This window comes from Lagopus leucura, unplaced genomic scaffold, assembly GCF_019238085.1.
Source record: "Lagopus leucura isolate 7727_CA_CO unplaced genomic scaffold, USGS_WTPT01 Super-Scaffold_100008, whole genome shotgun sequence".
NCBI classification, from domain to species: domain Eukaryota; kingdom Metazoa; phylum Chordata; class Aves; order Galliformes; family Phasianidae; genus Lagopus; species Lagopus leucura.
Genome location: NW_024962265.1, coordinates 30,272,642 through 30,330,293, shown reverse-complemented (window position 1 = coordinate 30,330,293; position 57,652 = coordinate 30,272,642). Strand labels below are relative to the sequence as shown.

Below are 57,652 nucleotides of genomic sequence, written 5' to 3'. Positions count from 1 at the left end.
GGCAGAGATCAAAGCAGATAAACTTTTTTTTTTTTTTTTTTTTTTTTCCATTTTGTATATGCAGCAATTTAAAGTATGTACTTGATTTTTTTTTTTTTTTTTTGGGGGGGGGGGTGGTTGAGAGGCAGGAAGAATGAGGACATAAGCAGTTTCCTCTCAAAATTATTTTGCAAACACAGATTTTTGTTTTCTGTACAGAAAAGTCTGATTGACTTTTAACACCCATTTTGGCTGAGGCTAAGAAAATCTTTTCTGCTTATGTAAGTGAACTGAGGTCTATTGGATCTGCCTACAGATATCTAGAGTCTCTCCAGGACTCTATGTCTCTTCACTCTGTGGAAGCTGCTGGCTCTGGATAACACAATTTTTTAGTGATGGAAAGCAGAAGGAGATGGAGCCCATCTGCTAGCCACAGGAACTTCCCTTGCTAACCCCATGTATTTCCAGTTGGAAGTCCAAGACAGAGTCAATGCCTGCTTCAAAGCCTGAAGCAGGAACAGCTTCCCTCCCACCCTGCCTGGGTGCTGGGAGAGCTGCTCAGGGCAGCCAACCTGGGTGGCCAGGAGACAGGGACTGCACTGGGCACAGGGAATTGTCTTCTGAAAACTGGACCAGTTTTTCTTGTGCCTGTGAATCCAAAAAATATCTATCTACATCATAAAGAGAAACAAAGCACAACCTTCTGTTGTCACTGAAATTTGATAAAAATTCCAGAAATTAATTTGTACCTCCACGAGCTATGTGATACCCAGAAAGCACCATCATTCAAGGCACTGAAAAACCTGATTTATTATATACAGGTGTGAGCTAATTATATTTATTACTTATTATTTTATTATGTATTTAAAAAAAAAAATAGAAAAGTCCTACTGTTTCAGTTGTTGGGTTTCAACTCAGAAGAAGCAAAGGAAGCTAATTGTCTTGCATTGTTTATTAAGAAAGTGAAGAATATGTTTGATGGAGGAATTACATCTATTTTGTTTGGCTTCGAGAAGTTCACAGTCTCACATGAGACTTAGTCCCGCCACAAGCCGATGAGGGGAAGCCTCATGGCACAACTCCTCACAGAGAGCATAAGGGCAGCACTGCACTCTGCTCTCTGATGACAGTGTCAGGGCGCGAGGGAATGGCATGGAGCTGAATCAGGGATGGGTAAGGGTGGGGCTTAGGGAGAGGTTCTTCACCAGAGGGTGATGGGCATGGAACTGGCTCCTCAAGAAGCATTTGGAAAATGGTCTCAGGCACACGTCTGATTTTGGGATGGTCCTATGCAGAGTCAGGAGTTGGATTTGATAATCTTTGTGGGTCCCTTCCGGATTTTATATGACTCCATGATTCTGTAAGTTCCAGCTTTCACTTGGTCTGAGCATCCACAATACCTGAGTGAAGCAAATAGGCATCTGACTAGACACTATTCATCCTCCAGATTCAGCAGTTTATGTCTGTTTTCCATTTTTTTCCCATGCATCATCCTGTCAGATCAATATTTCATCATGAAACAAGGAAATAAACTATTTTTAGTTTGAACCAAAGTATTGAAAATTCCTTACTGCCAGTATGCATTGTTGCATTTGAGCATTTTATGTATACATGCATGTGTTGCTTGTTTGTCTGTGTAACAATAATAAATTATATTACCAAATGTGTATTCTTTTCTTAATATTTAAATGCAAACCCAGGACCCCTTAACCAAGGTTCTCTCTTTTTAATGGTAGAAAGTAAAAAGCAGAACATTCAGTTAGTGCCTTTACTGCAATTTCGCACCACTGCAACCAGAGAGGGGATTGCTTTCTGTAAGAACAATCTTTTATCTTCATAACCCTTGCTTGAGGTTCCCTTTCAACCCATTAAGGTCAAGATCTTGCAGTCGTCAAGTACAATGAATTTTATCATGCTTCCCTCCCTTCAGCAGGTAAATGTAGTTAGGTTTTTATTCCTTTAGGAGAAAAAAATTGTGTTTTTTAAAAAATTATTATCTTTACTTTTTTTATAAATTCTAACAATCATTTTATAGATGGCCATTCTGTGGTCAGAACTTTTCTGGGTGTGATTTCCTCATTCTAACTTCTTTCAGTACTTTATAGTTCGAATTATTCTATTTGAACAGTTTATAATTATACAAAAAATAGAAATAATTTCTTAAAAGAAGTGTTAAAATACTATTTTTTAATACAGTAAACATCTTGAGACTTGCCTCTTCCCTGCTTAGTTAAAACACATCTTTAGGGCCTCTTTCAGCTGATGCCCAAGAATTGCAAACATTTTGTTAGACTAAACGCTTTTTGATGTGTTGTGCTCAGAGGAAAAATCTGACTTGAAGATGTCAACAATGGTCTGAAAAAGAATCCTTCCTACAAGGATTAATACTCTTTAATATGCTGATTAATCAGCTTTTAAATAATGAATATCCTTAAGTAATTCTTTCCAAGTAAATGGGATTCTGGTATACGATAATAGTATTTGAAAAATCAATAGTGATTAACACCTGAAGTGTATTAAGTGCACAGCATAATTATTTTCGGAGAAGAAAAAGTGCTTAGTAACACATTCGTTGTCTATCAGCACTGCTTGGCTGTACGCCTTAATTAGGGCTTTCTCTTTTTCCCACGGGTAGGCAACAAGCCCCCCACTGACTCGAAGCAAAGCCTGGCGGAGAGCGGATGGTCCCACACTCCATCAAGAGATATTCCACACTCTGTGGGGGCCACTTTGTGTTTGCGCTCGGATCCTCTTAACTCCACTTGCTCAACAATGCACCTAAACAACAAGTTACTAAGGGCATTCAGTATCTCAAATTGCTTGGCACTTTGCAAAAGTAAGTGATAATTGGCCCGCTCTTTCCACCTCTAATTAGTGCTATGCATTGTAGATGGCTTCTGAAAGCTCTTTATGATCTCCCAAGCAAAGGCAACCTCAAAAAGCAAGTAAATAGCAGTCTTTCTTTTTTTAAATCCCAGTTATAGTTACTATTCAATGTTAGGTAGGAAAATTCTACCTCTTCTTTATAAGGGAATACAATCATTTGCAAAGGTTCTAAATTTTTAAGTGGCATGCCACTCCCACAACTTTATAAGCATTTCATAAATGAAAACGTCAGATGTCCTGTTGGGTGAACTAGGACTGAGCCTTTTCTCTGTGCTTCCTGGTAAGCTCAGAAGTAGACTTACTCTATCTTTCACTTTTACACCTACTCCTATGTTACTTTTCCTGCCTTCTGAGTATTCTTCTTTCATGCAAATTGTATTCAGGATACAATTTTCCCTGTAAATTGATTTAGCTTTTTAGATCAATAACTTCTTTCAGAAAACAAACCCACAGCTCTTATGTCTTTGTGTGACTTTAGATATGGGAGGTGTCTTTTGGAATTAAAGCAACTCTCACTCTCACACTTCTGAAATTTTGCAAACTGTGCATAACTCTTTGCAGAAGAAAGACTAAAATTACTACTGGTCTTTGCTTCTCCAGGCTGCATGTATTATTTTCTGTCCTCTCATTTTTTGCCTATCCTTTGAGATCACCAATGTGAACAACAAATACAAGCACTGACCTGACATCCTAAAGGACTTTTTTTCCGGTGTCTTCGATCCATTTGTTGTTCTGTTTGTTCATTTGTTTTTCAGAAGTTTTCAACAGCTATAACAGATCAACTTAAAACAAAAAACTAGATCTCAGATTGGAGGACTCAGTGCTCTACCTTGTTCCCAGAAGTGAACAAAACCAGAATAATTCACCAAATCTAAATCAGCTGTACAACTTTTTTCAAGCTGTTAGATACTACATGATAGCACTGTGCTCTTAACTATGAGACAAAACATCATCCTTCTGACTATCTCTCTTACTTAGACCTACGGACTTTATTTAAACATTCCTTTAAAATAACATTTGTAAAGGCTGACAATTTCACAATCCTGAGGAGAAATGCCAACCTTTTTAAAGCCATGCGATAAAACTCCCATTAGCTTCAATTATTACCCCCATTATTTGATGCTCATTTGCTGTGTGTGTGGCAATAATACACATTCCAAGTTTAACATCAAAAAGACCAAAAATTGCAGTTGGTGTAACAATGTAGTGAGTTAGAAAGGGTGAATGGAAGGTTCCTCATTTGGGAACTTCTGACACCCCAGAAGAGATAGTCACAGAAACCTGCAGGGTGCAGCAGGATTTGCAGGTTTTCCTGCCAGGTTGTTAAGCCTGAGGCTGCTACAGAAAATAACACCTAAGACTACACTGACTGTTCTGGAAGCAGCCTGCGCTCCTTCTTCCACAGGAAAAAAAAAAAAAAAAAAAAAAGTAGTATGAGAAGTTAAATACATGTTATCTTATGTGCAGAAAGTACATATAAAATATAAAATATGTGTGTACATGCATACATATGTGCTTGTGTGTATATGAATTTACAGGTATAATATAAATGGAAGTCTGAGCATTAAGTGCACGTAATTCAAATCAAGCAAACAGGATAAAAGATATGCATTAGAGAACCATAGCACACATGCAAACTTTGTGGCTTAGACAAGCTTCTACAACACCAGAAATGGAAGAACTTAAAGTATAAGCACTGACATACGTTGTCTGGTTTGTTTTCAACTATTTTGTAATTTTTGAGCCCCTAAGCATCTTTTGCTGTGAATTTGAACATCTATTAAACTTACAAAAATTAGCTTGTTTTTCTTGATCTGTTGATTCTGTGATCATTAACACCAGACTGGTGTATTACTGAAGTAAATGGAAGTGAACACAGAAGTGAGATCAAGTGTGACTATGTTATTGCACTCTGCAAAAGTGGACAATACCCTGTTTAATGCTATCTTCAAGATTTTATGCTAGACTTGTGCAAGCTGTGAACAGATCAAATGCGATCAAGCACAGAGTTAACCCTGTGGAGGGTGACAATATCTGAGCCAGCACCTTTTCAAGGGCATTTATACCCACGGAAAAAAAATTGAATGTGTTTAAAGAAGCAGAGCAAGGTTTTTATAGCTTCAAATGACTGTGCTGTTCCTAATCTCAGATACAATGCCCCAAACTTCTGTTTTTTACCATAATAAGTCAGATTCTTTAAGCCACAATTGACTGTTATATTGTTTTCAGCAGTAACAACACAGCTTATGGTACAACCAGGACCCTTTGCCACTGGTTCCATATCACAGTGCATGGTGCTGTTTTTGAGGCCACATGACAAACTTCGTGAATTAAAGGTTAAAAATAACCCCAGGGAAAAAAAAAAAGAAAAAAAAAAAGCACCTCATGATCTGCCTTCCTGCAAGGCACCACAAACACCTGTGCTCACATCATGGAGCGAGCAGGTCTGAGCAGGCAGCAGAACTGAGTAGGAAAATCTTCAGCCACAACTGCTTGGGAAAATGGTTCTGCTGAACTGCTCTTAGGGATGCTCTGATGCGTAGCATTCCCTATCTTCCTCACCTGAAAAGTTGTCCACAGATAAGGAAAGGTCCTCAGGCCAGAGGTTGAAAGCTGTGAGTCTTCAGGCATATCTGATTTGTGATTTGCTGAAGAAATAGTATTAGAGGCAGTTTTGGACTCCCCATGTTTCTTCAACAGTTGCAGTTATGATTATTTTCCTGTCAGCTAAAATCAGTTCTACCTCACCAGAAGTCTGCACATCTAGATGCCAGCACATGAGGGAGTTCTGGTCAGGAAGGAAGGATGCCCACCACCCATCCAACAAGCTTTGTTATGAGTCCTGAATACATGTTATGTATTCCTGAATACATGCCAAAATGCTTTACTCAATCAGGGCTTTCTGCAATAGTCTGGAGCTCAGACAGCTCTGAATATCAGTATATGCCATTAAACAACAGCAACAAAGGGATTTGGCATTTGCAGAATAGTCATAGAATCATAGAATCATAGAATGGCCTGGGTTGAAAAGAATCACAATCTTCTAGTTTCAACCCCCCTCTATGTCCAGGCCAGCCTGCACAGAGCCACATCCAGTCCAGCCTTGAATGCCTCCAGGGATGGGGCATCCACAACCTTATTGGGCTACCTTTTTCAGTGTGTCACCACCCTTGTGTGAAAAACTTCCTCCTAATATCTAACCTAAACCTTCCCCAGTCTCAGTTTAAAACCATTCCCCCTTGTCCTATCACTATCCAGCCTCATAAACAGCCATTCCCCTCCTGTTTATCCGTTCCCTTCTAGTACTGGAAGGCTGCAATGAGATCTCCCCAGAGCCTTCTCTTCTCCAAGCTAAACAAGCCCAGTTCTCCCAACCTTTTCCCGTAGGAGAGGTGCTCCAGCCCTCTGATCATATATATATATATATGATCATTGAATGATCATCATATATGATCATCATGATCATCATGATATTGAAAAGCATTACAGTAAGTTTAAGAGACAATGCATAAAAAAGTCAGACAGCTATACTTAAAGATACTTAAAGATTAAAATAATAATAATAAAAAAATCCTGCCACTTAATCTTAAGCTGTTACCATTTTTTAAACAACAAAAGTCGTGCAAGAGATTATGGTTTTAGTTTTAACTCTGAATGCCCTTTTTGTTGATTTTATTTTAACATACTTTATTATTTATTTTTTTATGACACATAGACATATACATGTGTAAAAAGCACATTTATTTATAATTTAAGTGATTAATTTTTATACAAACTGAAATATACAGAAGACTAAGCTTCTTAGCTAGATCTTTTGATACTATTTTAAGTTATATTATTATACTAATAATGTGCAAGTCCAAGGATTTAACACTGTCCCAGGAGAATTAGCCTCTGAGGAACACATTGCTCACAGCTGCAGTGGAATATCCATCACTGAACATTTCGGCACTTCCAATTCCATCTTAGTGACATCAGTGGGATAGCTGGAATATTACTCACATGTGGTACTTAGGGAGCGTACGTATGAATTTATCAAAGTTATAGAAAAGTAATTTAGTGTTCATCATTAGCAGTATTTTTCTAAATATAACAACAAAAATTAAAAAAAAAAAAAGAATGAAAAAAAAATAGTGGATCTTAAATAGTGGATTTTTTTTCATTATGATTAAAATAAAATGTAATTTTCCTAAGTTTAAAGTGATCAACAAACCTCTTCCTGTTTAATTCAGTTTCACAAAAATGAGAAATTCATAGTGTAGAATTAACTTAGCCAAGCGTATGGAGACTTTTTTATTGCTTATAAATTATTTATAGATCACTGAAAAGATAAAGTCAGTTATCAAATACCTGCAATTCAATGAAAGCCCTGGTTTCTTTGCCACTGCTGCCAGATTTGGGCCCATCCTGACCAGGTGGTAACTGCCTTAATTTTGACATTGCACATGTGGACCAAGGCATCTAAAAACCAGTAGCGTAGCATTGGATGTAGTAGGATGCTGACTTCTCTCTAGAAAGTTGCTATCTGCAGGGCTCAAGTCAATTACATTCCAAGAAAACCAGTCCAGGGAGACACTGAACTATTTGTCTTGCAGTACTGCTAAATCGTTGCAAACTTTTAACCTATTTATTTTTCTACTTACTTTCCAGAAACAGCAATAGAGAACAAAACTGCAAGGATGGTCCCTGAACCAGAAGTTTCTCATTTGACAATATCAGCACAACCAGAAAAGGATTTTGAGATTCAACATGTGCAAGTCTCTACATTGCTATTTCCTTTTGATAGATCAGAGAGTACAGAGAGGCCTGCAAAAGAAAACAGCAAGTGAGAGGAGTTGTCTAAGCTGCAGGCCTGGGAAGGAAAACAACAAAGGAAAAAATCTCACTGTGAACAATATACATGTACAATTTCTCTCAATGATCTCTAACAAGATCAGTACAAGGAAAGTGTCGGTGATGAGCATTCACCAATTAAGCCTATTGGAGCAGAGTGCTGGTGCTTTCTGCAGCTCCAGCTGGTGCCTGGCCCATCCAGATCAGTACATGGCAGCCTGCTCCTTGGTGCTCCAGCTCAGGAAGTTGGCCAGTGTTGGTAAACATGGCTATGGCAAGTAACTGCTTGAGCGTCTGTGGAAGTGGTGCAGCGTGAATTTCGCCTTTTTCTTACCAAGACAGAGCATGCTTAGTTAGCTTTATATAATAATGAGGAAAGCAATAGGCAGCAAACAGCAAAAAAAGGGAAGCAAAGATGGATGATGTACAGTCTGCTGGTTCACCAGCTTCCCAGTGATATTCACATGATAATTTTGTGCAAAATCTCAGTGCTGCTTGCTGTGCTGCAACACTGCGCATTCATTTTCTGGGAGCTGTGAATTATGTCCTCCTGAGTCTTTACTTCTCCATTCTACTACTAACCTATCCTCCTCTTATATCTGACATCAAACAGGACTTTATAATTCATCTCAGCCCTCAGCAGCACAGCAGACTCATCATTTCTTTTCTTCACATAGAAAACTTCAACTAATATATCCTAAATGCCTTCTGTAATGTTTCATTTTTGGAACTTTTTTAGTTTGCAGGGAATGTACTTTTTTTACAGGGTCCTCATTTTGTATTTTTATATGATATTTCTTTTTAAGCACAGCACTTCCCCTCAATTTTACTAAGCCTCATAAAATTTAATCTGTTAATATTTCCATAATATAATTTGTTACATCAGCATACAAGAAGAAAACTATTAAATGATTACATGTTCCAATAACTACACCAATTCAGAAGCAAGAAGTGTCTCTTGTTATTATTGCAGTGACTTTTAACATAGCTACAATTTATAATGTTTTGTAAATATATGTATATATTTTATATATATAGTATATTTAGCTATTTAATCATATGCATAAAGGTGTACAATGGGAAACATCTAAAAATATAAGGTTTAATCTCAATTAGTCAAAGGGATTTTTCCACTTATTGGAGAGGAAAAGAAACCTCCAATGGCTGATTCACTCCAAATGCCTTGATTGCTCATTTCAGAAAGGTAGTAATCACTCTCTAGAGGTGTCTGCCTCTCTCTACTGACTACAGAAGGAGCCAAGACAACTGCTTTAAAATAGATACCCAACTTCCAAATTGCTAAAATTACACAAGATGAGTCCCAGCTGCAGCTTGTTCCCTCTGGAACAGTCAATTAGACTTAAATTCTTCAAAGATTGAGGCTCTAAGTCTCACTGATTTCACACTGTGAAGCTCTTTTAGTCACTGACTTCAGGAGTTGCCTAAACACAGTGCATGTTTAATTTTGGAAGCCTCGGAACGCTGACAAAAATGTTACCAAATCTCCCTCGATGATTTAAGTAAGTGATGTCTTCAAATATCCATGCTTTTCTTCTGGTAGAAATTTCCATCTCCAGAGCAGAAGGGATCGTGTCTATGCTTCAGTTGGAGGAACCCACTCCACCACAAAGAGAGGAGGACAAGAGGCAGTGGTGTCTTGGAATGCCACAGCTAGATTTAACAGAGCATGTCTTTTACATTCTCTTTTTTTTTTTTTTTTTTTTTTTTGCCACTTCTTGATCTTTCTTGCCTCTAAACTTGCATTTATTTAAAAAGTTACTAAAAAAAAAGAAGAACAAAAAAGCACAACCCAACATACTAAAACAACTAGTAGAACAGAGCTGGCAGGTGTTTTACTACAGTAGCACCATCCTGAAATTACTTCCACTTATTTTTATTCAAATCGATGACATTTCAATTTGAGTGCTCCCTAATGACATAAAATTAACTCTTCTTTTTTCCTCTTTGAAGTTACATCATTGTAGATGTTGATTGTTTAATTGTCCTTCCAATCATGCACTTAACTTCCCACTTAGCCCCATGCAGGATATGACTTGAAGACATTAACAGTCGTCACTAATGTGGATTGCCTTAGGACATTTGAGTTTATTTGTAATAGAGGCAAACACTCAGTGTTTGGATGAGTTTTATAAATGCTGAACATTTTCTACCTTAGGCAAAGTATTTGGAAAGAGTTCATATGGTTTTTCTGGTTGTAATCAGTGCACTAAAATTATGCATAATTTGGTTTTCATGGTTTCAGAGCTGGATCACATAAAGTCAAGTTTAATTATTACCAAAAATAAATTCCTGTATGAACCTTGGTATATTCACCATGGGCTTATGACACACTAGTAGGAGATTCACAATTGCTAGGAAATCATTTAAGAACGTTTTATGGGTTTGCCTCAAATGCAAGTGAAATTGCAATGGTTGATCACAGAATTTGAAATAAATGATCATGAAGTCTTTGTGCTAATATTGACTAAAAGTAAAAGCAATTGCTATACCCACTAGGCAGAAGGAAGGTGGGAAACTTCTGCATTTAGAAATATTTCCTTGATAAATATCCCATTATATGAGATGAGATTCTTGTTTAAACACATAAAGGGAAGAAGTGAAAAAGGCCTTCTGCTCAACAAGGGAGCTTTCCTGTGACTCTCTAGCAACTTCCAGACAGGTGCCTGAGGCAAAACCTCCTGTAGCATATTGCAAGCTGTTTCATGTATGCAAGCAGTCTCCACAAAATACATGTTATGCTCCACTTTTGTGGGTTTTTTAAGCAGTATGGGTGTCACCGGTCAATCTCTCCCTTCAGCTGTGGCTTTAGAAAAAATTTTGTAAGCCCTAGTTGTTGTTGTTGTTGTTTTAATAATTATTTTTTAAACGGGGGTAAGTAGGGGAAACTGCAATAGGGAGTGGTGACCTTTAGAGGATGAATTCTTACTTCCTTCTCCCAAAGTCACAAGCATCTTCTTCAACTAGAAATGGAGCTAGGAAAATTTAGGAATAAATAGGACATTAATTCTGCCAGTTACTCCTACAGGGCATTTACTGATAGAAAGGTGGATAGATGGGTTATTGATTTCTATCTCACTATCTGAACTGAGATGCATCAAAGTGTAAGCAATGTTATTCTTCTCCACTTCTGCTTCTTGCTGCTGAACACTTCAATTCACATCATTTATCCATGTAAAGTAGAAATACTGAAGCAAATACTAGACACAATTTTGGATTACCTGGTAATCAAGGAGTACATAGGGAGACTCTGGGATACCCTTAATGGACATACTTATTTAGTAGATGAAACTGGTCACTCCTTTTGACCTTTTAACATAAGTCCTGCAGATTTAACTACACATAACATATACAACTTAACTATACGTAATTCAAATGGCTTGACTCCTATGAAAACTAACTAAATTTATTTTAGATTAATGAAACCATCGAAGTTACTAATACGATGAAAGACACAGAAAAGAAAATGTATAGCATCTTAATTTGGTTTTGCTTAACTTAGTAACAGATACAACGCTTTCAGTAACCTGTTAAAAACAGCCTGATTTGAGGTAGACACCTTCTAGAACCAGGTTACTTGAAAGCAGTGTTTGTTTAAACGAGTTAATGATATGCTTAAAAAAAAAAAAATCATACTTAGCTTCTGGGTGTGTCTTTTGCCTGAAGCTAATGCATCTTTTAAACAACGTATGTTTGGACTTGTATCTGTAAACGTGCATTTATCTAATTTAATAATCAGAGAATTCAAAAGACACCAGTGGATTCATCCCATAACATCCCAATGAAGAATCTACGGTCCAATTCACAGCTTCCTTTCCTCCACTCTCAATTCACTCAGGCTACCATGCTGGTAGTCTTGTGGAGGAAAAAAAATCTCATCAACCAACCAGAGTGCCTGAGGATCTAGTTTTACAAGAATTTTTGTCTGCCACCATTCTTTCCCCTTTTCAGCATCATCCCCTCAGGCTGACCTATATTCCAGCTGCCACGGAAAAGGCCTGTCTTTGCCTAAGCAACCATCACCACAGCTCCTGTGTGCAGTTACATGGAAAACTGGATGAGGAAACTATTCCAGAGCAGAACTAATGGTGGAGGGGTGGTGGAAAATTGTTTTTGGTTTTGATGGGTTTGTAGTAAGACCATTATCTTAATCCTTTTGACTTTGCAGTTACACTAACTGTGATGCCAAACAAGGGCCGCTAGGAATATCTTGCTGCATGTAGAGATATCAGGGTAGGGAAAAGTGAGCCCTTCCTTTTCATTGGAAGCTCACTTAGAGCAGCTACAGTCCAGCCAAACCCATGAAGAAGACATACAAGAAGTCTCCCATTGGTATTTTCTTATATATAATTATTGTGTAGTCTTGAACTAAAATTAACAGTAAAGAGACCCTGGGTGTAGAGGCTGACAGACCTTGTAACATTCTTATAAGTTGCCGAATTGGTGCCTGGGATTTCCAAAGAGAAGAAATCTCCCCAAAGGGAAGAAATTCTTCCTGTCATGGGCTCTGAAGTACAGCATATAGGCATTTTACATTTTGTAATATAATGTTTTAAAATGCTTTATTGAGTATTCAGAGAAAAGAAGCTGCAAAGACAAATGGATTAATTTTCTGAATTGATTTACCTTGCTTAATTTAAAACAGCTTCATATATTACTAGCACTAAATATGCATTAGGTTTTCTAAGGGCACAGTATTCCATGACTACATGAATGGTTTTCAAACTAAAAAGAACAGAAGTTCTTGCCCTTTTTGATATTTTCATCTTTTTTTTTTTTTTTTTTTTTTTTTTTGCTTTCTTTCCTCATATGCTCTCTTGTTCCATACTATACATATACATCAGATACATTATTCATATGCTTTGCTTCTATATTTTCTTACATTTGTGTGTTAAAATGGACAGCTTAATTACTCTGTTGTGACTCACCAGCGAATCACTGCCCTTGCCATCACTCAAGATATGCTCACTTTTCCTAAATAAGTGGTACTTTGTAGGAACTGTAGTACAGAGCTTGGCTACTTTGAATCAGTTTTAACTTTAGTAATGTGTGCAATAATTCTGTAGCGTGATACAAAGATCATCATTTTGAATTTTTGTTTACTTTGCAGAATTATCAACTATAGCATATTTTACCTAAAAAACAAACAAAACATGTTTAGGTGTATCTGACTGTTGATATAACAGTGTGAAACAATCTCATAGCTAGAAGAAATGCTAACACTTTCAAAAGAAATGAAAGCCTTCCTACTTACTTCATTAGGAAAAGGTACAGGCTAGTGGTGGATGGTTTTGAAAATCTGAGCCTGGCACTGTCTACTTTTTTCCTACTGGCTGTATAGAACAGCTCCCTGTTCCTTTGGCTTTGTTAATCTAATGCCAACCTAGTGGTTTTAAATGGCAGCAGAAGGGGTGAATATCTATGACTAGACAATGTTGCCAAGACAGTTTTCATTTACAACAAATAAGTAAGAGTAGCTTGTAAATATATACTAATTTTTATCCTGTGTTCCATTTGTTGGCTTGCTTGCTTTTATGTGTAGAACACTGCATTTCTACAGCATTTGTTTGTTTTCCTGTAGTGATTTCCGTAAGGACCACCATACACTGTCCACCTGAAATAGCCGTGTTGACAGCAGCACAAGAACGTTTCCACTTCTGATTTGCCTGCTAGATTTGCAAAGCTGTGATTCCAGGCTAAAAATGTAGTCTTGCACAATTCAACTGGCTTCCTGAAATGCATATGGAAGCAATAAGACAGTTTGAGTCCTACATGTTTTGGTGTTGGAGCTATCAACCTCGTGTTGTCTCCAGATCTGTAGGTGAGATGTGTTACGTACATAAAGGTGTGAAAGAATGTGCAGACATCCACCTCTGGTTGGACTCTCTTCTGCTGCTGAATGGGGCTGTGTAATGCCTCCAGTAACCGAATCCAGGCAGGGTCTGGGCTTACATATGGTACTCGAACAATAGGTATTTACTTAAATTACATAGATTACCTCAGAGATGTGGAATCTGCACGCCCTGCCTACTTCCCTGAACTTCGAGAGCTGGATCCTGTGGGGAACATAATGGGCTTAATTACTGCGTCTGGACTAGCCGCGCAGGACCCGGAAGGCAGGAGTTAACCTCACCTCACCTTTTACATGCCAGTGACCCCAGCCTTGGCTGGGAACCTGCCGGGGCCTCCGGAGCCGCTCCGGGACCGCTCCGACTCGCGCCATCAGCGCACCGCCTTGGGGAACCCCGCGACTCAGCAGCGGGGCCCGCGTCCGCTCCCGCCGCGCTCTGAGGCGCTCGCTCAGCGGCCTCCGGGTGGGAAGCGGGCACTGGGGCCAGTTGGCAGAGAAGCTATGCCGGCCGTCCCCCCCCGAGCAGGGCGAGGCCGGGGTGGCCCGGGCCGGGGGTTGTAGTCGTCACACGGCAGGGGGAGGGGGCTGCGGGCGGGGCGGGCCGCGCGGCGCTCGGGGCTCCCCGGGCCGGGCGGGGGCGGGCTGAGGCGCTGCAAAGTTTGCGGAGTGGTTGGCGGTGCCGCGTGCCCCCTATCCCCGCTCTTTCCCTTCACTTTTTTTCCTCCTCCTGCTCCCCTCACCGCCTTCCCTCCTCGGCGGTAGCTCCGGGGCATGAGCGGGAGCCACCACCCGCGCTGAAGGAGAGAGGCGGGAGGTCTGTCTGTCCACGAGGCAGCGCGAGGGACGCGGGTAGCAGCACCGAACCCGCCATGCCCCGCGCCGCGTCCGCCGCCCTCCCGGCACTACTCCTGCTGCTGCTGCTGCTGCTGCTGCTGGGGGGCCCCGCCGCCGCCCGCTGCCCCGCGTCCTGCCGCTGCGCCGGGCATCTCGTCGCCTGCAGCCGCCTGGAGCCGAGCCGGCTGCCCGAGCGGCTGCCGCGGGGGGCGGTGCAGCTGTGAGTATGGGGTCTCGGCAGCGCGGGGTGTGGGGGTGCCCGGCCGCCATCTTCCGCCCGCTGGGGGCTGCCCGCCTGCGGCCGGGGAGGGCAGGGCTCAGGGGAGGGAAACGGCGGCGTGATGCTGCGGAGGTGCGCGTCGGGGCTGTCGGCAGGAGGGAGAAGGGAGGGGGCTGTCAGCGGGTTGCGGGGCTCCGCGATGGGCTGAGGCGTTGCGTCGCGCTGGGCCCCGGGGGGCGGCGGCTGCTGCTGCTGCTGCTGCTGCTCTGGGAAGGGGGGAAAAAAGTTTTCTCCCAACGAGAACGTGCGGAATCTCTGAGCTGGCGTTCGTTTCTGCGCTGAAAAAAAAAAAAAAAAAAAAAAAACAACCCTAAAAAAACCCCCAAACCCACGAAACTTATATCTTATTGGTCTCGGTGTTATTTTTGCAGCTCTCGCTTTTCATTCCCGATAGTTTCAATAACTTTCCTAACGGCGGGAGTTGCCACGTGTGGTTCGGTGACACGTATTTATGGAATTCTCGGTAACGCGTTAGTGAAATGCCATGTGTAGGGAATTTACCTCCTGTGACAAACTTTTATGGACAAAGCATGAATTATGGGAGCTTTCTGCAGACCTGAAAAGAGCCGGGGCACTTGGCACATTTGTTTTTAATCTCTTGTCATTCAAATATCTTCTGTATTAGTCGCCGTAATTTTCTATTACATTTCCAAAGCAGATCGAGATAAGGACTTTAAAGTAAACAGGAAGACTTTCAATTAGTTGTGGCTAATTCTGCTCAATTGCCTCGTCTGGAGGTCATGCTGCTTTGCTCATGAAATGTGGATGGCTGTATTGACACCATATGGCACTGAGCACACGAAAGGCTGCAGGAGGTGAATATTTCCATGAGCAGATCAGGAAAGTGTGAGGGGAAAGAAACTTTTTTTCTTCTTTTGGTTTATGCGATCGAAGGATATGAATCAAGTGCCAGATCTGCTTTACATTCAACAGCTTGGCTAGGCTTCCTATTAAATTTCATCTATCCTGTTCTTTTGAACTGTTTTAGTATGCAAACATAAGGTTTCTGACAAAATGGAAGGTATTTTTGATACTCGGTTGGACTTTGCAGCTTGCTTTCTTAGTTTAATGCTGGTAAGATAAAACTCAGATGTGACAGCACGCTGAGTAAAAATTAAAAAAGGGGGGGAAAAAAACACAGAACTTCTGTTCTTGGAACTGCTTTCAAGTTATTTTATGTTAGCAGTGATCCAAATATGTCTATTGCTCTTACTTTACCGAGGAATAAAACACATTGCAGGGCTTTTTTGCTAGCACAAGGGTGTTTTTTTTTTTTTTTTTTTTTTTTTTTTTCTAATTAGAATTCCCTTGGTAGTGTAAATTACTCTCATGTAAGTTCACATTCCTTCAAAAGTGTGAGAAAATAAGTTCCACTTGTATAAATAAGCTTTGGTCTGTTGTAAGAAACCCTGCTGTGATTACTCATTGGACAGCTGTGTCACTTGGTCTTAAACTCACAGGAGTATGTCTTTGTAGGTGTCTTCAACCATGTGGTCTGGCTGCTTTTGTGTAAATATTTCTTTTGTTTGTGTCAAATGACTTGGAAGTATCCAACTCTTTCTTCCTTCCCCTCTTAAGAATGTGGCAGAGGAAGAGCTAACATTGTCTTTCACCTCCAGTTGCTTAAGTACTTGGAGCTTTGATTGCACAACGTGTAAGATAACGCTGTTCAATTTTACATATACAAAAAAGGTTTGAATAAGCTGAGTTATTGTTGCAACAAACTGTGCATTTACAAACTGTGAAAGACTGTTTATGAATTTTATTACTATATGTTTACTGTATTTTCCGTGGAAGTCCATAGCATATATAGCCAAAGGCTAGCTGTTTAATTGCAGGGATTCCAACACTCCTTGGAAAACAACTGTGACACAATGTTCTCAGCATAGGCAGGCAAGCTTTCCCAAGCAGAACAGTGCAAGCTTTTCTGTATGAGAATGTCTGGGCCTGCGCCGAACCTCACACCTTCCCCTGTCCATCTACACTCCCAGACAAACAGCGCATCCAGTGAAGTCAGCTTCTGAGTTTGTTCAGCCTTTCCTTCATTTTGTATCCCCGTTGAGATAAAGCTGGAGTTTGTGAAGTGCTGTCTGACCATAGAGTGTGCAAGGGAAAAAATCAGAAGGTGGACCTGTATACTGAGTTCTCCTATTTTTTTAATCGCAAATGTGAGGTTACTGCTATGTGTGGAAATGGCTTTGTGAAATAGGGTGTAAACAGGGTATGCTTGCCAGCTTTGCTGTGATTTTAGCCAGAAATATCATCCTCTGTAATGCTGCAGAAGACAACAATTCACTGGAAGCTGATAAATATTTGTAATGACTGTGTACAAATGGTTTTAAAGTTAGATTTCAATTTACTTCTAGTGTGTGTGTGTCTTGAGATGGAGAGAATGTTGCTGCTTTAGAGCTGATGTTTCGTAGCCAGAAGTGGAGGGAGGAAGAGAGTTTGAATGGCGGCCAGCGTCCTCAGTGTTTGTGAATTCTCAGAGGCTTTGTTGAGTTCTCCGTGCCAGGTTCACCTAGGAATGCTAAAACTGTCAGCAGGACAGAAGGGAAAATCTGAAAGATGGCTTTCACTTGTGTTTGTATTACATCTTTAGTATTTACATTTTATAAATCCTCTAGTTCTTTACCAGAATTGCCAGAAAAAAGGGCCGTATGGTTTTCACAGCTGTTTTTCAATATTTTCCAGACTAAAAGTTGAACATAGCAAACTGATTTATGAGTCACTTTGGATCAGTGTCTTAAAACAGCTACAGCCTGGCTTTTTGTTTTTCAGCTCTCTTGATTTCTGCTGAATTAGCAGCTCTATAGGCCCCAGTGGGACTGATTAAGGAGCTGTTGCTGGATTTGCATTTTAAAATTTGACTTGGGGCTCAGGTTTCTGAGTTCTCTAAGGAAGAAGATGATAATTGTAACTAAGTGTTGTAAATTAAGTAGAGTCTAAAAGTTATATTTATAAATGTGTGAAGAAATGCTTGCTCTCTCCCTTTATTCATTAGGCCTCAGTTTCTTTTTATCATATCAAGATCAGTGTTCAGAGTTGCATTTTCATTTTTGAAGGCAGAGGTTGAGTTATGAGAGGTGTTCATACAAAAGGGAGTATAAAGTATTTAATAAAACAGGTTTTTAAAGGGCCTCAAAAACTATGCCAAGCTTTTGAAAGAGAGGGCAATCTGATAAAAGCTTAATCACTTTCATTAGAACCTGAGATGAACAGGTATATACATTTTATTGTTATGAAGATTTCTTAATAAAAATGGAGTTTCAGAGAGTTTTCACTATTGCATCTGTAATGGATTTTGAAATTCTTGTAGTAAAAGTAATCACAGTGGAGATTTTCTCCTCCCTTGTAATGTGGTTTCAACAGAGAGGGAAAATTCAGAAATGGAAAAATGCATAGTAATAATTTCTGTATTTTCAGTATTGTCAGTGCTCTTTTCCAAATGAAAATGAATCACTACTGTTCCTTCGAGTCTTTTCTTTGTATCTGTTTTGAGACATGTTGAGAAATGTATTGAATTGATGTGCATTAGTAGCTTTGGAACAGGGATGCTAAAATGTTACATTTAAGGTGTACCTCATATCCAGGGCTTATAAATCTCAGAAATTTCTACGGGTTTAAGATTCACTTAAAACACTTGTAAAGGATATATATTGTAACACGTAGTTCACTTTCAGCTACTATGATTTAACTTACAAATGTAACATGCAAGACTCCTTTTCTGAAGTTTCCTATGTCAGCAGTACTGAAATAATGTCTACTAAAACGTCCCCAATTCATAGTTTGCCCAACAACGTATGAAGCTGTGTGAAAGTGGCTATTCAATATAGTCTGGAGTTTCTGTTTTTCTTATTGTTTTGCTTTGAGTTTGACAACCTGTTGTGAGTAAACCAGGAGTGAGGAATTTATCTGTGTGTGTTTTTTAAGGTACGTGCTATGTGGAAAATCTCAGAGTATCCTTGATGTTTAAAGACAAACACGACATAATAGTTTGAAACCTAGTGCAAGTTGTTACGCTCACGGTTGCCTTGATAGACTCCAGATGGATGTGAACTTGAGCTATGAGTGAAAGTGTCTGGCTCCAGTGTGGTGATCATGCACAGCAGTGGTTGTAATTGCAGGATTTTTATAGTTTAAGGACTCTGCCAGGTTTTTTTTTTTTTTTTTTTTTTTTTTAACATGTTATAACTCCAGCAGAACAAATCTACTCATGTCTGTTACTGTCTGGTAGGTCCTTTAGGCAAAGACATTTTAAATAAAGCTTTTGCAGGGTTTTTAGGTGAAGAAATGCAGGGTTTTAGAAGTAACACTGAAATCTCTTTGAAATAATTGCTGATTCCTAAATCTTTTCTAAAGCATGAAGAACAGTAACAAATTAGGCACTAGCTGCCATAACTTCGCTAAATTTTGGCTGTTTATTTGCATAGTTCTTATAATCCCTACAGACTAAGGCCAAATACTGGGTTATGTTTAAGAGTAAAAATTGTCTCTACTCTGTCTGCTTTAAGGCAACAAGTTAGATTCCCATCACTAATAAAACCTAGGTCTTTGTTACAGCATATTTTTTCATTTAAGAAGTCAGTATGAGAATCCCTAATCTGTACAGCTGGTGTCTTCAAATGTTAACAACTGGATTTTTCTGAAGTCTATGGCCAGACAAATGTTTGCACTAGACTTTTAAGCAGCGAAAGATGCAATCCTCTAACTCAAGTGTGGTTAACCTCATTTACAGGAGAACTCAAAATCATAGTGATGAAACTAACATTTGTGGCTTCTTGAAAATGTTAGCACTGTATTGGTTTTCCATCTCTTAAGAGGAAAATCTTTAGGAGTTCAGACACCTGGAAGAAGACACAGGTGTACAATATCAGGTGTGCGAAACCTGAGCTGGATCCCAGAAATCATCCCTCTGTGGTCACTTGCATGTGGTGGAGGGTGTGCCTCTTCTCTGGGGCCTCCCTCAGCACTTGCCCCCACCTTCTTTGTGCTGCAAAAATGCCTGTCACACCTGCAGTTCTGTTCTGTGCATGCTCCTATGGTGCACAAGTTTGGGAAACCTAGCAGCAGCACCCCAGAGCCTGGGTCTGATCAGTGCTGTTTGTAATGCATGTATGTGGCTGGGATTATTTTTAGTGTGTTTTTTTCTTTTTTTTTTTTTTTTTTTTTTTTAAACTGGTTTAAAAACAACAAAACACAGGTGAGGATTGTCTCTCTTTTTCTAACTTGGGAAGTGAGTGACTTGAGTCATATTCATGTGAGGGGTTTTGTGGTATCCCCTCTGCAGAGAAGCCAGTCCCACAAGACTTTGTACAGCTGCCCTGGGGTGGGCAGCTATGCCTTCTGTGGAGACTGCCTTTGCTGTGTGCTGACTGTGGCCAGCTGGAGTGGAGCTGGGAAGATGCAGATGAGAAGTCTTAGAGAGCAGATGTCAGTCCTGGCAAAAGGTACTGCATAGGTCACCAAAAGGAGGAGTTTAAAACATGGTTTTGCTGTCTTTTGTGCTCCTTGAGAAGCAGAGGTGCATGACTGGATCTCAGGATTATTCTGTGTTCAAGGACCTACAGTGCTTCTTGCAGATAAACCTGTTCTCTAGATCTGGAGTCATAAAGTGGAGCACCTAACACGTACCCTGAAACTGGCTTGCTGTGAGGTGGTTCTAATCCATATGTGGCACACATCATCAGGGGTCATTGCTTTGAGACTGTAGATGGAGAGTAGATAATGTGTGACAGCCACAGAACCCTCACACAGAACCCTCTGCGAGGCATCATCTGTGACTGTACTGACTCATATTCTCCCCCAAAAAGTACGGTCTCCTGGAGTTTCCTCAAGATTCAGTTGAAAATACACTTCACAATTTAATTGCCTTATGAGTACCTGTCTTGGTGGTGGCCTTGACATTGATTTCCAGTGCTTTCTTGTCACTCTTGGCGTTATTTTTCCAGATTTTACATAGGTTGCTCCAGAAGTAATGCCTCCTATTTGTTTCCATGGAAACTACAACAGATACAAAGAGCATGGTAAAACTATTTTGATAAAGCAAGTTCTCAACTGCAAAGCACTCTTTTTCAACATAGTTGTCACCAATAGTTCTGCTTTATTTTTTATTTTTTTGTCAGTGATGAGCAAGAGCCTGCATGCCATGCTTGTTGCATGTCTGCACCAGTAGAGGTGAACTACTGCTGCTTTCATACCACCCACCACCTCGCTATGTTCACATCCACTGTTTGGTTTCCATTTGTTCAGTAGGTGCACATGTGTGTCAGTGGGTACAAGTGTTTCTGCATGGAGAAATTCAGTGACACCTTTGCTTTGTATGTGTTTCCGTATCAGGTGCCATTTTGTCAGACTGCCCATCTGCTGCCATCACAGCAACAAAATGTAACTGAATATTGGTGGGAAGGTTCAACCTCTACTGCCACGCTGCCAACATCTGCTTCTGATGCCGTGGGCCAAAAACAGGAGGCATTACTTTCTGAGCAGCCCTTATATCATGATCAGGCATCTTGTTGAGTGTTTCGGATCCAGTGCTCAGTTAGCACTGGAAAAAGTGTTAAGTGTGAGAAATTTCTATGCCCCTTAACCAGATGCTGAAGCTGCTTGCTGCTGAAGTGCACTGATGCAATTCTATGTGGGCCTGAATTGCAAATTCTCACATAAGATTAAGAGCTCCTTAAAAATAGTGGAGCTTGTGTTATAAACTAACTGTTATAATGTACAGCAAGCACTCTGCAGACATCTGTATCACTGCAGATAAGATAGTGACAAGGAGTAGGACCTTGCAGGTTGTGGTGGGTGGATGACTAAAAAGGAGGGAGGCCTTCAACACAGCTATCTCTGATAATGAGGCCAGCTGGAAATCTTTGGGCTAATCTCCACAGTTTGAGTTTCTGTAATCAGCTTCTCTGTCTTCTATTGTGCAATTACTCTCCTATTTCCATGATGTTTTCAGTACTTGTAAGACCACAGAAAATGTTTCTTAGGACTGTATTTCATGATTTCAAATGGTGAGGAGGGTGTACAATGAAGATGCATGGTATCTGTAGGGAAATGAATTTCTCGGCAATGGTCAAGAAAGCATGTTGTGTTCTTAGTACCCTAGCTTGTTTCACAGCAAGCACCTTTGTCTGCAAAGGCACTAGCAAAGTTTCTTGTAAACTGTATCAAAATTATATTTTGGGATCTTTAGTGCAGAGTGGTACAAGCTAAGTGGGGAAGCTACTTCAGGTGCATTTGAATGTAATATTAATGTCAATAATACATAAACTTTTAAAAATTCAAAGTAGATGCCTTCTTGTGTATATTTTCTTCTGATGCTACTTAAGGTCTATACTAGATTTGATTCTGCTGGCCCTGAATTGTGTGAAAATAGAATTGAGATTGATGTACAGTCCTCATTATGTAGCTAGGATTTGTGAGCTGCTTTAAAGAAGCAAGCAGGAAGAGTAGAATGATACAGATGCAGTAATTGATTCAAGATTGAGGTGGCAATGAGTCTTGGTTTATGAATTTCCCTAGCAGTCAACCGCATGCTTCAGCCAGAATTTTCCCTGGAAAGGTAGGGAGGATGTGGTATGTAAGTCAGCGTGTTGAAATGTTTGTCATCCATCTTAAACACTTAAAGACATATGCACACACAAAACCCCAAATGAACAATTCCCTTAAATTGTTCACGAAATTCTTTGATGCTGTCAAAGAATGTGATCAAGGTATTTGCACTTATTTGAACCCTGTACATTTAAGCGAGTTTGTATTCTAATTTTACTAACGTAAAGCAAATAATTTTGTGTACTTGGAAACAAATTATAACATATTCTTAATTGTAATTGTCTTGATTTACTCAACAGTCTATGGCAAAACTGACAGATTGTTTATTTTTGTAACCTCATAGGGATCTGAGTCACAACAAATTATCTTCAATCAAGGCCAATTTCTTGGATCACCTTCATAGTCTTCGGGAAGTGTAAGTTCATTTGTCTTAATTAAAAAATTAAAAAAAAAAAAGTGGTTTGTATAGGCTAATTGTATCGCAGGGATATCAATAGCTAGAGAAAATCTGTTGGCAAAGATGTTTGTTATTCTGAAATCTTACATTATGTGAAACTGGAATTAATTTCAAATTTTGACACTGCTCAGGAATTTAGGAAATCCAATGGGTGTATTTCTGATTTACTTCAACACTAACTTTATTTTTATATAAATAGGAAGTTGAACAACAATGAACTGGAGATCATTCCAAATCTGGGACCAGTCTCTGCAAATATAACTCTTCTATCTTTGTAAGTAGATCCTATTCTTGTCCCTAGTTAGTGGAACTAACTCTGCAGAGTTAGTGGAAATACATGCATTGCAGACTTTAAAGTAAAATAATTGGAAATAGAGTGGTTTGTGGTTAGGAAGTTGATTATGTCATGTTATTTAGCAGGTTGTTTAAAATGTGTATAATTGAGCTTAATCCTTGTAGTTTTTATGCTTCCCTCAGATACAAAGACTGTATTAGAATTAATTTATGTTGTGGTAGTGCTGAGAAGCCTCAGCGCTGTTGTCCTAGGCACTGAATGAACATTAGTAAATGCTCTGAAGTCTGTGTTGTACAAGTTTGTATAACAGCAGTTATACTCTACTGTTATGCATTTTGGCTAAAATCCCAATTGCATTAAATCATGGCAGTATTCCATTAATTTCAGTGGGCAGTGTGGGGAAATCCCCTTGACATGCAGCTTCGGGACAATTATCTATGTTAAAAGATGTTGTGCCAGTCTCTTTAAAATGTATTTTCGAGGCCACTTTTGTGTGTAGCATAAAACTCTGTGGTTGTAGTTGTGACACACAGTTATGTCCATGTTCATTATTTTGTCTGAAATAAATTACTGGGTTACTTCATATGGCATCCGTAAGATGGGTGTAAAATTGTAAAAGGCATATAGGATCCCAAACTAAAACACTTGATTTTAGAGGAAATCTGAAATCTGTTTAATTTGTTCTCCTCCCTCTCCACCACGTGGTATGATTTCTCTAAGATGCTGAAAAAAAATCCTGCTATCCTACTCCTAAGGGGAGGTGGAAAAAGGACATGTTTTGATATGTGGGACTTGGGCTTTATCAGTGGGAATCTAAAGTGTTTAAACCTAGTAATATGTAGCCCTCTGGCCAAATCCTACCCTTGAATACAAATTGCAAGTTACCTTTCATGAAGAAGCCTGAAGGGTTAAAACAATACCGTAAACTTCAGAAAGCTGTTCAGTTAATTAAATTGATCACTGTTCAATTGCTTACATCTGGTGATTTATAGGGGTTTGTTTTTACTTTAGACCCAGGTCAGCTAAGTCAGCTGGTGCAGCCGCTGTGTCTGGACTGCTCTGTTTGAATAAGAACTAAGTGACATTTGATACTGATGTGGTTTCTTACAAATCAGGATCAGAAAAGAATGAAAGAAGGAGCAGATGGTGTCTGACTAATAACTATTTACTTTAAGCATGTCATCTATTACTATTTTGCATTAGAGTTGACATTATTTTTATACTGGCGTAGCATTCTGTATTTTAAGCATCTCATTAATTTAAATAATGTATTTCTTCAAAAAAAAAAAAAATTAATAAGGTTCCCTTTATCACAAAGTTGGAAGTATTAAAGTATGTGATATCCTCCTGCCTTATCTGTGATGAATATGAAATCAAGAATTTGTCCTTACATCTGTAGTCCTTCTCATGGAAACACAAATAGTTCAGATGAACGTAAAAATGTCTTTCTTCAACTGTGCAAAGATTTTTGTTCTCCTTTGAAAGAACCAAAATTGATCAATACTGAATTGTTTGTTCAATATCCTTAAGTCACTAGCTTGGTTCATTTGTCAGTGGTCAAACGTAGGAAAACTTTTGGTAGATCTGTTCTCAATACTTCTATTTTATACTCATGAATACAAGATACCAAAAAAAAAAAAAAAGTTTTTCTAAATGTTATACTACCAATGCATTTAAAGTTGGTCTGGCTGAGTGCTAGCTTGTTCTTTAATTTCAATTACTTCTATATGATGTTGTGAGATTACTGAAAGTAGGTATGCTCCAGTTGAGGTTTAATATAGATTGTGTGACCACTGTAAGGATTCATTGAGATTAATGTGGTAGAACTAATTCCTCAAGTAATTTATGCTAACTTCCAATGATCGGAGTGTAGTAGTTAATAAATAATTTGTCTTATCGGAATGTATGTAGAGAGAACAAATAATTAGAGTGGTATTGCATTGTTCCAAAAATAAAGCATCTTGTTCTGCTTGCAAAGGTTTCTCTTTCAAACACCTCACAGCTTAGAAATCATTTATGTAGAAAGATGTTAAGTCTAATTTTTACAACAGGAGAAATAAAGCAGAGTAAGCATGCAGCAATTGTCTGACATTAAAAAAAAAAAAAAAAAAAAAAAACTAATATGAAATGCACATATTTTAATCTGATCGTTTTTTAGAAGTGAAAAAATATCTTCACTAATTGGAGAGGTTGAATCAAACTGGGTTAATATATATCTAAGTCATGCGAAGAAGACACGTATGGAACAATTATAATTTTTCAAACCACTTTTGAAAGAATAATTGTTGTTCGTATATACTTCTGATGACTTTATGCAGTCTTCAGCTTTCAGAATGAAAAGAGCTTGTGGAACCTTTCCAAAACAAACTACTGTTTCATTGTTGAGTCTTTGTTCTGACATAGAAATAATAGCAGAAAAGAGATTGCTAGTCTTTGGGAACTTGATTTGATTGCATTCCTTATACATCTGTTAATTGTATCAGTTGAAAAGCCAGTTATTTCTTCCAAGGAGTCCTCAAGGAATGCTGTGGAATGGCCTCCCTTCTGGGCAAAATCTGTATTGGTTAAAAAATTTTTTTCCATGGTGGAAAAATTCTTCCAAGTAATCATCAGCTGATCAGTGAAGACTTAGAATTTTACTTCTTTTGTGGGAATTTTCTTTCCTTGCAAAGAAATTTACAACGATTACATGTCTACAGTGAATAAATGACGCTGCAGGTATTCCCATACAGCACTGTATGTGTAAATCATTTGAGTGGTATAAACAAGCATGGGTGGATTGTCATGTTAGTGTAGTTTCTATTTCTGGATCTACCTCATTTATAGCTATCTAATGGATATTTATCTAGCTTACGTATTTTCATACTGCTGAATTACACATGATAAAACATACCTGGAGCAATAGATGTTCCTGGTCTTGTGGACAAAGTCCATCAGTAACGTTAATCAGTGGTGTCAACAACTTGTTTTTCCTGGATACCAGTAGAGAGTTGAACACTGGGAGAAGCAAGGGTATCAGACCGGCACTTCCAGCTCCCTCCCCCATCACCCAGCACCCTCGAAAGATATATGTCTGTAGGAAGGAATACAGACTCAAATGCAGATACGCTCATTATGTAGCTGGAGATGCATCTAACACTTCATTCATGTGATGAATATGTATTTTGTCTTATGTCTAGCAAATGTACTTGCACATGCCCATTTTACAGTGATGTTACTTGCAAAGGTCTGATAACATCTTTCAGCGTGTTTGATCATTTAAGTCAATCATTTGAAATGGACTATTCAGCTCTCCATTCTCCTTAGACACCCAGCTGTTTTCACTGGCTTCTGGAAGAGAAGACAGAAAGTAGTTCATCAAGGTGAAAAGAAAATGTTCAGCCATTTGCCAGAGATTTCCAGCTCCCCAGTTGGAACAATAGCTGTAGTCAGGTGACCAGGTTACCAGTGTGCTGGAGAAAACAAGATTTTGGTAGAACGCTGTATTTGATAACTGGTAACTTAAAACTGCATAGTGTGTGGATGCCCTCCACAGTGATGTAGACCTTCTTGTGTTCTTCCAGGAACTGAAATGTTCCAAATCTCTTAATTGGCAATGCTGAAGTGCTTTTAAAAAACAGTTAAATTGATGTAGAAATTGCTTTAAATGGTTGTACTAGTTTTGTATTATAAAATTCTGCACTTATGAGACAAAAAATTAGTGATTTTTCATTATTTCTGGATTGATGGATCATTGTGTCGAGAGATGGACGCTAATGAACATTTCTTCCAGGAGAAGCAGAAAATTTCTGAAGTTGTTTCCCATTTCAATGATGCTCTTTGTCTGAAATGTACCAGTCCTGTCCTATTTATCCTGAGAACCAGGATCTGTGATACTGATACATGAGAATAAAGACCTTGTGGCTTAGGTGTATCATTGTCGTGAAGTTTGGTACCTAGTTTAAATCCAGGTTCCTTAAACTCACACTCTAAAAGAGTGGAAGTGATTTTTGAATTAAGGTGATTAAGGTGTCCATTGTATGTGCTTGTTTAAAGGTAGTAGATAAGTATATATCAAGTACATATCAACATGATGCTTTGGTGGTTGTAAGCTATTAATGTTCAAAAACTGTACCGGAACTTCTCCACAGTGTGTCAACAATTCACTGGAAAAAGAACAAACAAACATATAAAAGCAATCAACAAACCAAACAAAATAAAATACAAGATCTGAGTTTATTGCAGTAGACATAATATCTTCTCCCACTACTCTAGAGATCTTGGCTCCACTTTTGGGAAGATGTACATAACTGATATGACTTAACTGTTTTTTGCAATTATGACTTTTATCTTTTAATGCTGATAGTACAGATCAGGCTCAAGTCATGATTTCCCACAAGGCTGAAAGTTCATCCAGTGTTGTCATTTTTGTATGTGCATGTGACACATGATACCAAAGTGTGGATCTAAGATGTGTTGTTAGGGTGCATTAAATGCTCAATAAATTATTTGGGTTAATAAAAAAACTACTCTGAACGTAATCTTCTTTAATTACAAATAATTGGAAACCTCTCAGTACAGTCAGTGACAAAGGACATTTAAGTTTTACAGAAAGTTTACTGTCATTATTTCTTTTGTGTGTGTTTTGAAAACCTTCTTTAAGTCCCTGTCCAGAGATGGCTTCTAATTACTCTTTACGTGAGTTGTATCCTAAACTCTGTTGAGATTCTTTTACATTCAATTCAAATAATTTTTGCTTCATGGACAGAAAAGCATGTTGTGTATAACAATCTCTAAGTATGATAGGTCATGGGGAGACTTGGCGACATATATTTCAAAACAAGCAGAAGGGAGAGAAATGGAAGTTGGACAGTATGATAGTATGCAAATTTTAGGAGCCCATTACTGATTTATGTTGAAGTTCCTGCTACCTCTAAAAGATGAGAAGAAAATGGAATAATAGGTCAAATAGATCAAACAAATATATATATAAAAAAAAACATAGACTGGATGGGGCCCTGGGCAGCCTGATCTAGTATTAAATGGGGAGGTTGGTGGCTCTGCAAGTGGCAAGGGGGTTGGACATTCATGATCCTTGAGGTCCCTTCCGACCCTGGCCATTCTGTGATTTCCCTGTCCTCTCTCATTATTCTCACTGATAAAGATACTTTGGGCTGTGATTTACCATCGTAGGGGAAAGCCATGCTACTGAAGATGAAGAAATAGATTGAAACTGAGTAATATAAGTGCATCACTCTTTTATATGGATTTCATAAGTCCTATATGGCTTTTAACTGTCATTTGCCTACACATTCTACTTTAAAAGTCTTCAAAAAATAGTAACTAGTTCATGTAATTAATGCTTTGTATGGAATAAAGGCACTTAATGCTGCAGAATTTGTAAATCACTGCTTAAGATTTTGTTTAAGGATATGTGGTATGGGTAATAAACCCATGATCTTTCATGTGTTGAATTAAAAAAAATACACACACACAGACTCTAAAAAAATCATGGACGCCATCCAAAACTGCCAGTGTGTTTTGTATTCCTGTATTTAGTTCTATGGAAAATGGAAGGCCTCAGTCAGTGACTTTAGAGGGATGGTGTGACTCTTGGGTATCCAACATCCGTAACTAAATTTTATTGTTCTTAGAAAAATAACTAGAATTAGTATGAAAAAAAAAAAAAAAAAAAAAAACAACAACAAAAAAAAACAAGTTTCTTGCCCCCACATCTGGCGTATGTTTTGTAATAATCATATCATCAGTAGAGATTAGAAAAGCCACATGTGACAAAGTTTCTACGGTGTATAGTGAAATTCTAACATTAGACTAGCTTTGAATGATTGAGTGCTTTAAGTAGTTAGGGATTTTACTTTTAGTTAAATAAAAATTATCTGTTTTAAAACTATTGATACATGTGGAGCAGGTGATTTAGATAGAAGTATTCCGGAGGCTTACATTCTAAAAATTACTCACATTAATAAAGAAGACAAACATTCAGTTTTAGTAATGCCAGAGTAGGAAACACAACATTCATTTTTCAAATGTTGCATTAGTATATTACTTGTATTGTGTTCTTTTTTTGTTGTTTTGTTTATTTATTTATTTATTTTTAATTAAGAATGTTGTCTCTTTTTGTAAGAGACATGTAGAATATACAATGTTATGCTTGGTTTTGTCTGCAACCCGAGAGAACTGTTAACACTTAAGGCAGTTGAAGCAAGGAGGTTTGGTTTTTGGTTCTGCAGTGATGAACAATGTTGGCCAGCACGGAGGAGACTTTCTGTAGTGTGCATGCTGGTCTGTTAAGTGCTGGGCTGAAACTACAGATCTGTTTTCTGAAGGCTTTCAACAGCATTCAGTTTACGGTGTCTATATGTCAGTATATTCTGAGTCTAAATGCATTGGCTTTGAAGACACATGCACAAGTCTTGTTTCCTGGATGCTTAAAAAAGTTAATGAACAAAAAATTATTAACAGAAATACTACTCAGGATATGACACGGGCCAGAAGTATTGAGAAATTGCCAGTCTTAGTTGAGTGCTGGGATTGCATAATTAAAATTGTTCCAACTTTAAATGTAGCTTTCTGATCAGCTCTTCTAAAATGATTCTGACTAGTCATTTTTTAATTTCTTTGGTGTTCAAAGAGCACTTTTGAAAAGCAAAGCTGAAAGTGCTGCTTGAAAAAGTGGAAAGTCATTCTCTTCAAAGAGAAAATAAATCAGCAAGGTTACCTAAGCCATGAACAATAATTTAAAATTAAAATTTCAGAACTTGCTTATACAGCATAGTAGACATTAAACTTACGTATCTTCTCCAGTGGGTTAGATGAGCAACAAGTAGAACCAGCCCTTCAGAGACCATGCTACAGTTTGCACCTGAAAAAACTTTTCAGCCATTCGGCTGAAAATTGTTAATTCATCTATGGCAGCTTTCTCCATTCTTTCTTTTTTTTTTTTTTTTTTTTTTTTTAAGCAAAAGAGTGAACCTGCTTTTGAGGGGCAGTAATTGAGCATAGACTTGTGGATTTTCATTGTTAATTAATTAATGTGTGCTATCTCATCCTGACTTCAATTAATCAACATATAGTTAAATACCTATCTAGCTTTATGCACAAATGTTGCTAGTGAAAAAAGTATTATGTTGTTTAGAAGTGATCTTATTTTAATATTGTGTGCACATTTTAAAATAAGGAAATGTATATGTCAATATGTTTTCAGATAAGGAGTATTCAAGATCATTCTTCAAGTAGTCGTCTTGAGAAGTACAATTTAATTAGTTGAAGTGAACACACAGAATATCTTATACATCTGCTCAACTGCCAGTGTAGAAGTAGAGCAGTGATTTGAATAGTTTGGTGGCACCTCAACTAGGAGAACTTCTGCGAAGTGCTTTTGGAAAATACATATTTTTTTCATAATCATTGTTTGCAAGATTATTTGTAATGGAGGTAGGAATGATAAATCTGTCTTCTTGCAGTAGATTGGGAATGGCAGCTGTGTTTAGAATCCAGAATGCTGTCACCGTTTGTATTTAGTAAGCTATAGTCATGAGAAAGAAGTTCAGACACGACTCTTGAAAATGAAAGCTTATATTCAGTAGGAGTGAATGCCTTTCCCTTCTGTGCTTGTCAGAGAAAGTGGTATTGTGTATTTATAAAGTCAGCATACTAAACTGTAGTCTGGTTCCCAATATTAAGAAAATTTTGGTCAAATATTTTACATCCTTGTCATCTCTTCAGTTACCACTTTATTATGGGAAGGATTAAGATTTGGATGCTGCCTGGAAGAGTTTGTTTTGAAGAAGGATTGAAAGAAAGGATAGAGGAATGCCAGACTGGCCTTCAGGCATAAGGCAGCTTGGAGAAAGTTCTAAAAATGAGAGTGGTGGTAAACCATGTGTGACTTGGGCTGAAGTTGTGAGCAAAAAACTAGAGCAGAAAACTGTCTGGAATTAGTTTCTGCAGTCTTTGACATTTGGTGTGGAGACTAAGAGGAAGTAAATGAAAGAATTTGAAAAGGAACCTGTCTTAGTCAGACTTGCAGACATGGAAACTAGATTTTTATAACAGCAATTTAGATTGAGTGTTGGTAAAGAGTAGAAATATCTGGAAACACAGAATTTGCTTTAGCAGAGGTATAGAGTCTAGATGAATGCTTTTGCAATGAGAATGGAAGTGAATGCAAATTTTATGATCTACTTACAGTGGGGAAAAAAAAAAAAAGGCATGTTTTTCTGATCAACAGTGTTAAAGATGAATTAAAAAGAATAATTGTGGTTCAGAAAAACAGAGAGTACTACTCCCATGTAACAAGTAGAAGAATGGTAGGAAATTTTACCATGAGAGCGATGCCATATTTTGTGAGACAGTACAGGGAACAAGAGAAGTTGGAAAGACATTAAAATGCCAGACATCATAAGAGCTGGATTTTTAGCATAGTACTGCGATAGATGGTTATTGCAAGGGAGGAGAGGTTATGTGGTGACTCATCATCTTGAATGAACTAGAAGTGGACAGGGAGAAGATCTCTCAACTTGTTGCCAACAGTTGAGATTGAGTAGGTCTAGAAGGGTGTACAGTTTGAAGTACCTGGGCTTCAGTCTGCACTCTCCAAGAGTTGGCTCTGTTTTAAACAAATTAAAAAAAAAAAAGCAAACAACAAAAAACATATTTTTACTAAATAAGTTCATAAATCAGATAAAAATATGATTTATAAAATTGGAGGGTGTTACGCTGTGTTTAATCTAGGTCATAACTACAGTTGTTTAAGATTTTAGCATTAAATGATAGTCATGGAGTGCACCAAGTCTGCAGTTGGCTATTATTTCTGTTGTCAGATCCTGCTGAAATAGCTGTATTTTCATTGTTTATGTTTACCTTCATTAAAATGGTGAAGTTATGCATTCAGTTGACTACCACATGCTAAGTAATGTATGATTATTTCGGAAAGACCAAAAAGTGAAATGGGAAACAGACTCCAGAGTATCAAGAAAAGAGTTTGGAAGGAAATTTTAATTATTCATATTGGTATTATGGCTGGAATCAAGAGATAATTGCTTTGAAAGTATCAACTGCTTGGAGCTTTGGATTTGCTGCTGTCTACTTTTAATTATTAAATCATCTCTGAATCCTAGAGTAGTTTCATTCTATATGTTTTTCTCCTCCTTTTTCCAGCTTGTTTTAGGAAATGGCAAATCTTTGGTCTAAGTTTTAGAGAAGGAATCAGTAGGTATAGACTTAACAAGTTTTGATGTTATGCTTTAAGACTGTATACCACAAAAAGCACAAAAAACATCTGACCTGAAGAAACAGTGGATGGGCAAGGATTGGTGGTATGAAGGAGACCTTCAAAAGAAAGAACAGCTACTTGTTTCAAGGCCTGTAGCCTCTGTGAACTGGATAGCAGACTTTTGTAGACTTACCAGTAGAACTGCCAAGTAAGCCTGGCTCTATATCTGTCATCATCATCTCGGAAATATTTTCCAGTGAAACCTTTCTTCCTTCATCTCTACTAGTTGCAAAGATTCCAGGAACTGGAGGATCTTAAAAGTCCAAAAGTCTGGAGGCGTTTGAGAAAAATGTGCAAGTAGCAAATGTAAAAGGAGTCGTATGACACCAAGGGGTGAGTGGAAGGAAGAACAGGTTGAAGCAACCTGTGAAAAAGTAGACTTTGTGCCATATTGTAATATAATGGAGATGACTGTGTATGTACTTGGATGGGCATGGATGGTCACGTCTACTTGTCCTGTGCTGACATGGCTACCTCCAAGCCAGCTTTAATCTTGAAAGTGTGTAACTAGAAGATGGACAAACTAAGTATCTGTGAACCCCAGCATCCCAGTATCATAGCTTCTGCATTGCTCAGAAAGATGTATCTAGCCCTAGCAAAATGTTTTTTTCTCCTTATATATCTTCTTGATATTTAGCAAGTGACCAAGAGATTTCACCGTGATTGTTTGTTCCTAATGCAAATTTAATATATTCTGCCTTTCAGGGATTAGGTGAGGGACAGGAGATAGTCCAGAATCACAGAGGTGTTAAAAGAGAATTGTTATACAGTTTTAGGAAACAGGCTGCACAGACAGGGAAGTGCAAGAATGCTTTTTTTTTTTTTTTTTTTTTTCTTGTAGTGAGGTTTTTTTAGAAATGGAAAACAGTGCTTCAGATCTGGAGATGCAATTTCTGTATCATAAGATCAGATCAATGAAGTTTCATTTCTAAGCTTATGTAGATTCTTCTTCGAGATAAAAAAAACATTGCATATTGGCAATCTTTATTAAGAGATACATAATCCTAGTACCTCACATCTTAAAAACAATTTTTTTCCCCCCAGCGCATAAGAACTGTGTCTAATTAGTGTTAACTAGATACTTAACAAAATGGATATGGCAATTGCTATCCTGCTTTGTATTTCCTTAGAGGCAAGGGAAGTACAAGTCAATATGTCAGGTATGTTGTAGCTGTTGTTTATACGGAATGAATCTTGAGATCATGATTGATGGGGTTGTTGTAAATGTTTTGACCTACTGGTGTGTCTAAAGTCATGAATTCGGAAAGGAAAATCCAGTGTTTCTCATACCCTAATGAAAAACTAATATTCTGTCTTGAGATGGTATTCACTCAGGCTTATGTGAAAATGATTAAATCAACCTACGTGCACACTATTTTGGTAGGGTTGGTTGTTTTCTTTTTCTTTATGATCTGAAGGTGTAAATAGTTGAACAACTATTGTTCAACTAGGTCAAGTTGTAAATAGTTGAACAGCAAGAGATACACTCAAATTAATGTGGATATTTTGGTGGGTTTGATTATGTTCCTCAGTGGTCTTTTTTCATCAGGTGCATCAGGAAAAATTCTAAGGAAGTTGCATGTTCTTGCAAATGGAGAAATTGTGATCTGTTTGCCATTGGCATATTTCTGTGAGAACTTCATGCACTGGTTGACTTACTGCAGAGGGATCCCTGCTTGCTTTAATTTTCCCTTCAGGATCTGAAAAATGAAATTGGTGCAGCATGCAGACCTTCTTTTGTGTGAACACGGTAGTTACAGCAACTGGACATTTTTCTGCAGAGTGAACAAACTCATATGATTGTACCAAGGTAGAGGATATTCTTTGGATCTGTTGTAACAATTAGATAAGCTTGCATTTTCAATCATATCTTTTTGAGTAGTTTTGATATTTATTTGGCACTCATTAAAGGAATGAATACAATATTTATTTGAATTTCTGAAAGGAGATCATGAAGAAAAGTCAAATTAGAAGTAGACTTTCACTTTAACTAGGGTTGAACGTTAAAACTTTGAGATTTTCTCAGTGCTGGGTAATTATGGCATTTGAATTTTTTAAAGAGAAAACTGGATTAGGAGGCTGGGGCAGTAAGGAGAGAAGCATTTAGGCATTTTGCATTTGAGTGGCTTCTACAAATACAGACAGGCAAGAAGGCATGGTGAAGGGTTCATTTGATTTTCATTATGAGATGGAGTAGGACTTTGATGTGGACCTCTGTTTTGGTGAAGAAGTTACTTTCTGCCTATTAAATGACCTTATCATCACTGAAAAAGAACAATCCCTGAAACAAATTAGCTGATTTTTTTTGTTTGTTTTTATGTTTTTATTGCAATCTGGTCTGCATCAAATAATTTGCCAGTTAGTTTAAGGGCTAATCTGAAGGCTGCGTAAGACTTTTATTCAGTTCCATTAGGTCCAACTAAACTTTGTAATACAGAGGCTATTATCCTGCCAGTTGTAAGGAATTTCTGTTTTATGAAGCAATATTGACACAAAGAGAGCACTGTGTAAGCTGTGTCTGTAAGTGAACACTTTCACACTGCAATTTAGGAGGCGTGCAGTTCAGGAAATTGCTGGCTTCTGCTGGAGCACACTTTTACTGCAAGGAAAATTTTATTCGTCGCTCAAGTAATTGGCAGTTTTAATACCTTGCTAGTAATTACCTTATAAACAAACTAACGCATAAAGGCAACTCTGTGACCTGTTATCTAACTCACAGTCTTGTTTGGACAGTGGAACTGACACATGGTGGTATTTGTTGTTGTTTTTTTTATTAAAGTAATTTGTTTCCATTTATTATAAAAACTTACTGTTAAGAGGTTGTTTTTTTCCTAGATAATGTAGTATAGCTCTACCAGACAGCCTGAGTAATGAAACATGATACAAGAGCAGCGTTGGAGGAGTTGCAAGATCATTTATCCATTCCCACATGTGGTCAGAAGGCCTATTAATCTAACTTATGGTTCAATTTTTGAGTCAGGATTTTTTTGTCTTTAGTAATCCTTCCCTTGCTTACGTGAGGGTTGTCCATGCCATTCTAAGTGTATGGCTTACTATTTTATCCAGAGCAACTATTTCTAATAAAGGCAAACACCTTCCAGAATCAACATTTTTGTTGATAGTTTAACCTGAAATTGCCTTTGCCTTCAGTCTCTGGAAGTTGAGGAGAGCACCTAAATTTTGATCATTCGTCTTACTAGGAATAGAATGTACCACAGCCAGAACTGACTTGAGCTTTGGAGTGTAACAAGGATCATTTTGGGTTGCATTCACTTAATTAATCATGTATGTTTTCCCCTTACGTACCATTAGCCCCAACGAATAACTCTATTCACTTTGCTGATGTTCATGTATGATACAACTGGGATGAAAAATATGGTAGTTGCTGTGCATGAACATGAAATATATTGCTAGAAAAAGTACATTTAATTGGAAGTGAAAATAGAGATGTTTCTTAGAGTAGACTAGGATAGCCATGTCTTTAAATAGTTGTAAATTCTTTACTGTGGAATTGAATGTGATGCTTAGCTGAAATCTAACCAAAGAAGATGTCCAGACAGTCTGTGAAGAGTTGTGAGAAGCACAAATTTTATTCTTTGCTAACACAGTAGAAAAATTTGCTGGATAAAATACTAGATCTAATTGTAGTATTAGAGAATGTTTTTCTGGAAGGAGTGCACTGTCATCAATCTTACATAGCTCTATTTTTGTGGAAATTCAGTTTGAATTTCATGCTGTAGGAGTTCTCAGAAAAACGAAGCAGAATGTCTGAGTACTGTTATGTTAGTTTGACTAAAATGAAAAACAACTATGACCAGATTTCATTGCAATATTGTGACATAGTATATTCAATGCAAATAACATATGTCTACATTTTTTCAGAGATTAATGAACATAGTGTTTCATTTTAACATTTTAAAAACAATGCAATACTTTTGGATTATAATACTTCTTCATCCTCCCCCCTGCCCTGTTTGCTGGGAAAATGCTTCAAGGAATCAAGAAATGTTGATGACTTGTTTGCTCAGAGCATTCTAGTTTGTAATTCAAGAAAACTAGAAATTAATGCTCAGCCTATTAGAACAAGCAGGGAAATTAAGTACTAATTTTAAGAGTAGTGCTTAGTTAACAAGATAACAAGCTCTGGAAATGACTTTTTTTTTTTTTTTAATTACTATCCTTAAATTTCAGGACCAGTAATAAGATTGCCAACATCTTACCTGAACATCTGAAGCCATTTCAGAGTTTAGAAACTTTGGATTTGAGCAACAACAACATATCAGAGCTAAAAATGTCATCATTTCCTTCCTTACAGCTCAAGTATCTGTAAGTAAAACCTACTTTACATTTTCTTTTCCTTTTTTCCTTTTTTTTTTTTTTTTTTTTTTTCCCCATGTTATTTAGAAAAAAACTTGATGGCAAGCTTAGGCTGGCAACTGTATGTTGAAGAATGAGATATTTTTTAATCAGACACTTACTAAATGTTCCTACTTTTACCCACTGATCTTAACCTAAGTTGTAGACTTGAATTTACCAGTTGCTGCAATTAACTGTTTTAATTCATAGTAAACAACGTTGAGATGAAACAAATGGATATGTCTCTCTTGAGAGAAAAATTACATAGTAAAATGAATTTAAGCTGTGGGTGCTGGTCTAGTCTCGAGTTGCATGAAGTTCTGTGGACTTCATTGAATTTACCTTAATGTTTTTTATAGCAGTACTGCAAAGAGAGAGCTACACTGTGAAGAAAGTAATGGAGTTGCAACATACTATATTTTGGCAACATGCTATCTTCTGCTAATAATGCGCTCTTGCAGAACAGAGAAAAATATTAGTAGCAAAATACTATTTGACTGTAGACTGAGTTGTCAAGAGCTTTGATTAATGCGATTAATGAAATTTCATTTATCACAGTATAAGCAGTCTAAGAACTCTATGTTTCACTACTTGGTATTAAAATTTTATTAAATAACTGTAAATTTAACCTTCTAGACATTGTTTCAACAGGTACATTAACAGTAACCGAATAACCTCCATGGAGCCTGGTACCTTTGACAATTTGTCTACCACACTTCAAGTATTAAAACTGAACAGGAACAGAATTTCAGCAATCCCTCAAAAGATGTTTAAACTTTCCCATCTGCAACACCTGTAAGTGCAGCCTACAATTGACTAATTGTTTTCAGGCTCTCCAAGCACTGGTAGTGCTTGAACTCTAGCCTTTAATTAAAGCAGTCGCAGAGACAGGCACAGAAAACATTACTACAACCCTTACTAACTGCAGCTTTATACTGAACAAAACCAGTCTTATATATTGGTGAGATATGAATAGTCTTTGTGTTTAAAATTGTGTCTGCTTATTAAAGGAAAAGAAAAAAAAAGGTTAATAGCAAATAGCAGTATTTATGTAAAAAAAAACATTGGAAAAATTAATAAATGAAGTAGAGTTATGTCACTCACTACATCAGTCTCTTTGTGTGTTTGTAAAAGCACAGAATCATTTAGAATAACTGAATCACTTAGATTGGAAAAGACCTTTAAAATCATCAAATCCAACCATTGCATTATAAAGGGAATTAATTTGCTTTTGAAAGATATTACAATAAACAATATGCTTGAGTAAGTAGAATTTTATGATTTTCACTCGTGATACAGTCTATAACTATTTTACTGAGTAATAAATGTAGCTACTGAATATGAACAAATATGGGGAAATATATTCTCCCCTCTTTTGGAAAACTTGAAGAGTATGATAAGTTGACAAGAAGATGGGCTAGGACTGCACTTTGTTAAATTCCAAGTAGTTATTTTCCATTCTCAACAGGCAAGATGAACTGTTAGATTAATTTTGAAAGTAAAAAGCCCTAAGAACAGTGAAATGTTAGAATGCTTGATACAAATGGGAATTATGAATGTGTCTTTCCTGTGCACAGAGGAAATGTTTGAATTAAACCCCAACAGAAGAGTGTGAGCACAATAACACTTTGGCAGAGCAAATTCTCAGCTACAAAATGCTATTTTTCAACATAGTCACCATCGTTAGCTATGCATATATGTTCCAGCTATGAACAGCCTGTGTACTGTGCTCATAAAAATCTGCATGAGTGGAGGTGACCCACTGGCGCCGTCATCACTGCAGAAATGCACCACCCGTCTCACTGTGCTCATATCCACTGTTTGATCTCCATAAACATTCAGCAAGCGTTCACGAATAGCAATGGATGCAGTTTTTTCTTCATGAAGGAATTCAGTAAAACACCTTTGCTTCATAGGCACTTTCATATCAGATGCCATTTTGTCAGCCTGCCCCTCTGCTGCCATCTGTTGCGCAGCAACAAAATTGAACTGAATTGTAGTGGGAACGTTCAGTCTCTACTGCCATGCCATTGATGTCCACCTCTAATGTTGTGTGCCAATATAATAAAATAGGAGGCATTACATTTGGAGCAATCTTCACATATTATCACTTGAATAATGCGATAAGAAGAAATGAAGGCTGTTCTCACTGAATGTTCTTTACAACTTAAGAACTTTTAAACATATGGGAGGATGAGAGGAGTTTTGTATTATGTATTTGTTATTGGATGGAGTTTGTATCAGAGTACCTGAGAGGGCAGCTGAAGTCTTAGAAAGCTGAGAGCCTGAATAATAATTGTATAATACAATAGTATACATATGATATAGTATACATACTCATATACTGTATAGTAATGAGTGTGGAGAAGTAATTTTTTGTTTATTTTTAGTCTTTGTTTATCTGAACAAAGTGACTTTTGGAAGGAGAGGATTCTTCATGGTTAAATGGGATACAGGCTGATAAAGATCTTTTTAGAGGGGCAAATTTTCACTCTTTGCCACATTTTTCTTAGGGGCCTTTTTGTAGTATTGTCCAGTATTGTCACTTTATATATCAGTTGTTTCTAATAAATAAATAAATGAAAATACAACTATTGATTTAGCAAACAGTAGCTAGTTTAAAATCCACTGTTATAAAAACAGTTAATTTTCATGCAAGTACATTGTTTTCTGTACTTGCATGAGTGTAGACTTACTTTTTCACGTAACTCAGAAAGCTGCCTGGAGTTGGTAGGATTGGATTTCTAGTTGAAAAGGACCAAAGCCAAGGAGATGTTGTAAAGAGCAGGAAAATAGAAAACATGATGTACTGCTCTCACTGCAGCTTACCCTCCAGCATTACTTATACCTTATAATTCCTATTACATGTGAGTCCCAAACTCAGGCCTACAAAAGGATTGCCTGATTCCAGTTTAAGAGAGGGAGAAATTATCCAGGATATTGGTTCTGGCTAAGTATTGCAACTAGAAATTTTAACTTTGCAATCAATAATCAATTGGAATGCAAATTAAAAGCAAAAATTAACAACTCTACTTCTGAATGGACAGCAGGAACGTGCTTTCACTTTTGAGAAGGGGATCGATCATGACATTTTAGGTCTAGAAAGATTCACAGAATCACAGAATGGCCAGGGTTGGAAGGGACCTCAAGGATCATGAATCTCCAGCCCCAGTGCCACATGAAGGGCCTTGAACACCTCTAGGGATGGGGCATCCACAGCCTCTCTGGGCAGCCTGTTCCAGCACCTCACCATTCCCCTAGTAAATAACTTCCTCCTGACATCCAACCTAAATCTTCCCCCCTTTTAATCTTCCCTTAGATTCTTTAAACATCAAGTAACTATCAAGTACATGTCCTCAATATCAAAAAGGCAAAACAGTAATAGCATGGTTAAACATAATGCATTGCAGTAAAAGGTTTGAATTTTATTACATCTTGCTTCTGTTGGGAGATCAGGGGAGATTCAGGCTGGACATGAGGAAGTATTACTTTTCAGAAAGGGTGGTCAGGCACTGGAATGGACTGCCCAGGGAGGTGGTGGAATCACCGACCCTGGGGGTGTTCAAGGAAAGACTGGATGTTGTGTTGAGGGACATGGTTTAGTAGGAGCTATTGGGAATAGGTGAACGGTTGGACTGGGTGATCTTTTAGGTCTTTTCCAACCTTAGTGATTCTATGATTCTATGATTCTGTTGTTCAATTTGCAGGGCAGGTATTTCAGTGAAATTTGTTTCCAGGGAGGTAGGAAGAGTTGTTGGTATGCAAGTAAACTTCTGCTGAAACTGTAAAATTTATTGATGCAGGGAGTTGAATCGCAACAAAATTAAAAAAATAGATGGGCTTACTTTCCAAGGACTTCCAGCTTTGAAGTCATTGAAACTACAGAGAAACGGGATTACTAGGCTCATGGATGGTGCATTCTGGGGATTAACCAACATGGAAGTTTTGTGAGTACCAACTTTCATAGATTCTGCTATTACACTAAGTAGGATTGTACATAATAGAATTGCTTGCTAAAATATAGAAGTGTTTTTGAACTAAGGTATTCTGGTGTGGTTTGAAAAGCAGCTAGTGTTAATCACTAAGCATGTAAAGCAGTGTATTCTGAATGCATGCGTAAAACTTTAAATGTAAATATAGGCTGCAGCTATCTGGCCAGTGTCATGAAGTCGAATGTGGACCTGTGGCAAAGCACACGCATCACTGAGTTTCTGAATCTTAGGTTTTTTGTCTGTTTGTGTATGTATAGGCAGCTGGACCATAACAACTTAACAGAGGTAACCAAAGGCTGGCTTTATGGTTTGCTGATGCTGCAACAGCTCCATCTCAGCCAAAATGCCATCAGCAGGATCAGTCCTGACGCCTGGGAATTTTGCCAAAAACTCAGTGAGCTGTGAGTAGCTTTTATTCTATTCCAGATTTGAAATTAGGGTACATGCCAAAGCATGAGCTTCTTACCACTGATGTGTGAATTTTTCATAACAAAGTTTCCAAGGTGACAGCAACTTTTCTACATGTAAGACAGTTAAATTTTGTTGGAAGAAGTTGAAGCCAACCATGACTGCTTCATTTCACTGTAGTTGTTCTAGAGCTGTAACCCAATCATTTTCAAATGAAAGAAATTTGTTCTGCAGTATTTTGTGAATAATTGGAAAAGATAAGCTGTATGGTGAAAAACAGTGTGGTAGGTTTTGTGACCATTGTAAAAAAAAAAAAAAAAAAAGGAACCATTTCCCCTACTTGAAGATTCAACTGGGTTGAACTGAGTAACAACTAATGCAACAAAAACATTAAAATCCATTTTTCCTTAAACTTGCAGAGATTTGACGTTCAATCACTTAGCAAGGTTAGATGATTCAAGCTTTGTTGGCTTAAGCGTGCTAGTTGGACTGTACATTGGAAGCAACAAAGTAAACTACATTGCTGATTGTGCCTTCCGGGGACTTTCTAGTCTACAGACTTTGTAAGTTGACTAACATGAGTTTTAAGGTTAAAAACATTAAGAAATCCTTTGTACATTGTTAGGTTGTTGTTGTTTTGCTTTGCTTTGCCTTTTGTAACTTTCCTAGCGTAGTGTTTTTTCTTTTTTCCCAGTAAGTTTTTTTTTTCCACTCTAGTTTGGAGAAGTAGGGCTTATTTCTTAAAGGCTGTGCACAGTGGATACTGGTAGTTTTAATACAAACTTTCTGGTAGCAATTCTCCATTCAGAGGTAGTGAGCAGCACTGCTATCTACAGCTTTAGGGACCTGATAGTTCTGTCTTAACTGAGTCCATACTTTCCATCATGGTAGAAGTAAGCAGATAACACTCTGTATGTAGATGCTTGTCCTGATCGAGCAATTGTTTTAAGCATTTGATCGTATTTTGAAATAGTATTTCTTAAAGGAAGGAGAAGAAAGAAGTAAATGAATCAAAAAATTCTTTGCTTCATTAGAATCTTTCAGTTGCAAACCACTGATTCATCTGTTAGCCAGATGAATGAAGAAGTTACTTTTCCCTCTAGACTTTAAAGAGTGATAGCATTTAGAGGCATCCTCCAAAGATGTAGTTTACAGAGATGCATTCTGTGTTTTTTAAATACATATATAGATCTTAAAAAAAGTCAAGAGACTGTGTCAAGTTTCTAAATTTACACAGGAGGAATCATTAAACTTTCTCTCACACTTCTTCTCCTTTAGCCTTATCTTATCGATTCTCTGTTGATACGTTGTTCTTTTCGCAAATTTCTCTAATCTCTTTGTGTGTCACAGATAACATAGTTAGCTCTGTGAACAGTATAGAATGTAGAAAGTTTACTTATTAATTAATCTCAGTGTATTAATGTTCACAGTGTACAAAGGCCTAGATGTATTTTAGTTTGAAGGAGGCAACAGTTGATCTCTTCCCTTCTGATGCTCCTTCTGTCCTGTATCTGAAGACCCTCCAAGGGAATGACGTTTTGTTCTATAATAATTATTAACTTTTGTTTTGTTATCTTTGTAATTATCAGTGGAAAAAGTGTTAATTGGTAGTTGTTAAAGTCTTCCAGTAAAAATGAGAATGAAATAACTAAAAAGGAAGAGAAAAAATGTGCTGCCAGACAGTGATTTCAGGAATTATTTTAAATAATAAGTGTTATTTAAGAAGTACATACCTCGTTTTTCCTAATATCTCTCATGGTTTGATTTCCCCACCTGCCCCATTTCCTTGTAAATAGAGATCTGAAAAATAATGAAATATCGTGGACTATTGAAGATATGAATGGTGCCTTCTCAGGTCTGGATGAACTTAGGAAGCTGTGAGTACCACCATCTCTACACCATCTCTAATTCCTTTTAAAATACTTAAGTAGCTTATATTATGCCACTTTTGATGGACCAGTCCAATATGATGGTGTGTTTTCCATAGTTAAGGTGATTTTTGCTCCCTTAACATTTTATTTGATATAAAATGTTAGTTTCTATGAAAGCAATTTCTGATTTTTTTCAGTGAGTGAAGCTAATCTGAAATACATGCACAGATTTCAAATGTGCTATTTATAGAAACTTTTTTTTTTTGAGTGTATCCAATATTACAGAGGTATAGTGCCAGGAATAGTCTTTGATAAAGTGGTGCAGCATCCAATGGAAATGGCTTCACTGGTATGGAAAAATAATTTGAAAATGTGCATAAAAATATGAAAATATTCATCTATGAAATAATAAAAATATAAATATAAATAATCTGCATTCCTGAACTGTATACATTAAACATGTTTTAAAATCATTGTAAAATCAAGATATTTAGTCAAGTGCAGTAAATCAGTTTATTTTAAAGGTGAGGCATTTTTCTACATTGAGGAAGGCTGAATGGTAAATATTCAAATTCACAGTTTGGAAATAAATGCCAAAAATGCAATTGTTCGACTCCAGAAAAGCCTATGTCTTTTTTGCATTATGTACTTATTTTTCTTCCAGGGTACTGCAAGGAAACAGAATTAGATCTATTACAAAGAAAGCATTTTCTGGCTTGGATGCACTTGAACACCTGTGAGTAGTAAATACTTTCATTTAAGCCATCATTTGAAAAAAACAGATAGGACTGATGAGCTTTACTTACGACTTTGAGTGAAATACACTTACTCCAAAAAATAGAGTATTCTTAAGAGGGTTTTTAATGGAGTTCTGCTGAATATGAATTTCAATACTAATATAGAAAACTTCACATTTATTAAGCATGCTGTAAAACTCTTCAATATTGTCTCTTTGGTTTTTAAGCTAGAAAAACCTTTGTATGTAACTGACATAACAAACTATTCCTGGACTCTTCATGTTGAATACATTAGTTCAATAAATTACTCCTTACTCTCATGTTTTTCTTCTTGTTTGTTTTGTAGGGATCTAAGCAATAATGCAATTATGTCAGTTCAAGGAAATGCTTTTTCACAAATGAAGAAACTCAAAGAATTGTAAGTTTCTGTCAAAAAATTCACCTCTATTGAATTCCTAACTATATGAATCTATATAATAAGAGCTTCATAAGTTGTTGCCTGACATGGTGATAAACTCATGTATTAATATTTCTGAAGGTGTCAGTGTTTTTTTATTTATTCTTTATGTGACAAGTATGTTTAAGTGAGATGGCATAGGGTAAGGAGTGTTCATTTTCTGCTACATTTGGTATCTAGAGTCCTGATTTTAAATTGGCTGATCTCTAATAGGTACTAGATAAGGGAGACTTGGATGTAATGTGCTGTAGCATCAGCAGTGCTATTGCTGAGCTAAAGCTTACTGGACCAGTGAAATGCAGTAAAGTAATTCTTTTATAAAGACCAAGTTGTCAGTGCTTGTAATTGGGTCCTTTAGTCGTGGTGCAGCATAGGGGCAGGTCTTCAGAGAAGTCATGAAGCGGTCATTGGAAAGACTGTATTCTTTTAGTGAACTTCTTGATTTTTTTTTTTTTTTTTGTCTTCTCACTCTTACTTTTTGATCAAGGCATTAGATTTTATAGCTATATTTTTCTGGAGGGAAAAATGTGGCTATTACTCCTTTTTAAGCACCGTTAATACTTCCTCTTAAATACGTGTTCTTTTCTCCCATATTCAAATCAGCCTTCCATAGTCAGATCTGTTGTTCATAGTTGATCTATTGCATAGTGTGGCAACAAACTGAAGAGTAACAAGAAGATAAAGCTCTTGTTACATGGTATTGTGTGCAATAGAAAAAGTAGTGAGGAGCCTTGTATGTTTGGTTCATTTAATGTTCAATTTGATGTTAACCATATCCTGACATAGCTGCAGGTGCTGTAGAAAGCAGCTGCCATGTTTCTATCTGTAGCCAGGCATTCTCCTCTTCCTTTGCTTGAATGTGGTTGTATCGATTAGTTTATTGAACTCAGCCAGCCAGCTGTTGGACAATTGCTAGATGTGGCACAAAAGAAGCAGTGGGAGCCCAGGACTGACATCTAGGGATTGATTCAGATGATTTGAAGAACGATCAAATGTGATGAAATGACAGGATAGCACTGCTTTAGGAGATGTGGGATGCTGCAAGATAGCAGTCTCTGAACACTTCAGTGAAGTAACTAGTCAAAAGTTGTTGGTTTTGTTTTTTATTGTACTTTTCCCGAATCTCCTAGTAGTCCTCCAACTACGTATCTCCAACTAGAGATGAGAGACAAGCAAATGATAGAAAGTACTTTCCCAGAAGTAAAACTGTTTGGTATAAATTCCCATCTAGTTGTTTCATTCTAACTGAACTGAACACTTCCTACTTCAGCTATTGATTGTATGTGCTTCGCAGAATATCACTCTGGTTTATTTTTTTTATTATTTCATTCCTCTGTGAATGTAGCTATTTATTCACAGAAGTTAGGTGCACTGATAACCATTTCTGCACTTGTTTTTGCAGTACTGACTATTCTTCATCTCTACATTCCCCTTTTAAAGTATGTGCCACAAGATAAATTCTGACAAAAATGAGAATGAGGAAAGAAATTGTCTCAGAATTGTTTTGGTGTTAACATTCAGAACACCTCTCCTCTGGACTGCTATTTTAAGTGCTCTTTGTGTGTCTTCCACTGCTGACTGTAGTTTTGTACCCAATACACTAGAAACGTGTCCAGCTGCCTGAAACCTTATATGTTGCAGAAACTGGGAGTTCAGGGAGAACATGTGTGCTTTGTAAAATTTCACAATACTCACAAATAGTGTCATCACATTTGAGCTAAATAGCATTAGTAACTTTTTCTTGTAATGGAAGTATTTAGATTAAAAATTAGCTTTATGTTATTGACTTGCCATATAGGAATCCAAGCAAACAGGCTTTGAATGCAATTGCTTTTTCTTAGGCACTTAAACACATCAAGTCTCCTGTGTGACTGCCAGTTAAAGTGGCTACCACAGTGGATGTCAGAGAACAACTTTCAGAACTTTGTAAATGCCAGTTGTGCCCATCCTCAGTTACTAAAAGGGAGAAGTATTTTTGCTGTCAGCCTGGATGCATTTGTCTGTGGTAAGTATAGTGTCTATTCCTCATGACATAGAAAAGAATTTGCTGAATGGATTGATTTTGGTTGTGGCTTCTTTGATATGTTTTGAATTTATTAGTAAAATGGAAAGGATTTAATATTTGTTAACATTTTCTTCTCTGTTCCCAAACTGATGTAGATGAACTAAATTTGTGGCTTTCTACAAGATGGGTAGTGACATTTTCCTGACTTTTGTTTCATGTACAGCTTACATACATAGAACGTCACACAGAAAGCTTAGCAGTTTGTGGTGGTAAATGTATATACTTCTAAAGATGGATATTATTTCAGAAGCTGTACCTCTTAAGTGAGCCATATTTTGGCTAACTTAAGGTGCCATTTTTGTTTTTGATTATTTGCAAGTTATATTCATATTTCATCAAATTTGAGTTTATTCCAAATCTGAAAAAAAGTAGAAGATAAGTAGTTATACTCCGACTTCTTTGTGTGTACTTCAAAAAGTCTGCTTCAAAAATGGGAACTCTAGTTACTGCTTGTATTTGAACTGTGTTTTAAAACTTCTAATTTGCCACAATTATGTTATCGATATTTTGTATTTCAGTATGCCAGATAGTGAATATAAAATATTCTTACCTTAAGGCTTGAGGATTTCAGATGATAGCTTCTGCCTCTGGATAAAATTTCTCTTCCTGCACAGAGTAGCATTCATTATGACTGTTACATGAGTGAGGGAGAATTGTGTACATATACTAGGAATTCAGAGCAACAATGCAAGTGTCTTTTAGTACTCCTAATGAATTAATTGGAAACTTTGAAAATCTAAGGATATTGGAAGCTACCTGGATTTGATGTTTTTGTTATGTATATATTAATTTTCTGTTACTAAAGAAAATTTGAACACTGTATTTATATTCTCAGTAACTTTCCTTTCATTGCAAGTATGATTGCTTAGCTTATACTGTTTCCACTCATATCCTTTTTTTCAATGACAAAGCAGGCACTGAACATAAAAAGTTATATAAAATTTTTTCTCTCTTCCTGTTAGCAGTCAAATGTTTTAATATATTAATGTTAAGTAATGAATAGATGATGCATAATTTAGCTAGTGCTGAAAAGGAAAAGTTGACATAGTGCACTAAATTACTGAGTGCTTGATAGCTAATGAAGTATATATGAATGACATATCATTCATATATGAATGATACACACATATATATATATATATAATAAAATTATTTATGAGAAGTTAATTCTAGCAATGTATTCAGTTGGAGGTTTTAAATATATATCTCTTTGCTAAACCACAGGGGACGGTGATCTTTCTTTAAACTGCTGAATGACATTTTTAATTAATGAATTTTAACACATTTACGGACTCTTCTTTATTTTCTGAATGATAGCACATTAGACAAGAGTTTCATATTTGTGAAGTTAAGAATAGAAAATTCATTTAATTTATGCTTTCTAAAGCCATGCATTTCAAGCTGAGCTAAATTGCAAAGCATTTCTGTACCAAAGATATCTGTGGAATAAAAGTAGATGTCTTTGTGACCTGAATTAATTACTAAAGCTGAGCTAAGAGTACTGCCTCAGTGATGAATAGCTTGATTTTCATTATAGAATAGTCAAGTGGCCTCTACAAAATGAGAAATACTTTCCTCAGAAGTGAAAGAGTGTGTGTGTGTGTCTGTTTGTGATGCATCTATGTGTGACACGCACTAAAATAAACACTCCTACATTATTCTGTCCTGAAGAAAACACATTACTGGTTTTGTCTTTCATGTTCTGTAGCTTGTTACTTTGTGTGCTTGTTGTTTGATTGACTTTCTCATGCCCTCCCTCAAATAACTACCATTTTAAAACATTTCATTATTTTATTGATGATAACAACTGAAATAGAATGAAATATATCCTTCTGCTCTGTCACATGGCTAATTAAAGTACTTAAAAGTTAGTCATCTTTATGCAAATTTTTGACAATATCAACTCATTTTGCAAGTAGTATGATCTGTCTTGGAGGATTCAATGCATAGATATGAAGGAGAAAAACAAAGTGGCCTGGTTAATTCTTAAGATCCAGGTCAAAGGTTCAGATCAGGGAGGGGGATCCATGTTTCTCTGTACCTGGAGCTTACCTTCAGACTTTCAGGTGATGACCTGTAGCTCAGGTTCAGACTGTCTGTATATTCTTCTGTAACAAGCCATGTTGAGATCATTTATGGAAATTATGATTTGACTGTGGTATGTAGTTTCCAAAAGGATGAGACAAAAGAACAAATGGGCAAGGTAAAGTATAACTCTGCAGTGCAAGCAGGGTCCGTAATGAGGAGGAGTTTGGGGGTGGGGGATTTCTTTCATTGCATATGAAATTCGAGCTTGCATCTTTGTCGGTAGGTAGGAGACATCTGAGGCCTTTTGGTTTTGAAAGCCTAAGTATTTAACTACTTCTTTTGTACATGTACATGCAGTTGACAGAATAAGTAGTTCAGAAGGCAGCTAATTCTGCAAACTCACAAAATAGCATTCTCAAGCAATTCTCGAGCATTCTTGAGGTAATTTAACAATAGTAAGAAGACTTCCAGAGAATAACTACTTTAATTTCTTGTGCGCTGCCTTTTTATGGGATTTTAAACACTGCTGTGTTTGCAAAATAGGCCGGAGAACAGCAAATCATCGGGACAGCAACTTTTGTACTTTTTGCTGTTGTTGCAAGTTTGGGGAAAACCTAGGACTTAAACATTGTTTCTGATAGCAGAATAACTATGCTTTAAATAAAGAAAAACTCATAGCAGACTGAGGTGTTGTAAAGATGAAGAGTATGCTTCGTGACTTAGATTCATAATAATTCTTCCAGATGTCAAGGGGTCATTCTCTCTTGAAGAAACTATACACACAATCTGCTTTTAAACGTTCTTTGTCTTCAATAAGAGATGACTTGGCACAATAAATTCATAAATATGGCATCTTTAAATGCTCTAGGGCTGACAAAATTTAACACAAAAACATTTTGTATCCATTTTAGAAATACTTGCTTGACTCTTCTCTTAAACCTATAAAACAAGTTGTACAAACTTTTCTAAAAATAGTTCTCAGGGCTCACATATATTTTACTCTTTCTCAGTGTTGCTTTTTCTTTTTTTCCCTTCTCTCCTCTGCGCAGATGATTTTCCTAAGCCACAGATCACTGTCCAGCCAGAAACACAGTCAGCAATTAAAGGCTCCAATTTGAGTTTTGTATGTTCGGCAGCCAGCAGCAGTGATTCCCCAATGACCTTTGCATGGAAGAAAGACAATGAATTACTGCATGATGCTGAAATGGAGAATTATGCACACCTCCGGGCGCAAGGCGGTGAAGTGATGGAGTATACCACCATCCTTCGACTGCGCAATGTTGAATTCAGCAGTGAAGGGAAATACCAATGTGTAATTTCAAATCACTTTGGTTCATCCTACTCTATTAAAGCCAAACTTACAGTAAACAGTAAGTATGTTACCTGTTGCTTGTAGATAATAGAGTCATTTTAATCAAGATACATAAATGTATTTATTTGCATTCTCATCATCTGCATCTTTGAGGAAAGAATGAAAAAAAGCCTTTGAAGAAGAAAATCTCCATTAATAAGCTGATTTATTTTTGCTTAAAATGTTTCTGGTTTCAAGATCACCATTCAGTTTTACCTTTTAAGCCATTGTGCTGAACCACAGTACAGGGGAAAAAAAAACAAGCTCAATGTTAGTAAATGTGATAAACTCTGTGTAACACAATGGTAAAATATTAGTCTTTTCTACTCCATATACTCCATTTTGAAGTATTAATGGCAAAATTCTGAAGGAAGGTGTTAGCAGAAATGAGATTTTGATCTTGATAGTCTCACAAACTACACAACTCTGCCTTTCTTTTTTGCTGGCTGCTGCTAAATTCAGGTTATGGGGCTTCGAGCATTTTTAGATCCAAGAAGAGTGTTAAAATAATGAGCATGTTGTGCCAAAAAGTACAAGGGCTGTTCCGAAAGTTATGACTCCCATTTTATTATGTTGGCCCACAACATCAGAGGTGAATGTTGGTGGTAAGGCAGTAGAGGTTGAATCTTGCTGCCAGTATTCCATTGCATCCTGTTGCCATGCAACAGATCACAGCAGAGAGGCAGTCTAACAAAATTACATCTGACATGGAACTGCATATGAAGCAAAGATATGGAGTTGAATCCATGTAGATTCAAAAATGCATCCACTGACATTAATTTGCACTGAATGTTCACGGAGACCAAACAGTGAATGTTAGCATAGTGAGGTGGTGCATTTCAGCACTGACAACAGCAATGTAAAAGAGAAGCCATCTTCTGCTCAGGCATGCACAGCTGTCACTCTACGAAATGAAGAGCATCTCAATCAGCTCATCCATGCGAAACAGTAGATTATAATAAGGAAACTGTATACAGAGCTGAGTATCAGCTTCAGTGAGTAGGAAACAATGGTGACAATGTTGGAGTATTAGAAAATTTGCAACAGATAGGTCCTACAAATGGTCACACAAGAACAGAAAGAATACTATATGCAAGTTTGTGAGTACCTGTTGGACCAGTACAAGGCTGAAGGTGACGGTTTCCTGGATCTCTTCATTACTGGTAATGAGATGTGGTGTCACCACTACGAACCAGATTCGAAACGGTAATCCCTGGACTGATGATCTGTGTGATCTGTGCAGTCCCCATCAAGAAGAAGTTCAAATGCAGCCCTCAACAGGTAAAGTGATGGGCACAGTCATTTGTGATTGGAAAGGGGTGATCCTTCTGGATTTCTGGAATCCCAGACAAACCACCAAGTCGGACTGCTGCATTGTGATGTTGACTAATCTAAAGGCTTGAACTTCTAGAGTCAAGCCAGAGAAGAAGACAGCCTTTCTCTTGCAACATGATAATGCCGAGCCTCATGCAAGTTTGAAGACTGTGGAGCATATTGCCAGTCTCTGCTGGAGTATCCAATCCACCCAGTATACAATCCAGATTTGGTGACTTCTGTCTGTGTGGGACAATAAAGATGGACAGCGTGGGTAACATCTTTCTAGCTATGGTGCTGTCATAGCAAGTATGAAACAATGGGTCACCTCTGCTGGTGCAGTTTTTTATGAGCAAGGCATGCAGGCTCTTGTTCATTACTGACAAAAATGCATAGGTAATGGTGGAGACTGTTGAAAAGTAGTGTGTTGCATCTGAGAATTTACTCTCAATAGTGTTATTGTGCTGTAATTTCCATGGAAATAAATAGAAGTCATTACTTTTGGAGCAACCTACCTAAAAGTATGTTTCATTTATGATTAATTATTGTTTTGGTATCACTAACTTTTCTTTAGTGCTGCCTTCCTTTACGAAGATTCCTATGGACTTAACCATTCGTGCTGGGGCAATGGCACGTTTGGAATGTGCTGCAGTTGGGCATCCTGTCCCACAGATTGCTTGGCAGAAAGATGGTGGAACAGATTTTCCAGCAGCACGCAAGAGGCGTATGCATGTCATGCCTGAAGATGATGTATTCTTTATTGTTGATGTAAAAATTGAGGACACAGGTGTCTATAGCTGTACAGCTCAAAATACTGCTGGAAGCATTTCGGCTAATGCCACATTAACAGTTCTAGGTAAGAAACTGGCATTTCTTAAAAGTATAAATCTTCTTGAAGGACTGAACTATTGTTGAGTAGTTTTAAAATCACATACTGATAAAAAAAAATTGCATTGTTTTCAAAGTGGTGTTTAATAATTACTGTATTCTTAAATATTACACATTGAGACACAGTTACAGATTAGAAATATGTACACCAGCACACAATTACTATTAGGAGGCAAAATAATAAAAGATAGTTACACTTGGGGCTTTCAGCAACCTAGTCTAGTGGGAGGTGTCCCTGCTTATAGCAGGGGGTAGGGACAGATCCTAAAAGTCCTTTCCAACCCTAGCCATTCAATGATTTGTTTCTCATGTATAGTTGAAACAATTTATAATATATATGAAAAGAATAAGTTTCCTATCTTTTAATTTCCTGATGATTTGTTAGCCATTTTAATCTAATTCTTTATACTCTCAAGCATATATGATTTGGACTTTTTATCTTTGTAAGGAAAGTCAGCATCTAAATCTGATCAACTGACAAGCAAGCTGTAGACTCTTACTTCAAATTCTTTAAGGTGTTTTCTCCAAAAATGACAGTAAGCTTCATTAGGCCTTACTGGTGCATTTTCTTTAGCTTTATCTCTTGAGCTGTGAAAGAAAGGAGCATGTCCCCATTTTTGCAAGGTTATATAGAATATAAAGCTTACGTTTTCTTTTCAGAAACACCATCATTTTTGCGGCCTTTGCTGGATCGAACTGTAACAAAAGGTGAAACTGCAGTCTTACAGTGCATTGCTGGTGGTAGCCCTCCGCCCCGACTGAACTGGACCAAGGATGACAGCCCTCTCATGGTAACAGAAAGACATTTCTTTGCTGCAAGCAATCAGTTATTAATTATTGTGGATACAGATGTAGAAGATGCTGGGAAGTACACTTGTGAAATGTCTAATACACTTGGAACAGAACGAGGCAACATTCGTCTTAATGTAATTCCTACTCCCACCTGTGATTCTCCTCAAAACATTGCTCCAGCACTTGATGATGATGGATGGGCCACAGTTGGCATTGTCATCATAGCTGTGGTTTGCTGTGTGGTGGGCACTTCCTTGGTGTGGGTGGTCATCATCTACCACACTAGAAGGAGAAATGAAGATTGCAGCATCACAAATACAGGTATGTAAACTGAAGGTTTGCCTTGGAAAGAAATATATATATATATGTTTGTGATTGCTTTCCAGTCACTTTCTTGTAGGAATATTTGTATGCTTTTTCTCAGTCTGAAGAGTGAGTTGTTTGTTACTTTCAGCACTCTTCTGACAAATATAAAAATTTTTCTACAAATCCTGAAGTATGCTGATGGCTTTTGTACGTGTTTTGCTTCATCACAGATGAAACAAATTTGCCTGCTGACATTCCAAGTTACCTGTCATCCCAGGGCACGCTGGCTGAAAGGCAGGATGGATATGGTTCATCTGAAAATGGTAGTCATCATCAGTTCCTCACATCTTCTGTGGGAGGGTATTTCTTACAACAGAGAGACAGTAATGGTAAGTGTGAAATGTTAAGCAAATTTTCCATCTTGCTTGAGTAGCTACAGTTTGCGTGTTGCCTTTCTAACTTAAGGAAATAACACCAGTGAAACATCTTCAGTGAAGTTTCAGAGAGATTTATTGCATGCGATTGCATCAGCAAGCTAATAACAGAAACATGGTTCTGCTCATCCAAATGACACTATGGCTTTGCTTAAATGTTTTTCTCTATTCTCAAGGGTACATTCAAACTGATGATCACATTTCCAAAATAAGAGTGACCAGAAGGAGTTGTAACAATGTGTTTTATTCTGTTGTAGTTTGGAAGGAATGGTTGTACTGGAATGTAGAGATGGATGTTAATACCAGCATAACTTTAGCGTAACAGAAGTGATGAAATTTCCTGTCAGATAAGTTGTAAGGGCCAGAGTTAATAAACAATTTAAGATAATTGGATGATGGAAGCTGCAGCACTTTTAACACATCTGTTGCCTAAGAGTCCAAAACATACCTGAGTTAGCAAGGAAAATGCATCTTATTGGGAAAATGCTAGGGGTACAGACATCAGCAGTTGGGACAGGATTGAATGGATCAATGATTTGAAAGTCTTTAGACAGTATGCCTGTTTGCAGAGCAAGAGCCATGGAGCATGTCCATAGCTTTCATAAGCCAGTGACCTGGAAGTCAGAAGAGCTGTATGAACACTCGCTGTTTCCCTCTGGCTTTTCCACCCAGGACTTTCTCATTACCACTCTCTTCTCTAGAAAGTGGCTGTATAACAGAGTATAAGCCTGGCTTCCTTGATTCTGATCCCTGTGTTTGGATTTGTTCTATTATCCAGTGACCATGTAATGAAGTAAAGTGTGACATGTTCTCTGTTAATTGATGAATTAATTAAACTCTTTTTACAGTTGGCCTTTTCATTAAAAATTTAACCTAAACTTAAACAAGATCTAAATATACTATGAAACTTCATTGAAAAGATGGGATTCTTAACAGAACAAAAATTAGGAAAGTATAAGCTTAATCTTAAGACCATGTGCTGATATGTCAATTATATTTTTAAGGCATTTGCCACCTAGATAATGGCAGTGAAACAGACTTGGATGGTGTTGCAGATCCATTTCTATGCCACTACCTGGGTACTTCGGGGTCTATGTATTTGAAAGGAAACACATACAGCTCCGAGACCTTTGAAGCATGCAGCCCAAGTAAGTTGAAAAATAAATTAGTCTTAAATAATTTTTGTGCTGTGATGAGTGCATATAAAAGTAATTTCATTTTCTTTAGATTGCAGCCCTGACCAAAGAACAGCAAACCTGGATCCTTATGAGTCTGGATATTTAAAGAAAAAGGAATGCTGTCAGTACTCACTTCCACTGGAAGATCCCTTTGACCAGTGCACTGGCATTATTGGGATGCAGGCTACAAGCAGCAAGTTGATTAACTCCATTTATACTCAAAATGAAGGAACTGGACTAAAAAGCAGAAGTCTGAACTCAGACAAGCTTGATTTAAACAGAAGTTTGGAACCCTCGTCTATTATCAGTAGTAGCACTTTCATGGGTATGTTCTCACTCCTTTTTATTCTAGCTGTTGATGTCCTTGTTGTCTCTCACTTCCTACTTGCAACTCCAAGCAAATCTTTCTCAACTGTTTTATTTCTCCTCCTACAGTAAGTAATTCTGTAGTAGTGCTTTGATGCTTATGTAACTAGTGCTGTGGAAAAAAATATTCTTGTTCATTTTGTGTGAGTTTGTTTCAGCAGATGGCAGAGAATTGAACAAGATAATATGTCATGTGAGATATAAGTACTTACTGAAAGGAGGAGAGACAGGAAGTATCAGGGGAAAGGCAGTTGGAGAATTGTTCTTACACTTTGCATATGTTATTATTTTCTTCTTCCTCTTCTTTTCGAGTAACTTACAGTATGACAGAGTTTATTTTTAAGATACACAGTATGCAGAGAGGTGCCCAGAATTGTACATGTAGACTGCCTCTCCATGACAGTGTATGAGGACAGTTGGATGCTCCTGAACTGTGTTGCCTTCTGGATGGGACCAGAAGTTAGGCAGGAAGCAGGCCTCACAGTCTCTTGTGTTACAAAGTGGGCATATTGGGGCTGGTTCAGAAGCAACACTGGCCTATGCCAAAGTAGTCCTCATGTTGAAGGTGATAGTCCGAAGAGTTGGTTCACCCTTGAGTGAACCTTAACTGGGAGCTGCCTTCTGCTTGTCAGGAATCCTGACTTCTCAGGAATATTTGATACAACATTTTAAATGTTTGATGATCAGGAGCAGAAAAGTGATCACAATAAAACTGCACAATGGGCAGATTTCAGATTACTGGGAGATCTTAATAGCTTACTTGCACGTCTCTTCAGTGGTTTGATTCTTATCTTTCATCTTAGTGTAGCTGGCAGATTTCCATAAATGCTAGAACTCTTATTAAATACATTTTCATAGACTTTAGTCGTACTAGAAGTTTTGCCTACCAGGCAAAAAGGTGTGCAGGAGGGCTCAGAGCAGGTGGCAAGACCAATGCTGGTGTATGAGGATATATTGTAATGCTGTCAACCACAACTATTTGCTCTTCAAAGTAAAGCACTCTGGAAAAATGCCCTGTCTACCCCTCCCATCTTTCTTCTGGTGGTATGAATGACAGAGTAGTTCCTGAAGTTTAACTCAGTTTACAGTTTTAATCCAGGCTGCAGAAGGCGGTGGAGGAAGAAGAAAAAGGTTCCTTTAGCTTTGAAGCTCACTAATTTTTTGAACTGATTAGTTTGGTTTGTTTAAAATGCATGTAAACACATGTACTACTTTCATCCCTGTTATATCTGAATGCCAAGTGCAGCACTGATATCATGAACTCCTTCCCAGCTCATGTGTCAGCAGACTCAGCTCATGTGTCAGCAGACTTGTCCAGGGCCAGGATCTGCCCACTCAGGCAAGGGGAACCTGTGGAAATGTGCATCACTGAGCTCTTTGTTCTATGGGAGGAGGCGGAGGGGATAAAAGTTTTGAAGTTTTCCCCCTTCAAAAAACAGATGTTTAGAACTTAAAACATTGCAGATGCCATATCTGGCAGACGTCCTGGGATTGCACACAGCCTACTGGCTGCCTGCCACTACTGCTGTGGCAATGGCTCTGCAGATGAGGCTTTCCCACATGTCTCCTGCAGAAAGTGGTTCTACTGTGTGAAGACATACGCAGGAGTTAATACAACCTTGGAGGTTCGTATTGCCCTTTCTGCCCTAATAGCCTACGCAGAGCTGGTTGCTTGTCAGTTTCCTCAGCTGCTACAGCACTCAAGTTGCAGCATCACTGTCTTGGACAGTCTGTCTTTAGTACTCTACTCTCAGAGGAGCATGTGGTTAGATTTTGGAGATGGCTGCTCTTGACGTATTTCTGATTTTTAGCATCACTGTCTTCAAATTTGGCCCCCTTTTTGCTCCTACAGCCACAGTGTGGAGAGGCAGTTGACTTTAACATTGCTGCTGATAACTGAGGCAGAAAGTTCACAGCTTGAATTTTCTTTTTTTAAGACCGGTTTAATTTGTAGCTTTGCTGCTGAGGCACATCTTTTCATGTTGTGTTAGAAACAAAATTGCTCTACACATCATTGATGCAAATATGGATCTTGTCCAAATCAGTTCATACCAACATCTCTAATCACAGTTTTACTTGAAACCTTTGCTCTTAGCAAATATGCGAAACTGTAAGTATGGCAGTTGAGTGCAAAATTTGTTAACAGTTGTAGTGTAAAGTTAGTAATAAAAATTGAGTGCTTCAAAATCAGCCCATGGCACATTTTCTGCTCAGAAAATAATTCAAGTATCATGAAGGATATACTTTTTATCAGCTGTTTCAGGGCATCAGAGAAGGCCCTTCTTGCAGAGGTGCTTGTACTAACACCTTTGCAATAGTGATGTGTGAAGGGCACAGTAATTATTTTCTTGGTAGTGAATCCAGATTATTATTAATAAAGATTCAACTTAAATGTTGAATTCTCTTTGGGCTTATGTCTGTTCTAGCCAGCTGTGAGTGGAAAGATGAACAGGTGTGAATGAGGGCAGAATTTGGCTGACAGAACCTTTGTTATTAATTAATGGGAAATATGAACCAGAAGAAAGAATGTTTTAGCATTCTAGGTTGCATGATGGAGGGTGTTATGTAACTGTATATGTTTCTTTTCACTTCTGTTGAATTACACATCACATTTCATCTGTCATTTGTTCAAAAGAGTCTCTGAGTCCTGTTCTTAAGTGATTTTTTGCATCAGAACAGGCCTTGTGATTTGTTTATAGTTTGTTCTTTGTGCTCTTCCCTATAGAAAAATGGGCATGGATGTAGTTGTGAAAGTGAAGGTAATGAAGTTATGTCATGTGTGGCTTTCAAGTTATTTACCTTTTTTTTGTTGTCTCAGAATATTGCCTTATAGTAGTGATCACGTTTG

General features: G+C 37.6%; 2 protein-coding genes across 2 annotated transcripts in view; both read left to right on the top strand.

Moving 5' to 3' along the window:
- Window positions 1-7,694, top strand: part of LOC122180838 (leucine-rich repeats and immunoglobulin-like domains protein 3) — a 50,975-nt gene extending 43,281 nt beyond the window's left edge. The window contains exon 19 of the mRNA XM_042872750.1: window positions 7,516-7,694. Coding sequence (XP_042728684.1) covers window positions 7,516-7,694 — 179 coding nt within the window. The remainder of the gene's footprint in view (window positions 1-7,515) is intronic.
- Window positions 7,695-14,436: 6,742 nt separating this feature from the next.
- Window positions 14,437-57,262, top strand: LOC122180836 (leucine-rich repeats and immunoglobulin-like domains protein 3). Its single transcript, XM_042872749.1, has 19 exons — window positions 14,437-14,621; window positions 22,579-22,650; window positions 22,892-22,966; window positions 36,453-36,587; window positions 37,269-37,412; window positions 40,421-40,564; window positions 40,867-41,010; window positions 41,437-41,580; window positions 42,814-42,894; window positions 43,553-43,624; window positions 43,972-44,043; window positions 45,924-46,087; window positions 49,225-49,545; window positions 51,415-51,696; window positions 52,389-52,841; window positions 53,057-53,215; window positions 54,265-54,408; window positions 54,488-54,763; window positions 57,231-57,262. The coding sequence occupies exons 1-19, from the start codon at window positions 14,437-14,439 to the stop codon at window positions 57,260-57,262; spliced, it is 3,099 nt and encodes a 1,032-aa protein (XP_042728683.1).
- The last annotated feature ends 390 nt before the right edge of the window (window positions 57,263-57,652 follow it).

Bases quoted from the DNA above. Each gene is read 5' to 3' on its own strand.
- LOC122180836 (XM_042872749.1), top strand. From the start codon at position 14,437: ATGCCCCGCGCCGCGTCCGCCGCCCTCCCGGCACTACTCCTGCTGCTG. The intron at 40,565-40,866 runs GTGAGTACCAAC...GTGTATGTATAG, and splicing joins TTAACCAACATGGAAGTTTT to GCAGCTGGACCATAACAACT. The intron at 46,088-49,224 runs GTAAGTATAGTG...TCCTCTGCGCAG, and splicing joins CCTGGATGCATTTGTCTGTG to ATGATTTTCCTAAGCCACAG.